The sequence below is a fragment of the Lagopus muta genome, chromosome 13, assembly GCF_023343835.1.
Source record: "Lagopus muta isolate bLagMut1 chromosome 13, bLagMut1 primary, whole genome shotgun sequence".
Taxonomy (NCBI): Eukaryota; Metazoa; Chordata; class Aves; order Galliformes; family Phasianidae; genus Lagopus; species Lagopus muta.
In genome coordinates, this window is record NC_064445.1 from 4,391,585 (window position 1) to 4,462,992 (window position 71,408).

A 71,408-nucleotide genomic window follows, 5' to 3' on the forward strand; every position below is an offset into this window, starting at 1 on the left:
GTTTAACAACATATTTAAGCTTACAGTACAAACACGTTTATACAGAGGGCAGTACTTTGGTACATGCTTGCACATTCTCATCAAACATATTGGCATTTTACCAAGTTCATCATACTTGGGCTTTAAACTGGATAAGGGGATCAGGAGAGCCTGGAGGATGAGGACTAGTGAATACATAAATAATCTGGTCACGTAAGACTCATTTGTGTGGGGTTTTGTTTTCATTTTTAGAAAACCAGGACAAAAAGCGTAGAAAAAAAATCACAGAAATAGATCTGCACAAACAGCCCCAAATCAAATAAGCCTAAAACAAAACATAAAGCACAAACTACATGTCTCCCAAATGTCAGAGCAGAGAAGGAATTAGAAGTACATCAGGAAATGCAATCAGAATGGATAAAAAAGGAACATAATTCCCTTCAGAAATATAGTTTAAAAAAAAAATTAATAACCAAAAATCAGTTTAATACTTCCATGACAAAGAGCAATGTTCTGGGCAGCTGTCCCTTCATGGGTATTTATAGAAATTCAGAATTTTTACTTCATAAATTCAGGCTACAGGGGATCAGAGCAGCCATTCTTTCTGGCATTGACTTTGTCAATTATTTCTAAACTGCTGCTCCATGATGCATTCCTCCCAGATCACCTGCTTGGGAGTCTAATTGTGGATCCTTTCTAACAGTACAAAGTGGATCACAACCCCCTCAGCTATAAACGGAGCTGCCTGAAATAACAGCTCAAATTCAGCTTAGAAGGTACAAGAGACAAGCAAGTATTGTTTTCCCTTTATTTCACCAGCCCATCCCACCCAAGCACAGCATTCCCAGCGAGGAGCCCTCGCGCCTCGGGGTGCCCTCACTCAAGATGGCGCCCATCGCCTCACGCGTCATGGCGCAGGCGCCGCGCCGAGGCGCCGTTGTGACGCTGCGGCCTCGCCTGGGGCCGCCTCCGAAAGGCGCTGCCCGGGGACGCGGGAGCTGTCGCCTCGGCTCATGCTGCCTTCGCCCCTCCAGGCTGGAAGATGAGGCTGCCGGCGGCCGGCCTCCTGCTACTGGCCCCTCTTTGTGCGGCTTTCTACCTGCCCGGCTTGGCGCCCGTCAGCTTCTGTGACGACGACAAGGAGAGCGAGGGCTGCAAGGTGAGAGCCCCGACGGGAGGGCCCGGCACGGTGCTCCCTGCTGCCCGCGGGCACCGAACGGGACTGCGGGCTGCCCCGAGGGTCCCTGTCCTTACTGCGTGATGGCCCGGCCGGTCCCTTCCAGGAGACAACCCTTCCACCGGGATGGAACGCCGCGCCGGCTCCTTCCCCTGGCGCAGCCGGCGGTGGCCGTGGGGCAGCGTTCCGTGCTCCCGCTTCGTTTTGCGGTCGGTGCCGAGGATCCTTCGCCAGTCCTCTCTTCCTTATTGCAGGCCCTGCGGAGGCTCTGGCGTGGCCCAGCGCCGCGGTCGGGCTCTGTCAGAAGTGTGTAACTGCCCTGCGATAACTTCTGGCAGCTCCTGCCAGCCGGCTGTGTGTTTCATGCTGGCTGTGCGTCTGCTTTCGCAGGTTTGGGTTTTTCACACTTCGTTTCTCCGTTGCAGTCGCTGATTGAGCTCTTTGTGAACAGACTGGACTCAGTTGAATCAGTTCTGCCCTATGAGTATGACGCGTAAGTACATCCCAGTGTGCACTTGTGCTTTCTGTTCTTAGTTCATGGTGCAGCTCATGTCACAGAGAGCATTGGATGTACCGGTGAGTTTTTCTAAGGTTCTTTATGTTGGAGCTGAATTTTAGATTTAGTATCAACTCTCTGCCACGTTTGAAAGTCCTTCCTACACGTGAAGCCTAGGAAGACAGGTTTGTGTTCCTTCTTTCTGGAAAATGAGGGAAAATATTTTACCTGCAGCCACCGAAACTTTGTATCTAATTCTTGTTTGTTTTACTTTAGTTTTGATTGTTGCTGGTGAATACTGTAATTTTTTTTACGAAGGCAGGTAATCCGTCTTCTAAAGCTGATACGCAATCAAAGAGTCTTGTTCTTGAGCATATAGAAAAGAGAAATTTGTCACTTGTATGTTGCACACTGCACTGTTGAAGTCTTACACTGTGGAGTGTGAGTGTAGCAGCAAAGCCACAAGCTAGCTCAAAAAGCCAACAATGTCTTTATTTGCATTAAACTTTATCAAAGGCAATGAAGTCAGGCCCATGTATTGAGGAAAAAGTATGTATTCAGCAAAGATATGTGAATTTCTCTTTTTCATCACTTGCTGCTACCCATATTTAAATAACAGACATTGGGAACAGTTGTATCTTCTGCTTTATATTCAGCTGTATTGGACTATACTGAGTTGAAAAGAATTGGTTATTGGCATTTGGCAGTGTGGTGAGTTAATATTGACAACACTTCCCTTCTTTGGAACATGATTCACATTAAATGCTCATTGTGAAGATTCTTTTGGGAATGGAAAGGGGGAGGAGTAGTAATTTTTCTGGTATTTTTTGCAGAAGAGTGGGTAATTTGTGGCATAGGCTTTATTTTTTCTTAATGTGAAACATGCTATTGTTTGTTTAAATTGCCATTTGGAAAGCGTGTTTGGACTAAAAGCCTTGCATTTTGCTAAATGTACTGTAGCTAGGAAAGATCTTGTTTCAAACTGATATCAAAATAGAAGTGTTTCTAAATAGTTTCTGTGAAGGCACTCAAATTTTTGTTGACAATGGCTGACTTGTTGAAGGAAGCACGAAACTGCCATGTTATGAACAGAAATTAATAAGTTGTTTTAGGTTATTATTTACAATTAGACGTTAATTAAAAATTAAAGGTAACCTTTTCCCCTTTTTCCAGTTTTGACTTCTGTCAAGATAAGGAAGAGAAAAGACCATCAGAAAATCTTGGGCAAGTGCTGTTTGGAGAGAGAATAGCATCGTCGCCTTATAAGGTTATTTTATGCCTTAAACGTGATCCTGGTTTAATTGGAGTGCTGTCTTTTTGAGGGCTATAATCCACAGGCATAGATGAAGGGTTAATGACTGTGTGGCGTTGTTGTGTTTTTCTCTGTTTAAACTTGACATTGTTTTTCTAATAAAAAGAAGCAAAAACTGTTCTTACCCCAAGGGCATCTTAGGATGGCTAATGGAAGTTAGGATGCTGGGCCAGCATTCACTCTTCTTTACCGTTCCTTTGTGACAGAGGAATCTAGAAGCTATAAGTAATGTTAGGTGATATGAAATCATTCGTTTTTAAACTGTAATATTGGGGGCTGTAAACTGCTGGTTCAGGAACTGTTTCAGGTACAGCTTGTTTGTGCTGTCAGGAAATTTCCAGAGTAGGAATGAAAGCCAAACTGGGGCTTGATCCCTGCTTTATCCTGCTTGAGTGCATTTAATATCTGTTGTCTAAAATAAAAACTTTCATTTTTGATGCACGTCACTTGTCTATGAAGTCTTCGGTAAAATAAAGATATGCAAGTGTTCTGTAAATTAGGTGTGCATTGCTTTTCTGTCTTGTGTACAGCTTTAGCAATGACTTAAAAAGTAGCATCTGTTAAATACTGGGCAGTCAATTTAGGAAAATTACTGGTAGTAAAGGAGATACGGTCCAACCAGGGCTCTTAATTCAAAGCTCTATGCTGTTCACCTGCAGTTTCCAAATTGAGAATTCCTGATGAAGCTGAAAACTGAACTATGATTTTGTGTGAGCATTTCTAGATAATCCAAATCCCCACAGAACAGTGAGGCAGCAGAGTTTGAGGCTACTGCTGCTCAATCACTGGGGACCTAGCCACTTCTTTTCATAGAACTCTTAAGGAGATGATGCCTCCTCCCTTGTGTAAGCTGTTCCTGGAAACCTCCTCTTCCTTGGTTGATAGTTTCAAGTCTTACAACTGCTGGCCACTTGAAGCTTTTAAATGTGAAGCATGTGTTATTTGGGTTTAATACTCATAGAGCAGGTCAAGTATTGTAACAGTTACTCTTTTTGAAATGGTTATGCAGTATGAGAATTCAAAAAGCCCTACCATTTGTTAGCACTTAAGCCTTGATCATGTTAGAATTTTGTGTCATGGTTTTAATTAAGTATATTAGCTCAGTAAAGCAGGTAAATCCTAACTAGGTTAGGAATGTTACTGTTTGGTGGTATCTGCTCTTGAAGTACAGATGCTTTGCAACCTGTTGTGTTTTTTACAACATTGTCTGATAACTTAATCATAATGTGGAAAACACAGCTAGGATTAACATGGAATGTTCAGAAAAGGTATAGTTAAGTCTGATGTAGCAGATGATGAGATTATCAAAATAAAACAAACCAGTAGAGAAAAAAGCAATGATTTCCTACTAATGTTCAAATTTTAATTCTCAAGGTTTATTTGAAGGTAGTTTATCTGGCTTGTTACAGACATCTCTGGCACTTTCAGAATGCTGGCTCTGGATGTATAAAACTCTTGAAAAATTGGTTAAAGCTACTGTCTGGGAAATTGTGGTTGGGAAGCTTTTATAGCAAGGAGGTGAACTATTTTTAAGAAGTTGGCTTTATGTGGGGGGGAAAAAAAAAGACAAGGTTTTTGAAGCAAAATCTAAATTACTCTTCTTGTGTATTTCCATACCAGTTCACTTTTAAGAAGCAGGAAACATGTAAGAAAGTTTGTACGAGGTCTTATGACCCAGAAAACAGTGCTGATAAAAGCAAGCTGGCTTTTTTGAAGAAAGGAATGCAGCTGAATTATCAACATCACTGGTAAGCTGAGATACGTGTTTGATCTTTCTTTTTTCTGTTCAGTTTTTAGCATGATGTTATCTATATCCTAAGTGATTGCTTTCTTCCTTTTCCTATCTGATTGTTGTCCTCCACTGTGCATCTTTTAATGCAGAGTTTTCAGTAGTGTACGTGTGTGTGGTAAATGTCAGTGTGAATAAGGTGCAAGGACTTGTTCTTTGATTATTTCTGTCTAGGATTATTGATAACATGCCTGTGACATGGTGCTATGATGTGGAGGATGGACAAAAATTCTGTAATCCAGGATTCCCAATAGGATGTTTTGTTACTCCAGATGGTAGAGTGAAAGATGCTTGTGTTATAAATGTAAGTAATGGAACTTTGTCTTTATCGTAGTAGATCTGATTTCATTTGAAGTTTTATTTCTGAGCATTGTTTTCCTGGAAAAAACAGGTAACCTTGTAAACATAGTTAATGTGTAGAATGTGGGTACTGACAAGCCTGGATGCTTCTTCTCTGTGCAGCATCTCAGTTATGTAACTGTCCAAAAATATTTATTTGAGTGGGTTTTTTTTTACCATTATACGTGAAGCTGTCTTATTGACTAAAAGCCTTAGGAGATTTTGTTGTTGGAATTTCATATGTATCCATCCTTGTACCTATTAACTGTGCCAGTGCAACTTGAAGTTGTTTCTGTGTGCAAGACCTGCTTTTTATCAATTTCACACAGAAGCTTTCTAGTGAAGATCTAGAAATGAGCAGTGTTGTAATTGTAAAAGTTTTATGCCGAGCACAGATTACAAGCTAAATATGTCAGGATTTTTTCCCCAAATGGCTGGAAGAAGACACAGCTGTGATAGAAGAGCTATATTCACAACAATTTGAAATGTGTCACTCATCCTGGGAGTTGTATGGTGAACTGATACCCTTAGGTATAATGGTGATACAGTTTTACTTCTCCTAATGTGGAGGACCACACTGTTCTCAGTGAGAATCTGCTGTGACTGTGCTCTGCCACATGCTGTTTGCAGGTAGTGCATTTGTGTACTTGTATTTAGCAGAATTCATGCATTTATCATGAGTGTTCAGTTAATTCTGTCTAGCTGGATTCCAGCTGGGTTACTCCTCTAGCTCCATAGACTATTGAAAATGGCCAGCGACTTGAATAATTTGTTGTAGCTAGGTGTTCAGCTCTATCACTTCATGATATTATACTGTAGTTTATGGAGAGTAGTTTTTGTATTGATTTAATATTGGTGTATGCTGTCTTGGAAGCTATGTGATACATGACAAAGTCAGCAATTTAAATGAAAATCTTGTCTTGGAAGAAGGATCTTCATACATAATTGGCAATGGTTGAATTTCTTAATGAGTGCTTGGGGACTTCGTAGGGTGCATGGTGAAATGCTGCACGTGTCCTTTGTGCTAGCTGTGCTATGGATGCCTGTAGCTAATATAGCTGCTGTGCTCAGCCTCCATTGTAGACTGTAGATTCACATTGCAGTGAGAATGTTGCACTGCGTAGCACTGGATAAAAGAATTGTTACATGGGCAAGTAAGGACATGGCACAGTGGTTGTAACTGCAGTCTGGGCTGTGTTGGGGAGTATCATCTAGAAATATACCCAAATAACTACTCCAAGAGATGTAATTATTGAGAAGCTGTTATAATGCAGTGGCAGAACTATGATTAATCCAGCTAACATTACTGCCTCAAGTGTTACTTTGAAATTGAAGGAAACAGATAAAAATACAGGGTTATAGTATGATGCAGATGTGATTCTGGTCTTCTCCTTTCAGTGAAAGATGAGATATCTGGATAACTTTAGCTCAATACACTTTAATAGTAGTGTTGGGAGGGACAGGAGAGGTATGTTGTATGGCAATTGGAGAATGTCTGATTTACAAAAGAAGAAAGGAACTTTTAAACTTCAAAATTCAACCAGAAATCTATCATCTTGGTCCCTTGGTTCAAGTTCTAATTGAAGATTTCTAAACAGTACACTTTTTAGAAGAAAGCTCAAGTCAACTTGAATTGACTCTGGTATGTATCATCTGTGATTTTTCTTTTTTTTAGTATGAGCTTTATGCAGTTCTTCATAATTCCAAATTCTGGAAGGGTGTGAGTAGCAGAACAGCTACTGAAAATGAAACGTAGCTTTTGGAAGGACGTGGTTGATCAGCTTCAGTAGCTGGAGTGTTTTCCAAGGGGGTTTTATACTGTAGGAAGTGCAGTGGTGAATCTGAATTATGTGTAACTCGATTGAGATTTTTGAACTTGTTTTGGCAGCTTTTTATGGTAACTACAAAAAGGTGGCAAATGCTTTTAAAATCCTGTTAGCAGTACGTTATGCTCTATTAAATTAGCTCTTACTTATACAACATGTTACTATATAGTATATAAGAAAATGCATAAGTGTCTTCTACAAGCATGTAGACCGATGTGTTTACAGTCTTTCCTACTCTTCTGTTGCACATGATCTTATTCTGAAGTTCATGACTGCATTGCGCCCTCTGCTGTTGGCAGTTTTTAATATCTTTATGGTATTTTGCAGTCAGAGTTTAACAAGAAGAACACTTTCTACCTTTTCAACCATGTTGATATAACAATCATGTATCATAGTGGGAAGGATGAAAACTGGCCTGGTGCAAGACTGGTGATGGCACGACTGAGACCACAGAGGTAATTCTGCTTTAAAGCTGCAAAATTTAGTGCTAGGGAGGCCTAACAGTAGTTTTAAACTTAGAAATGGTTCTTGGTGTCAGTGAGTTCTGAGGAACTGATGATTCTGAACTGTGGTGAAGTTTTCATTATACTGGTTCACAGCTGGAACTATTTGCAGTCACGGAATTGCTCTCTGCAAACATCATAGAACTTGACTTTTGAGATGTTCAGCAAAGTCCCTCCTGAATGGAAGAACTGCACATGTGGAGTCTTATAACCCGAGATAAATAACAGAAGCATTCTCATGTTTATATTGATTTGCATCTGATTGTTGATTTGTTTCAAAATGCGTGCTTTCAAATCCATGAGAAATGTCTGTTAGTTATGGTTTCCCATGTCACCTCTCTTATTTTTGCTGCATTGCCTCCTAAACATACTTAATACAAGTATTTGTACAGTTATGTTTTTTCCTGTGTTCGTTTGGATAGTGAGGTACAGGTGAAATGTCAAGTTGATACTGTCATCCAAAGTGGCAACAATATCTAAGAAGACTAACTTATCTTCCTAAACAGCAGCTTCATAGATTCTGTTGACCAGAGTTGAGATGCAAGAATTCAGAGAAATAGACTGAAGCAATTACTTTGGCCTCTTGTCAGTCTGTTTGTACTTACCAGTATTTGGGAACTGCTCGTCCTCTTTTTCTACAGAGATTAAGTGCATACTTAACCTATGAGGCTACAACTTCTCAAATCATGCAGGCATCTGCAGTATAGTGTGATTTAGATAGAGCTCATTTTGTCCTGTTGCAAAGATATGGTGTATATTTAGTGGACTAGACTTCCTGTGCAAGTTTGTTCTCCTATTTTCCTCTGTTCCTGGCTGGCAGTGAGAACACTGTACCAACCATCTCCATTTTTTATTAATGCTTTTATCGGTTGTATCCTAAGTGGTTGAGAAGAAAGAATGCCTGTCTGTTCACTAGTGATGCAGACCACAAGGGGGCACAATTAGGTTGCGTGTAACCTTAATTTTGTCATTCTGACCTGATAAAAACCTGTCCTAATTACCTAAAAATTCACTCTGAATAGTAGAGCAGATGTGATTGTATTTTATTTCACTATTTTTTTCCTTAGCTACAAACACACGGATGAAAACAACCTGAGCTGTGAAGGTCCACCAATGGAGATTCCTGGAGAATTCACCAACAAACTGAATTTGATCTATACTTACTCAGTGACATTTGAAGTAAGTATTGAATCTGTTGTAAAATACGTAATTCCTGAGAAGAACAAAATTGAAACAAGTAGGTAATGTGTTGGCAGCCATAACTGGGTAGTGTAAATTCCCTGGGGATCATCTTGTGAAGCAGTTTTCCCAGAACCTATTAAGGTTTCCATTACTGTAATTTAAGTGATGCTTGGAACGTGCAAAGCCTTTTTCCCCCCCACTGGCATCCAGTTTCAGATAGGAAATCATATCTTTTTTTTGTAAAGTATATCCATGTTTTAGAAAATTGGGCAGCGTGATTCCCAAATAATTATGGTCATTCAGGATTCTGATGGTCAGATGATATCCTCAAACTGTAATCTTTACTTTCTTATTGAGAACCAGATTTTTTGGTTTTAGAAAACAAATGAAAATATGTAGACTCTGGTTTTGTTCTATTAGGAACAGGTTATTAGATTGATTAACTGGAGTTGTTGTATTCCTTGAGATACACTCTATGTTTTCAGAGTTCAGTTAGGTTTGTGTGAGTCTCACGTTGAAGAAATGTCTATACAGTGTTTGGGAACTTATGTTTTAAGTATTTATGAGCATATCAGGAGGCTGTTTTTCTAGTGAGGTTGCAGTTGGTGTGTTGTTTTGCTGTGCTTTTCTTTACTTGCTTCCTGTTTGTTTGGAGTGGGTTGCCATTCGTCTCTTACTGTATTGTGCTTTATTCAGCCTGCTGCAACTTAGGCAGGAGGAGATCACACTTTCTTGAGAGACTGAGTTCTTTACCCCAGCATGGAAAGTGAGCCTCATGTGGGGAGCTGTTTCAAACTTTGGAGCCTCAGTTCCAGTCTGTCCTAAAAGCCTGATTTTTCTTCTGTTTTGGGCTATGATCTTAAAGGATTTGGTCTGAGACCACCAGCTTATTTTGCATAGCTAGTTGAATGGCCATCATATGGTAACAGCTTTTGTTGTACCAAATTGAGTTTGATTTGAACCAGTGACCCTGAGGTGCAAGGCTCTATATCCTCTTACTTTTCCCTTGAGTCTCTAAATCCTCCTTAAACTCTCTGATTTTTACTACATGAATGAGCCTCCTATATATTAACATTTTTGTTTAAATCTTGATGATGAATTGCAATGCAGAATTGCAATATTTACCCATTTATTCACACAGTGTGTTAGGCCTTTGGGCTATCTTTTCTCTTTTTCTGCAGCATAGAGCAGGTAAGGCTTAACTGCTGCTGATTCAGACACTTCCAGCAGATGGCATTCAAGGCACTTCAAAATTAACTTTCTGTGTTATCCATTAGTCTTGATTTGGAATGAAATAATAACTGTTTATTTTGAAACTTCAACAATTAAAGTATATTTAGAAGGAGAATATCTGTTGATGAAGAGTATTTAAAAAGAGAACATTAGTTTCAGTAAGCTTAACTACCTATATAGGTAAAATGCATAAATAATTAATGATCCTTTTTTGATATGACAGCTGATTATGAGAAGGCTGTGGTGTTTAATTCATTGCAACAGGCCAGATATTCAGCTCTAGATATGTGAGAGGTATACATGGTTGTCTCACTTGTTTTGTACACTCATGTGCTGAACTTCTAGCATGTGAGCAATTTGACACTCAAGTAGGGAACTTTAGGTCTGGTAAATCTGTCTAAAGTAGCTGTGAGCTACTGATAGCTGCTGATATAGGTTGTGCTGGTGAGGAATAATTTGTAGCAATTACAGCTATTTAGTTGTATTGGTGTTTTGCACCATTCTTGATCCAGGACATGAAATGTGTTGAACGAAGTTGATGTTTCAGGTGTATGCTATGTTGGGAATACCTTGAGGTGATGACACAGGTGTTTTTCAGCTTGGGAACTGCAGGCAGCTACATACCAAATCATGGAAAGATGAAGGGGTTGGTGAAGCTTCAATTTAAGGTAAAATTCTTTGAAGGGCTCAAGAGATAAAAAGAACTAATTCAGTAGGTAGGCCTAACATCCAGGGTTTATACTGAGCTTAGATATTATTGCTGAATGGAGGATTTGTGGAAGAGATTTTATGTGTCTTCCTTCTCAGAGCCTGCAGCAAACTTTAATTTTTGCTATTCAATGTCTTCGTAGGAAAAAAATAATATTAAATGGGCTTCCAGATGGGACTACATCTTGGAGTCTATGCCACACACAAACATCCAGTGGTTTAGGTAAGATTTGCATTTATTCATTGAACAGCACTGCAGGGGAACACAAAAGGCTTCTGGAGATATACAACTCCTGCTGTAGTAAAACAAAATCTGTTAGCCTTCAGGCAAGTAAAGTTTCTTGTTTTCATATGCATAGTAACTTATCAGTGTTGCATCTCCTGGGACCAACTATAGTATTGCATTTCACCGAAGGAATGCACCATTAGCGTCCAAAAGGAAAGCAGCCTCTGTGGGCTTAGTTCATTCTGTAAAACTTTTGAGAAGCTGCTGCTCTGCAGCATTCTTATTGTTACTGTCTGGCTTCCTCCATCTGTGAAGTGAGAGGTATGTATGTGTACTGCTTGTTTTGTACTCAGCAGCTACATAAAGTAGAAAGAAGGGCTTCTTTTATGAGGAGAAGAGGCGTATGGAGTAAGTAAATAACTTATCTTGCAATGTTAATGTTTTGCAATATTAAGTGTTTGAAAAGGCTGATTGGATTAAATATGCATCCACAAACTATTTACTGCTGATGGAGACTTAATTTGTTCATAACAGCTTTGATTGATTGGTAACTTCCAAATCAGCTTTGGGAGCTGTAGCTGTTTCACAGGGAAAATCACTTTGGCAATATGTAAGAAGGAAGATGGTGAAATGCAATATGTCTGTCTCGAGAAATGACATTATAAAATGCTATCCTTCTGTCTCCTATGAAGTCATGAAGATAAAGAACTTGAAACAGCTTATTGTATCTGGGTGGGAAAGAACTGAAATGTCTAATGGAATTGTTTAGCTTACATCTGAGTATGTAAGACTATTCCTTGGACTTGAGCTGTGTTTGGGCTGTTGAATTGGGGGTGCATGCCCTGAAGTCTGAGTAAGTAAACTGAAAGTTTGACTTTTTCTTTGTCCACAGTATAATGAATTCCCTTGTGATTGTTCTCTTCTTATCTGGCATGGTGGCTATGATCATTCTGAGGACTCTTCATAAAGATATTGCAAGATATAACCAAATTGACTCTTCTGTGAGTAAGATTTACACTTTCTATGTGAGCACATTTTCTGCCAATATCAGTAGTAAGCTATCAGTTATTTTCTGAATACAATCTGAAGAGATGCGTAACTATCAAGAATTTATACATGCTAATATATGTTGGGGTTAAAAATAGCTTTATTGCCATTTTTTCTCACAGCAGGAATAAATGGGCCGATGTGACAGCCTTATTCCTTGGGTGTCACTTGGTAAACTTGTGATATGCAAGGGCAAACTCAACAAAGTAAAGCTGTTGTCTGTTTGCTTTTTTTTTTTTTTCTTTTCGCTAAACCAATGGCCACAGTATACAGTGCAGACATTGAAAAGCTGAAGGAAGGTGTTCTGGCAGTGACTCACCATCAAGAGGTGCCAATTGCTTTTGAGAGGCTGCATTTTGGAGTCAGCCTGAACGCACAGCTAGCAGTTATGACGCTGATGTGAGCGGCCATATGTTACTTACACACTCCTCATCACTCAGAGTGCTCAGAAGCCATTTAGACATGGTTCTGGGCAACCTGCTCTCAGTGGCCCATTTTCAGTAGGGGGTGATCAAGATCACTTTGGGAGCTTTCTTCCAACTTCAATCAGTCAGTGATCCTGACAGTGGCAACCTGGGGTGACACCAAATATTCCTTCTCAATGCAGCCTGTTTTCAGTAATATTAAATGGCTTTGGTGTAAGTGCTGCACTGTAATTGTTGCAGGCACGTGCATAGCACAGAAACAAAGATTTTGCTGTGGTCTTGATGTGTTTTCCCTCTAAGCATTCATTTTGAAGTTTGAAAAGCCAAATTTGAGAAGAGCACAGATATTTTTACTGATAGGTGTCTTCTTTCCCTTTGGTAAGAAATCAAGCTTGAAAAGTGTAGCTGCCAGGTATTGTCCCCATCTGAAGCTGCGTTAAAAAGCTCAGTTATTATAACTTTTCTAGTTCCAGAGTGGTTTGTAGTAGTTTGTAGTTTAGTTCAGAAAGTGAGTGAGATAGCATGTGGCTTGTGAAGTTTAGGAAGTTTGTGGTCTAAATTTCATGAGAAATACTGTTGTATGCAAGAGAAAATAAATACTATAAATAAATAGTATTATAAAATATATCAATGCTATTGTAGGCAAGGGAAACCCTTTGAAAATAACTTTAACAGGTGATTATAGCAAAAAGCAAAAATAATTGAGTGAAATCCATGTGAGGACTGGTGGTTATCTTCCTGAATATTACAGGAGAGATTCTGATTAACATAGGCTAACATAAATTGGTATCTGCAAGTCAAAGATGAGGAATAAAGTCATATACTACAAAGGCTGTAGTTACTGGCTATCTTGATAAAGAAATACTTTAAAAGACACAAAAATGTTTCATATTGAAACTAAAACATCTTAGAGTACTTCTTTTCTTCTGTGTGTTTTTGATATTTAATATCTTATGTTAATGCAAATAGAGGCAGCAATTAAAGTGGAAGCATTTTTCAGCATTTTTTCAACTTTGATTCTGTGAAGCTCTTGTTTGATCTCTCCATTAAGTCACGTTCAGTATCTCATAACGCGTCGTCTTTGTTAGCTGGTCATTCTTCATGTGATGGAGTTGTGGAAGTGTGCTTAGTTTTTATGGATAACAGCAGCAATAGGTGTGACTTTCAAAAAAAACCACCAACCCTCTTTTTCAACCATTTATAAGGGACTTAACAATGTGCTGCAGTTCAAGGAACTAATTTTAGAAAGGTGTGAAGTAACAGTACAGGAGAAGAGCGAGGCTGAAGCTGCAGTGAAGGAAATTAGCATCTCACACATTGTGAACATTAGTGGTTCCACTTGAAGAGATAAATGCATGACCCTGTGATTATAGTTCTAATATGTGTGTTTAATGTTCAGTTAAAAGCAACTGGCACTAACTTTGTGTGGTGTAGATTTAGTGAGACAAAACATTAATGAAGTATTTAGTTTAGCAAACTGTGTGCAGTACTTCTGGGTTGAATGAAAGCCGTGTGAGGAAGGAACTGATCTACTTCAGTCATTGTATGTGGTTATGTGGTTTTATTTTTGTTTCTCTGAGGGGAAGTATTTGTTTTTTTAGCAACTTCAGAGAAAAGCAGAGCTGACTGAGGATCTCTGCCATGCCATCCACCCGTTCACCTCTGTCAGTGGAACAAAGAATGTTTGTGCTTGTCCCTAGTGAGTCTAGGAAGCAGACTTTCTGCTGGAGTACAGGGAACAGACCACTTAATCCTTTTCAGTATTGTCATTGAGACTGATATGCCTTACGAGAGGGAGGAAAAAAAAAAAGCTTGAACTAGATTGGAATGGTATAATCAAAGTTAAATGGAGTGCTTTGTTTTGGTTTAAATGTAGAATGATGTTACGTGATTTGGCTAATCGCATTTTGTTTCTTTTCTCACTCTGAGGATCTTCTTGATAAATCCTGCTTTTTGCTTTCAGTGAAAACCATTAGGGGGTTAAAAAAAATCGATGAGTGATGAATCAGATGCAATTAATCTGTCTTCAGAACTGAACTGGACTTTAAAGATGTATTTCACATCTTGCTGGTGTTAATTCCCTACTGCGTTATGTATCTTTGCTAAAGACGTTGCTGATTTTGTACAGGAAGATGCCCAAGAGGAATTTGGCTGGAAGCTGGTTCACGGAGATGTGTTCAGACCTCCAAGGAAGGGAATGTTGCTGTCTGTCTTCTTGGGTCAAGGAACACAAATTTTCATCATGACTTTTATTACTCTGTGTAAGTAACTGGTTTATTAAGGTAATGTGTTTGTAGCACAGTAGTGTAAGAAGGATACAATGTTTTCAGACAGTGTTAGAAGCTTTCTCATGTAAGTTTATCCTGTTATAAGTGATACTGTTTAAAATGTCCTGGTACCTGGGTTACCTCATAGTCTTTCTGACTGCAGAATTGAATCTTCACAAACAAAAACCAACCAAAAGCAGTTCATCATGGTGTAAATTATCCAAGGATCCAGTGTTGCAAGTTCAAAGACACATAATCAAAGCTTTAATATTCTCAGAATGTTTTTTTATCTAATATGTTTGACACAACAGCCTGCAGCCATATAGAAATAAGAGCTAGAATGCATGCCAATGAAATAATTCTGACACAGCATTGGGATAATGACAGCCTGCTGTAAATAGCTAGACACATACATGACACTGGTACCTCGCACAAGTCACTGCTTTAGTATGTTATCTATAAAGTATATTATAATTCCTTTTTTTACTGTACCAAAGAATTGGAAAGTATATGGATTCTTATTACAAAAGCAGGATTTTTCAAACTTCACTCTTTTTTTTTCCTAGACACAATGAGCTGTCAGTGGTACCACAGATCTGCTCCTTTTTTTCTTTTCATTATGTGATGCTCTGAAAATAATAAACGTTTTTTTCCTGAGGGATTTGTCCCTCATTATTGATCACAGTTTTTGTAACTTCAGTATGTTGTGCAACTGGAGTGGTGTTGAAAGAAATGAAGGGCAGAGAAAATCCTTTTTCTACTTTCTACTAGAGATCACTGAGAAAGTTCTTTTGCGAGGATCTCAATTTGTTGGCCTTAATAATTAGTTTGGACTTGGACAGCTTTTCATTAATAGTGTTATTTTCAAAGCAATACCTTGAAACGTGTTAACCATCATGGTGGCCGAGGACTTCTTTAGAATTTCAAACTACTAACTTGGTCTTAAGATGTAAGATATGTTTGTTTGCCTTTCCAGTTAGAAATAAGTATGAAGGTATCATACTTGTATGTTATCTTGTATGTATCTTGTATAAGCATGATACCTTCATACTTCTAACTGGAAAGGCAAACAAACCACAACCCTTAGTGTTGTCAAAGTTTTTGGCTTCTCCAGACTTAATGTTCTCCCATTCTTTATTCCATATACTGAACTTATTTTATTACTTATCACTCAAGAATAGTGGCCACATATGTTTGCAGCAAGCAGGAGTGTAGGGATGTTGGAAACAGTCTTTTTCAATCTGCACTTTAGTTCAAGTTCATTCATCTATGGGAGGTTCTGTTTTTCAGTCTTCTGGCTATGGCACAGTTTCCCTTTAAAAGATAAGGTGCTTTGTAATTAAAAAAAAAAAAAAAAAGGCAAGCATTGACAATAGGAGTACATTCATATAATGAAATATATGAGAGCTTGTACCGAGCATCGTTTGAATATTTGCAAGTCTTTGTTCTGATACATTTTACAGGGGAATTTAATGCGTCAACATGTCTAAAGATTTTTTTGTATCTTTAGTCCTAGCTTGCCTTGGTTTTCTTTCTCCTGCCAACCGTGGTGCTTTGATGACCTGTGCAGTTGTGCTGTGGGTCTTACTAGGAACTCCAGCTGGTTATGTGTCTGCTAGGATGTACAAGAGTAAGTACAAGCATTTGTTTAATGTGGCACAGCAGGTTAAACTCAGAATTGCTGGGCTTATATAAACTTCACACTGGAGCTGATGTCTCAGACAGTAAACCTGCTTTGTGCCATGTTGCTGAAGAGTTGGAAAAAAGTCTGCATCTTGAAATTGTTTTTACTTTTTTCCCTCAGCATTTAGAGGCGAGAAGTGGAAGACAAATGTTTTGCTTACAGCTCTGCTTTGCCCTGGGTTAGTATTGTTACCCCTTGTTATTTTCCTTTATCCTTAACTCTAAATGAACGCTTATTTCTGTACTCCTGTAGCCTAAATGCTTTAGCTCACGAAGCTAGAAGTTGTTTTGGTTTTTGTTCTAGTTTCTGAGGCCACTCCAAGAGCAGTTTCAGGATATAGAAATGTTGAGATGCGTGGAATATCCTATCCATCTCTTGCTACAAATGCAGAAATAACATCTGAATGTACTGTACTGCTTTAGTTGGTCTTGGAGTTCTTGTGAGTGACCTGTTGCAGAATGTTGCTGAGGAAGTTATCGCTGGCAGTAGAGCTCTGCCTTTAAAGATAACAGAACTTAAACCAAAACAGATCTAATAATCTGGAAAAGTTTATTATGGTTTTGAATAATCAGAGTGCAGAGATTCTTATGAAGTGGTTATAATCTTTTTGAAATTGATCATTACCTCACATTACCTGTATTTATGAGATTGCTGTGGTGTGTATCATACTATGACCAATGCTGCTGTGCTTGGGAAGTGGGAGAGCACTGCTACCTTTTGTTTTCTCATAACTTGCAAGACCTTTTGAGAATTAGGTCAGTGAAGAAAGGGAATATAATTTATTTTGTGAGTCTCTTGTATTTCATTGATGCATCTTTGGCTGCATGCAGTACAAATGCCTTTGGAAAAGGTTGAGGAGAAGGTTGGAAGTCATTTCTTAAGGTATTTTTGCAAAAAAACCATGACAATAAAATATAAATTGGTAATGTAATGTGAATTAATGTAGAATTTCATGAGATGAAATGTGATGCATTTGTTAACAACTGAGTGTAGTATTTTTTGTGAGGAAATCTTGTTTCTAAACAAAATGGGCTTCAGTCTCCCTGCTGTCATTTAGATATTATCTGGAGAGAGAAGAATTTATCAGTGGAAGAAATATCATGCTGATCATTTAAACTCTCAAATAAATTAAGTTTCACAGAGGAAGTAAAATGATTGGGGACGGTAAAATAGGAACAGATGTCTTGATTATGCTATGCTAGTTCATGAATTTGCATAATATCATAAACAGCCTGGGGCATTTACAGTCTCAGTAGACTGATGGGAGTTCATATTGCAGTATTTTTCTCTAACTTTGGAGGGGGTAACTGGGGTCTGTATTACAAGTGTTGGCAGATTATAAAGGCTACCAAGACTCCTCAAATGGATTTGGTTTTTATTTTGTAATGAATGAGATGCTTATATCACAGGTAACTTGGGTGTGCTTATTTAACAAGTCTATTTCCCCAATTTCAACAAGCATAAGCTTTCACCTAGGAAGAAAGGAGCCTGACTATTAATCTAATTCCCCCTTCCTCCTTCCTTTTTTTTAATTAAATACAGCAGAGTATGCATGTTCACTTAAGGGCAGCATAGATTCTGCCTAAGAAAGTGTTCTTCAGTGAAATCCAGAGAGCAGTGCATTTCACCAGAGCCCTTTCTTTTGGATCTGCTATGACAAATCTGGCTTCATAGGCAGTGGAAATTCAAGCAGGCTATGGGGTTCTCCTGCAGAACAGTTTGATTATTTTCACAATGGGATGTTGGGAATCGTCAGCAGACTTCTTGTAGTTGTTCTCCCAAGACAAGGCAGATGCATTTAACTTGGGAGGAAAGAGCAGGTCTGGAGAGATGTCACAACTGGTGATTTCTTTGTTTAACTACTTCAGATCCGTGGGCTGCTTAACTGTGCAGCTTCATGAGGCATCAGTACAAAAATTCTTGTTAGAAGGAAGAGTCCATGCTGTAGTCCATCCTGATGCCATGTTGCTGTGCCATGTGCTGTGGCATGATGTGTTTGTTGTGAGACTGACAAGGCTTTCTAAATACGAGATTTTTCTATCACTGAGTATGTATTTTTAGAGAGAAATTAGTGAGAGAATGAACATAAAGGAGTTAAAAGATCAGCCATAGTAGGAGAAGTGATTCAGATAAGTTTTTAATTTGTTTTATTGTTTAACATACTGTGTATAGATTTTTATAATAGAATCTTTTTGTTGCTTTGTGGTTTTATGTGTGGAATCTTTCTTTAAATGATGGCTTTACCATAGATGCTTGCATTAGAGGCATTGAATGTTGCAAGTGTTTTTAAAAACTGCAGCATTGCTGAAAGTAACTGAGGCTGTTAGAGAATGAAAGGCTGTATTAGGAAAAAAAAACGTTGGTTCTGGCAAGTATTTTAACAGTTTTGTTTTCAGTACTAGATATTTATTGATATATTATTATTCCAGAATATTTTGATGTATTTATTGATTTATTTTTTTTTTCTTCAGGATTGTCTTCGCTGATTTCTTCATTATGAACCTTATTCTGTGGGTGAAAGGATCTTCAGCTGCCATCCCTTTTGGTACTTTGGTTGCTATCCTAGCCATGTGGTTTGGAATTTCAGTCCCACTGACCTTCATCGGTGCATATTTTGGCTTCAAAGAGAAGGTAGGGCTCTTAGCTTACACTTCAGAAATAGGTCTGCCTTCTGCATCTGACCGTTGAATCCCTAGTGCAAGAAACAAGGCCTTGTAAATGTGAAATGTTTGTTTCTGATGATTTTAAAACTGTTTATGTGCTCATAAAGTTCTGCCAAACTTTTTTTCTGACCATTCTTCAGAGTCAGAATTTGCTGGTGCTCATGTGGAAGTCTCACTGCCTGTTGTATTTCAGTAGTATTTCAGAGTACTTCAATTTGTACTTCAGTAGTTTGAGACAATGCCAGCCTGCTAAGAATTATTTTTCTATTAGCAATTGAACAAGTTATTTTCTTCATGTTCTGACTTGCCAAATAACCAATAGCTGCAGTGTCTAAAGAACGTGTGTGCATTTTTGGTAATGGTACAATAGAAGTGTGGGTTGTTTTTTCAGATTTAGTAACCTATGATGGCTTATGGCCGAAAATAACCAAAATTTAAGTCCATCTGTAGGTGTTGTATACTAGGGGAAAGTAATCTTATTTATGATGTAACAATTTATCTTTTAATCACATTAATTTCATTCAAAGCCTATTGAACACCCAGTTCGTACAAACCAGATTCCTCGCCAAATCCCGGAACAGTCCTTTTTCACAAAACCACTGCCTGGTATCATCATGGGGGGCATCTTGCCTTTTGGCTGCATTTTCATTCAGCTCTTCTTCATTCTGAATAGCATTTGGTGAGTATTGCTTTTTTTGTTGTTCTGGTTATACTGGTTTAATAGCATACACCCGGTGGGTTTGAACATCCCAAACCATTGAGTATGAGGGATAGCAGATTCTTCTTTTTTGTTTTTTTTATCTTCTTGCAGACTTTTTTGGAACCTCCAGAATCTGTTTGTGTCTTTGTTTTCTCCTCCATAGAATAAAAAAATGACAAAACTGGTTGTGTTAATAAGTGTAATGCATGAAATTAGAGTTCCTTGTCCTATCACAACATACCCTGCTAAATGCAAGCGTGAAGGACTAGATAATTAACAGAGCACATTCAAGCAAAGAGAATAAAGATCATAGGAGCTGGCCAATAGGCCAAGTTTTTCCTGTGATAGTTTTTTGTTTGGTTATATTTGTGGGTTTATCTGGCCATGTAACTTCAGAACCAAAAATGATACTCTTTTCTTTATTTCTTGTAGGTCCCATCAGATGTACTACATGTTCGGTTTCCTGTTCCTTGTTTTTATAATTCTTCTAATTACGTGTTCTGAGGCTACAGTTCTGCTGTGCTACTTCCATCTTTGTGCAGAGGTAAGAAGTTTCAATGTAGCTAATGCTTTTCAGCTGAAAAAAGGTTGAGGTATTCTCCCATGCTGTGGTACGCTGGACTCCGCAAACGAATTGTACTGTCAGCCCTCAGCTTGCTTATCCTAGCCACTTCTCTGAAACGTATTTTTTGATTCAAAATGTTGGAGTAGCTTTTCCAGTAGTTCTAAGGCTGTCATCATAAACTGTGCTGCCTTTAATGGTGCAGGCGTTTCTGCAAGTACGTGGATGTCAGCACCAGCTGTCTGTTTCTGTTCATAAATCGGAGACTGCTACAGAAACTTGTCAGGCAAGGCTTCAGCCTTCATTTGATGCTAGTGTTTGACTTGGTAGTAGAAAAATTTTCACTTACCTGAGGCAGTGTAGGTAAGGTCTTTATTTTATGCTACCATCTGCAGTAGTTACGCACAGTTAACAGCCTTGATCCTTGAACAACTTCATGTTCGTGGTTGAAGCAGTACAGCTGACTATGAGCAAGGAAAGGTGGCTGTGTGAGAAATGTTTTGGATTTACCTTTCAGATAATCAAATTTATTTAATGAAACAGTGATGTTTTTTCAACTAACTTTTCCTTATTTTCTGCTTTCTATGTGATGTCTCTTATTGAAAGGTTTATTGTTTCTTGCAGGATTATCACTGGTGGTGGAGGTCGTTCTTGACAAGCAGCTTTACAGCTGTTTATCTCTTTATCTATGCAGTTCATTACTTCTTCTCTAAACTCCAGATAACAGGAACTGCTAGCACCATCTTATACTTTGGTTACACAATGATCATGGTCTTGATTTTTTTCCTTTTCACAGGTGAGTATAGTACTCAAAACTAATGCAGGAGTTTCATTATTTGTTGTAAACTTCACCTAGCATTTCTCATTTCAATCTGAAACTTAATTCAGTCAGTGTTACTTTTTTATCACTCAGTGTGTGGTGTTATAGCACGTCATAATGAGATATCCATTTAGGTTTTTTGTCTAACTTGAAATTACTTTTATTTACAGTGCAATTTACCTTCATTATATATTAGCAGTGAGCTCAAACCATTGCATTTTCAGAGAACTATTCTTGTTCACTTGTTCTTAAATACCAAGGGTATTGAAGTGAGCTCTAGTTAGGTGGCATTACCTGCTGAGTTGTGGTACCCTTTTTTAATGGCAGGAATGGACCTTACCTGGCAGAACCAAGGCTCTTATTTTTAGTAGTCCAGCTTTTGTTTCCTGATGGTTTCAAACAGACTGCCTTCTACACAATTACTCCATTATTCATAATCATGTGGCTCAAACTATAATTTTGAGGCTGATTTGACCTGTACCAGTTCTACTGTGTGAAATTAGAAGCACTTTGAAGCTTCTATTAGTCAGGAGTGTTTCATGTTGGTGTTACTCATACTGCTGCTGTTATATATGGAGTTTTAATATGCTAGGTTTAGTAGTACCACTCAGCTTCAGGTAGTAAAGTACTGCAGTGATAAAACTAAACAAAATGTATGATAGGTTGTTCATAAAGCCTTTATGTTCATTCCTAAGACTGAAGAGAAAAGGGAAGGAAAAAAAAAAAAAAAAGGTCCTTGGGGCCCATCATGCCATCCATGCTATTACTTAACATCCACCTGCTGTTTGAAACCTGCTTTCTGTTGCATCCCTTGATGCAATTTAGAAAAGAATGGCTGAAGTAAGTAACGAAAGTAAGTCTTAACATCAGACTTTGCCAGGTCAGTAGAGAGAGGGACCTCCCTGTTTCTGCTTCTAATACTGATTCAGTGTCAAGAAAAAAAACAAACAAACCAACCCAAACCAGCAAAACACTGAAGAAAATGTCTTTATTTGTTTTAATAATGATAACTGGCACTTATTCCTAGATTTTTATCATTGTTGTTATTTAGATGTGCCTTTCTTCTAAGGAAAGTCAAGAGAAGCTTTTGTTTTTTTTTAAGAGGACTTAATTCTTCTAATTTTTAATTATTAGAGGGCAAACATAGAAGTTGGCATATTGCCAGTTGAAATCCTGCTTAAATCCTGGCTGAACAGACAAGCTCCAGATGTCCTCTATAATATATATATATATATATATATATATATATATTAAAAACAAAACAACAAAAAAAAACCCTGTAGTCTGAAATGTTTTAATTACTTTTAAACTAAAGCAATATGTTAACGTGTCTGGGTTTTAGTGTAGGTTAGTTGCTGTTCTGCCAATTTCAATTTCACTTACAAGATGCAAATTGGTAGAATTAAAAATATCCCTTTCATATATAAAATGATAATTGAAACTGTCATGGCAGCTGCTGAAATGGTATTAAAAGCTTCAGATGTGCTGATCCTGGAGTTCTTCACGTGGAGGCCAGTGAGGCCCCAAAAGTGCAATAATAAATGGTACTGCTGCTTACTGCTGTGCTGCTGTCCTTGTGGCAGTGCTCTTTGTTTAGAACTGTGCTAGCAGTGATGGTGCTGTGTTTGTAGTTCATAAGGAAAGCAGCTGCGTGGGTGCACTTACACTTTTTAAAGCTTAGAACACTCAGTAGGAAGGTGGAAGGTTTGTATGTAACACATCTTCATTAATGTAAAATGCTGTGCTAAGTTTCTTTCCTGTATTTGGTTTGATAGCTGGTGTTTGGGCTGACATGAGCTGTTACAGGTAGATTACTCAAAGTTAGGAGTTTTCTGCTTTATTTATTTATTTTTTTAATGTTCCTTGATATCACTTGCTTTGGAGCATAAAGGTTTAGTGCTTCTCAAGTTTATAGAGGTCAGATTACTAATACAATTTCCTACACTATAGTAATAATTCTTCATGTATGTTTCCAAAATGGGACCTTGAACTGTTCCACTTATGTTAGCAGTAGGTATTTTGGTGTTCTGTGTTCTTGCACATTAGATCTCACCAGCTGTGACAGAAATATAAAGGGCAGTGCCAATACCTCCTGCATGGCAGTGTGTTACTGTGAACATCACCTAAAAGATCATAGTGAATAACAAAATAGGAGCTGAATGCTTGTATGGCAACAGCGACAGTAATATAGTCTGACTGGTGGAAAGCTAACAATTCATGTGCACATCCAGAGAAGACAATTTGATTTTATGTACAAAGTGCAGCTAATCTTTCAAGAAGTAGTAAGTATGGTTAATGGGGAAGCTACGTGATTACATGCGGTTTATGCCAGGAGACAAAAAGTGCTGATTGTAGTCAGAGCGTGTTGCTTTAGTGACCTCTATTTTTGAACATTGTTTTCACTTGTGAGTTAATGCCATTTTCAAAATTGAGTTTTGATCTTCTGGGTAGATTGTGTTTAGAATCCGAGATTCTGAAGCACCCACCACTGTGCAGTGATTGAAACCAGTATGATGCAGAGAGCTTTTAAGGTACATAAGAAGTATCAGCCAAGTGCAGGGTGCTTTTTCTGTTTGCTTTCTTACAATCTGTTCGTGCTTTGAATTCCTTTTTCTTCATTAAACAGTAAAGCTGGAAGAAATGAATAGAGCAGAGAAGTCTGCCTAATGTATTTAGGCATTATTCTGTGGAATAATCCTTGTTTTTTAATATGGAATTTAAACTATTTACTAATAACCTTTCCTTACCCAGTTAGATACCAGCTTGAGCTTCTTTCTGAGTATAAGAAAACTGTTTCTTAGAGTATACACACCACTGTATTCAACAGGATGGGAACTGGAGACCAAAACCTCAAAAAGCAACAGATGTCAGGATCTCTGGTTTAAGTATAATTTGGGCAATAAGTTGAAATTCAAGAACCCAGTTGTGAAGCTGTCTTGAGTAGTTTCTCTAGCCAAGGAACAAACTGCTTTGCACGAGTCAGATCTTTTGGTTGTGCTTCCCTTGGATGAAGAGTCCTGTACCGTGGACTGCAGGGCTCTAGGATGGCATCAGTTTCCTAGATGAGGAAGGGTTGTTTAGAAAGGTAGAATCATAAAAAGCAAGGGTCACTCATTTGGGGAAAAAAATAAAGGTTTATCTGCAAAAGTAAGTTCTTAAATGCATGCTATTCAGCTGCTTTTTCATGTTATTGAAGCCGCTGAGTACTTAGGGCTGGTTAAAGTAATCATTATCCACAACATTAAATGATCGTGTTGGCTTAAAACAGGCTTTACTGTCTCAGTGGGAAAACAGGTGTCACGCTTGGTATCCTTGTGCTGTGATGTTTAATAGATGTGCATATTAAAGCTGCAAAAACCTTACAATGGAAAGGAGTTTAGACCAGTCGTAAAGTAACTTCAGAGGTTACTTCTTTGAACTAATTTTTTTTTAAGTACTTAATGTTAGAATTTAGCTACTTTAAAGAAAAAAGCTGTATGTATCTCTTCTCTGTCTCCTTGTGTTCATTGATGTGTGTCAGTGAAGCAGCAAGCTGGAGAGCTGTGCTTTTTGTTGATAGTGCCTCGAGACTTTGGTTTCAGTTTGAGTGTGTTTGAAAGAAAAAACGTACGCGTGATGCTCAAGTGATTGCAGCTTATCTAAGTAGGCCTGCTACTCTAATGAGAGTATAATATAAGCATAATTCAAGTGAGGAATTAATTATTTTGGTGCAGGATATGCTTAGAAATATTCTCAAGTTTGAAGAGCTGAGTATGTTTTTAAGAAATACATTTCAAACGTGGCTACCTGAAATGGCAAGGTTGTATTTTAAGCAGTACAACTAGCAGTGGCCATTTTACTGGGTCAAGCTGCAGTTATGGGCAATAGCTTGTGTGCTTATCTGTGTTTTAAGGTGGACTTGGTCAGAGTAGTTCAGGCAAAAGAGGAACCTGAGAACCTGCAGTGTGATTCAGCACTGTGCTATAGATCCAGTATGTTGATTGTTGATCTTTTTGTTTTTGGATAGAGTTCTAAAGCTGGTAACAAACAGCATATTTGTGAAGTGGACTAAAATAGAGAAGACATTCTGGCTTGAATTTTTTAAGTAAACCAGTCTAGTTCAGAGTTGTTATTCTTCAACCATGACTCATTTGCACATCCCTTTCGGATTGGGATATTTGCACTCCTTTGGAAAACTGGAAGCCTTTTGACAAAATTTGTGGACCTCTTTAGTGACATGGATTCACAAGCACCTGTAGGTCTGAGATGGGGGGAAAAGACCTGGATTTCAGTGGAACCAGGCACTGTGCTGCTTACATTCTAACCCTAAAACAACAGTACATAGAAACATTATAAATAAATGTTTCTTTACCTCATGTCTGCTGCTGTCCATTGGTATTGATTCTGTAGTACCAACACCACCATGTGCTGACCTCATTCTTTGGACCCTCCCACGTCAATGAGAAAAGAAAACAACTGTGATCACTGAAGACTCACCCTGTTGACTTGCTGAGATTAATCCTCTCTTCTAAGTCTTCAGTTGGATTCTTGAGGTGGATTTCAACCTCGCTGTGATTCTGTCAGCACCTTTCAAACCATTCTGATCTCCAGGTATTAAGGGAAGGAATCTTTTGACTGATGACATAGTTTGGTGTTTTGTTTTGAAGTTGTGAGTCTATGGATTTCAGCTGTGTAAGATGTGCTTGTGTTTGTGGAAAGGAAGAAGAAATTATTCTCCTGCTACCCCCTAACTATAGATATAGGGCTAAAGAATTGTGAAAGTAACAACAGAAGGAAATTCAGCTGACAAAGAAGGTAGTGAGTATGTAAGGCTGTATCTTGGATTGAGAATCTAACCTTTCTCCCTTGAGTTTGTAAGTCCATGGATCAAATGTGATGTCTGACAAACACTGCCACTTATCTCTTGTGCTAGAAACAGACTTAGGCTGCTTCCAGTACGTTGGCAAAATTTCTGATCAAGTTTTTAAAAAAGAACTGGGGATATTCAGTCTTTGATTTGCTAAACTAAACAGACCTTTTTAAGAGGGAAGTTGAAGATCAGTGTTACTGAAAACTGCGGAAATCTGTTTATAGATGAAGTGCTGGTTCACAGTATGGAGTCTGCTGTGAATGAGACTGTGACTTTTAGAAAGCTGGTGTATTGGAAAGATTCAGAGTGACGAGGGTCATCAGAGGAAAGTGCTGTGGATTTAGAGTGTGTTCCCATATTAAGTTGTGGCACACTCAGAAAACTCATTGTTGTGTTGAAATTATACAGTTTTCTTATGATATTGTAATTTGGTTGTGGAACAGCAGATAGATTTTAAGGTACACGATCTGTTAAACATTTGGAAGAAGCATTGCTTTCGAAGCCGTAGGAGGCTCAAAGTGGGCTATATTATAAAAACAGCTAGAAAGCAGATGCTGACAACCATTATTGGAAAAAAAAAACATGAGAGTAAGGCTTAGAGTAACAATGCTAATATTGGAGTATTGGACACAGTAGGAAGGATTGGGAATCGACCATAAACTGCAAAGACTTTGCAATGTCAGGCCTACAAAGGAATTAAATTCCTTCTGAGGTTGGTGTCTGATCTCCTATCAAGAGCAGTAAATCTGCTGTCACCTACTGTTTCAGAGGATGATAACTGCAAGCTCGGAGGGAAAGGGTAATCTGTGGCACATAATAATAGGCTGTCAGAAAGCCTTTAACTGCAATATACATGGTAGCATGAAGGACACAAGAATTGGTGTATAGATAATAAGCATCCAAAGAGAGATTTCTAATTTACCACGTGCATCGATGCGACCTGAAAGACAGAAAGTGTAATGAATGTAGAAGAGACAAATGCCCAATAATGAAGCTCCTATTTAGTACATAAGTCTCAATGAAATAATGGGAAAGGTTGGAGCTGATATTAAACATGGGCTGTAGTAGCAAAAAAATATGAATGTAAGAGTGCTGGAGCTGAATGCATCATCTTGCAAGTACTGCAAGATGTAGCTGGTAAGGTTGTCATGGGACTGGCATACAGACCTTACTTCTTTTCTGGTAAAGATTAGTATTTGTGTGAATGTTTTCCTGTAGGTAAAAGTGTGAGAAATGGTGTCTCACTTAAAGTAGAGGCTTAGGACTTGATTATATGAAGTTAGTGCTGCTTCTTATTCTGTACTCTGGAAACTTGAGCCGTAGGACTTGACATATGCTCCAAAGCACTTGCAGGGGGGTTGGGTGCTGTCTTTGGTGCTCACTATTGGATGACTAAAGAACTGGATTGGTAAGAAATTGAGGAAGGTTATACCAAGCCAGACCACGGCTCTGCTCCGCAAGCATCCTAACAGCAGTATTCCCAGGCAGGGATGTGAGAACAGAACATGTATGCTGGTGGTACTTTTTCCCAGCCTCTCATCAGCCGTGGCTTAAGGGCTTTTTTAACACTAAAAATGATGTAAGTAATAGTCTTTGGATTTCTTTGTTTATTAATTTGTTTGGTTGCCTGAAACATTGTGTGTTGTGGTATCCATAATGACCTGTGGTAAGCAAATCCATAGTTTGAATACACTTTACATAAAATTGTTCATTTTGGTTTGTTTACTACTGCTAGTTCTGTTTGGTGCTTTCTCCCAGCTGCAGTGCTTTAGTGTTAGGATATACAGAGCATGGAGGTCACTGCTCTTTAGTGTCAATAGAACACAATGAACAGAAAACCAGACCAGGTGACTTTCTCCCAAGTCATGTTTTGTAAGCTGGCTGTGAGCTGTAGATCTTAAAATCAGAATGACTTCAGGTAGATGCTGACTTTACTTGTGTATAAAACTCAGTTTCTTATAATGGTGCTTGTGTGCCTGCTAGTGGTGCCAGCATCACCACCTTCCACGTATTATCAAGTAATCTTCGGTCTAAGTCAAGACCTTAAACTAGGGATGACTATGTATTGCTAAATCTAACAGGTGTGTTATTTGGGATGGTTAGTAGGGTGACAATGTTATGTTCTGTCCTGCTGGAAAATACTTGTTAGACCTTTTTCTCTGGGCACAGACTGGAGGATAAACTAACCTCTTTCTCATTTCAGGGACTATTGGATTTTTCGCCTGCTTCTGGTTTGTAAGTAAGATTTACAGTGTTGTGAAAGTGGACTGAAAAGCTTCAAAGTGTCTTTTGAACATATCTCCCTTGCTGTTTGATAACTTTTTTTTTACCATGTATTGAGAAACATGCTGTGTAGTTCTAAGTTCTGATTTGTAAAAGCGAAGAGCAGACTGCAACATAAAATACAGGCTTTCATGGAAGGAAATGGCACCATTGGAAAAATGTTTACATCACAGTACTCATGGAACATGTTAATTCTAATCATTCTAAAAATTGTATCCAAAATTTGATTTAGAACAAATAAAAATCCTATGAACTAGTTCATTTCAGAAATGAGTGCATTATACAGTCCTCCAGCAGGAATTTCTTGGTGTGTTTTTTTTTTGTTACCTCTCTTGATTTTCAGTTATATACCATCAAAGCACAGGACTATCGAGTAATTCAATGTAAAATGTGAATTTTTAACTTAACTATGATTGTACATATTATCCTGCACCTTCTTTATGACTAGATATCTTCTTACAAATGTACATGCATTTAGTGTAATGTAGACTTTATTAAAAATACCGACACTGGTTTTTGTTCAAATAAAACTGTACAACTCCACCTGGCTTGTTTCTTTGCATGTTAATTTCAGCCTTCACTGTTTGAATGTGGATCACATTGACTTGACCCACTGATAGCTCTCCACTTTGTGTTGCTTGTAAACAGTTTGACTATGACTTTCATGTGCTGTTTTTCTTGTGTGGGTAGAAGTTGTGCAGTCAGAGTGGTAGGTCACTTGAATCCATAGTTCTAGGATGGGCAAGAGGCTTCTGAAGCTGCTGTGCTTTAGCTGTGTGCTTACTCTTCCTCCTGAACACTTTTGCTTTGCAAAGCATTGTTCAGAGCAAACCCTTTTCCTTCTTTCAGCCCTCTGAAACACATACCTTATTGTTCTTCATCCTAGGGAAAACAGTGCAGCTTGTCGAAAATTTTAGCCTTGAATCAGTGAGGTTGGGAATAGATAACTCTTAAAGGTGAAACCTCATCTTTCCTCTCTGCAGAGCTTGTGTTTAAATGCTGGGTTGCACAATATGGAGTATTCTAATAGCTTCTTGAGTTATAAGACTGCAGACATTCTTCTCTTGAGAATATCAAGGCTCTAAAGAGACTCTCCAGAGTCTTGGATTGCACTTGAGGCTGAGCAGAGTCACTGCAGACATAATTCAAATGGCTGCATTGCTGGCCCTGCTAGAGATGAATAAGGGGATGTTCGCTCAGATTAATGGGTGAAATACTCAAAGCTTATTAACTGGCATATGGAAACATTCATTGCTGGAAGCTGCTTTTCAGAGTCTAAGCCAGCAATTTAACAAGACCCAAAATGACTCCATATCTTCTCATACAAATACCAGATAATTGCAGTTATTTTTGAAAGGATATTAAATACTATAACTTTGGGATGGGGATTTCAATTCTCACCTCTTTTTGTAGTTATTCCTTCCAGTTCTCTTACAAGTGGCATGGATCACCTGGCTAAGCTGGAATGAGTGCATGCTCCATCTTCAGGGCAGTGCCTGTGGAATAGGAATGAAGAAAGTGATTTGGAGAAGAAGATAGGAATGTATAGTTGAGAGGAAGCTTGGGTAAAGCATGGAGCCACAGTGGAAACCTTACTGCTGTAGCAGCTAGAGCGTTAGCAGGTGTGGCTGTTGCACTGTTCTACACGGGGCTGTACTAATAACTGCTGCTTTCAAGATATTGGGAAGATTGCTGGTAGAACACTTTTTTTTTTTTGTTATTTTATTCCAAAGTGAAATGGGAAGAAGTTCCAAATGAAAACCTGTGGGGTATATACAACTCAAATACATGTCATTCTGTGTACTGTCAGGAATCTGTGCTCATAAAACTGTCCCAGTATAATAAATTTTCTTCTGTGGAAGGCAGGTTGATAAGAAGGTCTAAGCAATTCACAGTTAGGGTACCAGGAGGAGCTGGTAACTATGGAGGTAGTTTCAAGTGAGATTCAGGTATGGCTTTGATCACAACTTGGCCTCCCCAATGTTTTCCCTTGTACCACTAAGATCTCTGCTTCTCTTCTGCTTCTCTTCTGCTTCTCCCAGAGGCAGAAAACTATGGAGCTGCCATTAGAGAGATCAACTTGGAGTTATCTGCTGGTCCAAAAGCACTGTTCCCTCTGCTAAAGGCTTCATGCTCATATTGAAATTGGTACTGCTTTGTTTGGAAAGGTCCTTTCTATTAAAGTTTTTTTATTTTATTGGGTACTTAAAATTTTTTTTATGAGAATTGTTGGCTGAGGCTCCTTTGCAATTTTACAAGTTCAAAGGGAAATGAATTCATGACAAAACTTGGAGCTACAATTGGCGTAAAATCCCAGCAGGAAATTTTGCCAGATTAATAAATATGTATTTCACAGGAGGCAAAGTAAACTGAGTTGTAAAATTACATTCACAGAGCTTTCTGTGCTCTGTTGTGAATACTAGCGAGCTAACAGGAAGGCTGGGTTAAGGAAGTCTCTCAAGCTTGCAAGTAGTCTGGAGCCACAGCTGTAAAAGTAAAGTCAGTCATTCTCGTGCAGTCATCAGAGAATGTTTTTGGCTCCGTTCTTGCAAATCTGAAATTGCATAATTGAGCAGCTTTGGTGGTGGAGACAATGTGTTGCACAACTCTAACGTCTATCTAAAACAATCAGGAAAATGCTTTAGTTTTGGTCACTTTTTTCTTTAATGTTTTCACTGCCAAGGCAATTATTCCTTTGTAATAGTCTGTCATAAGCTGTATGTATGCATCTATTTAAAGAGAATTTTTACAGAGATGGTCTGGGGCAGGTGCTGATATGACTGACTAATATCCAAATAGCTGTTAGAAAAATCCAGAGGTGAGGTGGCACCTGAAACCACAGTCACTGATGTGTGTTTCTAAGATGGTTTGTCTGTGGTTGTTTTCCCATCTGCATCTCCCAGATTCACTGGCTGCACTCTGCTTGCCAAGAGGCAACTGCCCTTCTCATCACCAAAGTTCTCTACATCTAAATGTTTTTGCTGGCTCCAGGTTTGAGATTGGCAGTTTGGAGAGAATCTGGATGTTAGCCTTTGGTAAGAATTTTCTGGCATCAGTTTTGGCTGAGGAAAAGCTGAAAGCTGCCTTTTGGCTTCCTACTTTCCCTAGAGGAAGCCACTAGGCTGCAAGTTGAATACAAACTGTTAAAAGCATATATCAGTTTAAAGGTGGTGTAAGCCCTAGCCAGAAAGCTGTAGACAAACTGCTTGGTTTAAATGTTATTGGATGCAGAATGGGCTCCAGTAACTGATTTTCCAGTAAGCCTCAGTGCTCTTTGGGAGTTTGTGAGTGGTGTGGATGAAGATCTCGTTCACTGTGTATTGAATCAGCCACGTGCCCTGAAGATGAAGTGGTCAGCATGGGGACTTGGATGCTGTAAGTACTGAGGTTGCCAGTAACTGGTGTGTGATCTTTAACCCACTTTGTGTTAACTTGGGTATAACAGCCGTGAGGTGGAACTAACAATTAACTCATCTACTGTAATTCAAACGATGGACTTAGTAAAGCATTCTCTCTCCTGTTGCAGGTACTTGGGCATTTCTGCTCTGTATTTAAAAAGAACAACAAAAAAAATAAAAAGTCAAGCTAAGGTTTCGTTTTTCTGAAGCAGAAGTACAGACATCTACTGATCTTTTTTTGCAGTGCTCCCAGTAATGGACTCAGACGATGAAGGAAAGCAGCTCCCCTGTAAGACTCTTCTTGTACTAACTATCCAAATCTCTGTAGAACATCTTGTTTGTCACATTTTAAGTAAAATTTGGCAAGTTATAACAGAGCCTCACAGGAAGATGTTCACTGCAGATGTTTTACATTTAATTCCACTTGCTTGAATAGTTCTGAACAGATACGCAGCTTCACCTTCTCTCCTGATTCAGAATGTAAACATCAGAACAGGGCTGTGCTGATTTACAATGAGGGTGCAAGTCAGATGCCAATTTGCACGTGGCATTCATGCATTGCTGTTAAAATCTCCTAGAAAACTAGATACTGTGCCTCTGTGTTCTCCCCTAGCAGCTGCAACTTAGTTTTCCCTTACTTTGCTGCATCTGGGGCTGCCCTTTTGCCTTCAGCAGAGCTCCTCCTATCTGAGAAGTGGGAAAAGTGGCAGAGAGCAGGTAGGAAAGGGCTTAACGATCACATAGAGCTTTCAGTGGGATTACAGCCAGCCCTGCAACTTTCCCAGAGACATGGAGGATCGCTCTTAGTACGACTCCTTTGCACCCAGGTGGGACGTCTTTGACTTTGATGGGATAAAAGGAGGCCGGATGTCTTTCATGTTCTATTGAGATGCTGCAAGCCTATATCCAAAATCTCAGGTCGGGGTCACGGTCTGTTTTGATAGCTACAGTTATGGTATTCGCAGCACAGCACTGTCTTCCCAATCTAGATGCCTCTTAGTTACAGGCTGCACGCACTAATTAGCATTGCTCGTACAGTAGTGGGAAGCCATTAGACATTCCATGAAGTTATTAGGGCCAGGATTTTATAGATAACATTAGCCTCGGAGGAGTTTACCCAAGGTAATTTATGTTCTATTTGCAACTAAAGGAAAACCTCTTAGATGTTTGACATTATAAAACAGTAAAACAGGGAGATTTATTACAAGGGCAGAGATAACAGGGCCCTTGAGCTGCTTTGTTTATCATAAAAAGTCAGGTTAATCAGGTGTGCACATGTGCCTCCCATATTTTCTGCTTCGGTTTTGCTCCTGTGCCGCTCCTTGACAGGCACTGCAAAATGCGAGGAGGCACCAAAAAATATTTGGGCTCTACGGTTTGCATCTCTTTCTTGAGCTACCATTAACAGAGAAGGGACATATGTAAGCAGACTACAACTTTTCTAAGCAAAGGGCTGTGTAGGAAATGAGCTGGCTGAATTCTCCCTCTGCCTGAGAAGCTTTGCTCCCCGCTGTCCTGAGCCCAACAAGCCCTGCCTCTTCTTTGTGGGCTTTCTGTTGTCCTGATGTTCCTCCTGCCTGCTGTAGTAGTGAAGTTGTGCTGAAACAACTGCCTGTTACCCTTTGTGCGCTGCAGAAAGGAGCACGAGGGAAGCTGAGGGAGAACGAGAGCAGGTGATATGGCCCATCATGGGTCTGCATGGGCTGTGAACAGCACCAAAAAAGGGAAAAGCAGCAAATTGGTGCTACTAGTGCAGCTGTGGGTGGTTAAGCAGCAAAGCCCATAGGGCCTCAATGTGAGCGCTCCCAGCTGTAGGAGGAGAGGAGCTGGTATGTGTTGGGCACTTCTGCTGGTCCTGTGCTCCCAAGCAGCAGGAGAAGATGTGAGTTCATCTTTTCTTTCTGAAAGGGGTGCTTAGGAAGAGGGAGGGGGTGATCACATCAGTGACTCCAGGGGCTGTGACGTGGTATGGGAGATAGTGGAGAAGGAGTGGGCTGTGTGGCGAGGTAGGAGCTGATGCTGTCTCTGAGCAGACAGGCTGTAGTGCCACCATGGTCCTGGCAGTGTCCCCAGGCTGCAGTCACTGCTGCAGCAAGTGCAGGGTCCTGGGTTGTAGCAGTGAGAGGATCCTGCCCTCAGAGATGGCAGTGGGGTTGTGTTCCTGTTGCATTTGGTGCTAGCTTCTCTCTGTCCAGGAGGGCTATAGGGGTGTGGGTCACATCTCGCTCTCATCCTGCAGTCTGTGGTACGCTCAGTTGCATCTATAATACATTCAGGGCTCCCACTCTATGGATAAGCAGGCTGAGGTAGCTGTGTATGGAGCTCTGCAGCACTGGGGGTGCAGGCAGGGTGCCCTGACCTCCTGCACTTCAGGCTCTACTCCAGAATGTCCTGGCAGAAGGTTCTGTGGAGGCACGTAGTGGGTCCATGGCCTTCTGGCCAAATCTCCCCCTCTGTGTGTGTGGGTGCTCTTTGCAAGTAATCTGGTGTCTGGGTTTCAGCAATGTCCTCACTGTCTCTGAAGTAGCTTGATGGTGGGGATTTCATTAGCTGCTCCTTGGGATCGAGCCACACGGCCCAGCCCCTTTATTTCTCACTTCCTTCAGGCTCCAGAGGTTCCTCCTGCTCTCCCTTAATGAGCTGTGCTCTGTGGGGCTGAGCAGGGAACACACAGGCACGGACCTCTTGGCTGAAAGAGTGTAATTGCTGGAATAGGAATGAAATAGCCTTTAGAGTGTTTGCTGCTAATTAATTATTGTTTGTGGCTGCTCAGAAGTGGAAGGGTCGCCGTGTTACAAACTTAACAGTGCTAAATAACCCCTGTTTGTAGCTGGGGGGATCTACATGCTGATGGTTACTGGTGGTATGTCATGCAGATCTCTTGAATTAAACCCCCCCCACTCTGCCCTGTTTTGCACCTTTTTGGCAGTGTTTTGCACTTTCTAGCTGGTTAAAAATGGCTGGTGCCTCCTGCACCTGTCAAACAGTGCGCACCAGGAACTATCAAAGAACTAATTAACCTGCCAGACTACTTAACATCACAGAAAGATTTCTTGTTACTAAATACAGGACATACCTGCCAGCTGGCTTCCTTGCTTCATAATTTAGAAAAGGTGGAAAGCTGCTGGGGATAAGGGGAGGAACCTGTGCATCCAACTGGCAGATGGATGGCTGACAACCAAGCAGCCATGATTTACAGCAGGGTAATTTTCCAGCTACCACAGTTTGCGTTAGCTCAAATGTGAACTGGCAGTGGTTTGAGTTAACAGACTGAGTGGAAAGGGGCTGGAGAGGTGGATTCCATCTCTGCTATGAGAACAGTCACCTGTCCAGCCAACCAGAAGGGCCTGGTGGGCTCTGGCTCTGTGGCCACCTGGACAAGGTGAGACAAGCCCTTGAAAAGAGCCTGAGGTGGCTGGGAGGAAACTTAGATTGCTTCCTTTGCTCCTTCTTTCCTACTCCAAAGCCTTGCTCCTCTGTTGTGCATGGCATCCCGGATGCTGGCTGTGCTGTTAGCTGCTCCTCAAGGCACTGGTGGAACATTAAAGGATGGGACATGATTTCCAAGAGCTGATGGGATGAGTTACCAAGCATCATGGTGATGTTGGGCCTGCTGGACTCAGAGGGTTGAAACTGGATTTTTTTTTAAAAAGAAAAAAGGAAATGTTTCTACTTCTCTGTCTCGCTAATTGCCAAGGGATACTTGGGTCCTTCCATCTGTCTCTACAAGAATGCAGAAGGTAGAGCAGGAATGTTATCCTAGCAAAACTGGAGCAGGATGGCAGCTGGGGTGACAGCAGTGCCCACCCTGTGGATGTGGGGTGGTACAGCAGCAATGGAAGGGTGATTAACAGAGTACTAATGATGCATGGGCAGAGCATCCGCAAAGCCAGGGCAGCCTGAGGGCTGCGTGTGCTCCCCAAACTGGGCGCTCTGCTCTCTGTAAGGCAAGCTTAATTCTCTGTTGGATGATTTTCTCAGCTCTAGCTGCCGTACAAAGAGGTTTTTATTCCAATGTGGCTTATTTTCAATAATTAAGGGGGATAATAAGACAATTACTGGCGAAGTACATTGCTAACAGTGTAAATATTCTTTGTTTTGAGGTTTTCCCAAGCGTCCAAGTTCCTCGATGGTTCTCGTTGGGAAATACAGCATGTGACAGTCTTTGCAAAATGGCATTAAGAGGAGCTAGTGGGAAGGGTCTGAAATATTATTTAAATATGAATGATGTTCCTCAAAAGTTCCATGGTAGCTGGCTAATCATCATGTTACCAAACCTGTGAGCCTCGGCATTTGGAGGGGCCTAACAGATGGAAGTAGATGGCTGGGCTTCCATCCTTTCTGATAGAAATAAGTGTAATTTCACCGTTATCAGCTTGGTTCTCTTTTGAATTTTGTATATACTTTTTATAAAAACCTATTTTATGCAAATCTCTCAGAGATTAGGAGTTGATTTCAAAGATCATCCTCCATAAAGTCTCTTGATCATATTTTATGGTTCCTGTGACACACGAGTGTAATCTCATATCCTTAGGATATTTATGGCATGTTCGCCTAATTCCCCATGGTAGCTAATCTCACTTCTGTACCTTAAAAATATTAAAATATCTTTAAAGCAGGACTGGTAAAAAGGCAACTTTTACGGCCAATCTTCAGCTCCAATTGCTCCTGCTGGGGAAGTCATAATGATGAATTTGTGACATAATTTCTGTGGCAACATGCTGAGATTTCATAAATGGGGATGGTGATTATAGAGCAGGATCAGGTGAAGCTGGATTGTGATGGAAAAAGCCCTGATTCAAATGTAAATTGTTCAATAATGGCATAGGGGATACCAGAAATTACTGGCAATTTATTTTATTTGGGTTAAGCTCCTCATTCAGTCTTCTCCAGTTAGAAAGTCACTCTTTTAAGGAAGCGAGCAGAAGAAGAGTGTGGAAAACAAATCTTCCTTCTCTTGAGAGAACAAAATTATTCTAATTCAATAACAATTAATCAGTTAGTGTAATTAATAATAACATTTTCTATGATTCCTCTCATTCAAGCCTCCCCAAGTGCTTAGCGGAGCCCCATTGATTCCACCTTCCTGCTGCAGGATCCCACCAGCAGCCCCGTTTCCTGGAGCAAACGATTCTCCCAGGGTTGGGAGCTGATGTTCAGCTCTGCGTTTTGCAGACCACCTCCACCCAGCCGGATTTTGGGTGCGCTGTGGCACCACGTGGTGGTGGGATGTTGGCCGCAGCCTTGGAATCAGTCTGGTTGGTGGCTTTCTGCTGTCTGGCACGTGGAGCAAGGAGCAGCAAAGCGCAGGTGCAGCTGCCACCAGCCCCATGGACGCGTGTCTGCGGTGACACCACAACTGGCTGCTTGTTGATTATTCTTGCTGACACTGGAAGCGAGCTGGTGTGTTTTATGTTGTTGTTGCGTTTTGGGTTGTTTTGTTTTTTTTTTTTCTTTTCCAAATAGCTTGGAATTTAAACTGTTTAGCTGAGGATTAAACTAATTGCTTCTGCAAAATGCTGTTCCCGCACCATCTCGCGCTCATCTGTTAACCGGGGAGGGATAACTGAACCAGCTGCCAGATGGTCCCTTGGATTTGGGTGGCCAGGAGCCAAGGAGCTGCCAGTTGGCTGTTTGTTGGGGTTCTAGCAAAGAAGTCACGCTACGTGCACATTCCCCTCGGTTACTCCTCTCTGCCTTAATGAAGATACTGCCTAATGCAATAAAGCAGCCATTAGCCTCCTCCCTGCCCTCCCCTCCCCCAAAGCAGCCCGTTTATAAGCCTGATCTGATCTGACGGGAGCAGGCTTTTCCAGGTGCCTGGGCTCTCCGCACGCTATGTGTGTAAATGCACTTTCTCAAGTGTGTGAGGTATTCAGCCCCATGCCCGCCGGCTGCCTCTTGCTGCACCGTTACAGAAAGATGCTGTCATGACAAAACTGATGTTTGGAAGTGTTTTTGACTCGAGGAGACCTTATTGCTTAGCTTTGATTATTTAATAACACGTTCAAAATGCATATTGGCACTGTAGCGTTTCTAAAACTGACCCAATGTGCCATGCTCAGTGTTTAAAAAGCACGTGTTTTTCTTAGCTCTGCTTGAAGGAAGACAGGTGCCCTGCTGGAAAGGTTGTCTGTAGGAGTGGCATCCTTGTCCTAAACTCAGAGCATCTTTCCTTGGGGCTGGACCAGTGCTTGGGAACCTCAGAGGCAGAGCGTTTTGCATGGACTGATGCTGATCTAAGGTTTGTCTTGCTTCGTTTCTCCCCATGCAAAGCTCAACCAGGATGGAGATTGCATCCAGTGGGTGCTGGAGTTGCTTCCAAGTGTGGGACTGCTGGCTCCCTGAGGCCTGATACTGCTGTGGTGCTGAGCTGTTGGCCAGCTCTGGCTATGCTCCTACTCTGTCCTTGTGCAAGGCTTCTTATAGCCTGATGGCCAGAAAAACCCAGAGCTGCCTGCTGGGGTAGGTAGAAACAGAACTGAGTGCAAATGTTTTCTTTTTGGCAGAGGGTGCTTACTGAGAAATGAAAGGTTTATGTGATTTATGCTGGATGCTGCTGTGTAAACACTCAGATCCACTGCTGTGTGTGAGCAGCATGAAGCTGTTACTTTCCTACCTGAGCTGAAGGTGGCAGGCTGTGATGTTCATGGGTCTGTCTAGATGAAATAATGGCTAGTAAAAATAATTGATAAAAACAGTGGGTATTGCTTGCAGGTGACTGTAATCCAATCCAACAGCTCTGGATAGCCAAAGCCTCATTGGGAGCTCTTTTTGAGGAGGTCTGGGGTGGTACATTATGGAATGATTTTCTTTCTTACATCAGCAGATCTGTGCCTGCCCTGGCTGTTGATCCCACTGGTGTGGGGTATGGGGAGCCCAGAGCATAGCAGCTCCTGGTAGAGCTCTGCTTTGGGGCAGCCCTGCAGTACAGAGGGGATGCACAGGAGACTCAGTTACAGGCTGTGGGGGGAATTTACAGCTTCAGCACTAGAATGCTGTTGAGCAGCTGTAAATGTATTTTCTGGTTTGCTGTCAAAAATTGCATCAATGGAGAGGGGCCCTTGGGCTGAGACCATGCCCCTGGGTATAGAGAGGTAAAAGAGCCTCTTACAATGTGACTGGAGAGTAAAACTAATTAATAAAAATGGTGGGTGATGTTTTGGGGCAAGTCAGACTCACCTTAAAGAGAGGCAGTGCCTGAGTGGAGGTTCACAAGCGATGTTGCATGGACTGAATGCTTGCGCTGCTCCTGAAACAAGCAGGGCTGGCATCACCAGGCATCTCCTATAGGCATAGGAAGTAGCACTGGCCTCAAAAATCGTTCTTTCAGTCTCTCCAATTGGGGCATGGGATGAAGGGATGTGCTCTGCCTATGCCTCTCATTCAGTGGCTTCGCTGGGCAGAACTGCATGGGGATAAGAATAGCACAGGGCTATATACGGAGATGTCTGTGCCACAGTTGAAGTCTGCATCCTTTTCTTCTTTCTCTGGAAGGGCTCAGGGCTCATGCAGGCGGTGATGCAGACTGGTGGTAAGCATATAAACCAACCCAGATGTGGCACTGTGGGGAAAGAGAGGAGGTTTGGGCTAGAAGGAGTTTGTCTGTTCTACACTTGCAGGGATGCAGATAGGGTCTTGGCAACTTTGTGAGGAATATAAAATAGAAGATAACGTGCTGACATAAGAGGGATATGCTGAGGGATGCTCAAATGGCAGGGCCCAGGGGGTGGCCTAGGTGCAGTATTGGATGTATTGCCAAGTCAATGCATGTGGGTGTGTGAATGCCATCAGTGCAGGCACATGCAGTCTCTGGGAAAGGAGTTGGGTGCTCCGCTGTCCTTGGAAGGCGCTTCTGAGAAACTGGGGATGAAATGTGAATTGCACCTTTTGTGGTTGTTTTTAAGGATGAATCAAAGATAAAGGCAAATGGAGATGCTGAGAAGGTGCACATATGGAAGAAGCTCCTTTATTGAAATTACAGGCACACAAATCCAGAAAAGCTTCAGGGGTTGGGTCTAAGAAGCTTACCAAAATCGGCACCTAATCAGTGTGATCCCTCCTTGCCCGGGCTGTGGGGAAACTGACCTTCAGAAACCTGGGTCTGGGGTGAGCCTGGCAATCCCTGGTGACACGCGAGTGGCCCCACTCCACCAGGATGTGACATGGGGCAGAACGAAGGCAGTGGGTGAGTGCAGGTACAGAGCCCTGTCACTCCATCCCTGCTGTTAACATGCAAGGAAATCTGGGAGATCAGCACTCGAAGCTCTGTGTCTTTCATGTAATGTCTTGATTCCTCCCAGCTCGTTTGGGATGTCTGGGGGTCAGATGAGAAATGGAACGTGATCAGAGCTAGCCTGGGGGAAGCTCCCATTTACATGCATTTCTCTCTTTCTTAAAAAAAAAAATAAAAAAAGGCTCCAGCATGTGCATATGTAGCAGAAAGTGGTCTGGTCAAAGAATACACCCTCAAAGCAATTTCAGTTCTGTCTTGGGGATGTGCCTTGTGCTTTGCATAAACTGAACGCGGTCCAACATGCGCTGCGTGTTTGAATATGGCTTCATGAGCACGTTCAAATGAGAGACTAGTATTAGCAGGCACTCTCGCTCCAATTTACGCTAAAAGCCAACAGATGGGGGAAGTAAAATGCCAGGAAACCAGGCCCTGATCAGGTGGCATTGGCTGCGCTCGTACTGCATGTAGACAATAGGCTGTATTGCGTATTTGGAGGCTGATCTTGTGAAAATGAAACCCTGCTGGTGCTAACCCACAGAGGCTTTGCACACTGGGAAAATGGCCAAATTCCTCTGGAAAATGGTGAACCTCCAGCTGGGGGAATTGATGAAAATTCATTCTTGCCAAAAAGAAGAATTTCATCTTTTTGCATGACAAAGAGTGGCTCTTGCTGATGGAGATTCCCCCTCTCCTGCCACCCCGCCTCGCACACACACAGGAGAAAACACATGGCATTGAAATACCCGAAATGCTGTGGGAAAAATTAGTGATCTGTGCCCTGTACCTGTTAGGGCTAAGGCAAGGAGTCAGGGGTTTGAGCTGCAGCAGGAGTGGGTGGGGCTTCGTGCTGGAAAGCCCTTCTGAGATGCAAGGAGTCCCTGGATGGGATGGCCCAGGGCATCTCCAGCACTGGCAGGTTTTAGAACAGCATGGTAAGTGTGTTTGTAGAGATGCAGGCTCGCATGATATATTGAGGGAGGGGAATGGAGCAGGGCATCTGGTCCAACTCCATATTGCTTGTGTAGACCTCGGGCTGCTGCTTGTACTCAGCTGCTGGAGGAGACGGCTGGCTGTGCAACTCCCAGCACTGGCCTCATCCTTTGTTTCTGGAAAGCTTTGTAGTGGTTTGGCTGCTTAGCAGTTGGATCTGGCTTGGTTTTGACCCTTCTGCAACCCTTTCTCTCCAGCCAGTGTGAGACTAGGCTTTTGCTCTTTGTACCAGCTGTGTGAGTGAACTCCCCCAAATCCCCTGCTCCATCTCCATCCTATCTGCTGCCCTGCTGGCTTCAAGGAGACCAGATCTGCAAGGACCACACACACAAGGCAAGATCTCTAGAGGGCAACAGCTCCTCACTCCTCCACGGGTCAGGACTTCCAGGGAATTTTTACCTAAATAACTTCTCTAGACCAATTTTCTGAAGGTTTTCTTTTTTTCTTTCTACAATTTCAGGCACCTGGTTTCTAAAGTGAGTATGCAATCCACTTGTGTTAGCTCAGCTCCTCTCCTTGCCTGGCACAGGCTGCAGGAGCTGAGTAGCTGAACTGCTCACACAGACACCAACTAGTAGTAGTTCGGTTTTTAAAGTAGGAGCAATAGGAGCTTTGGAAGGATTGAGCTCTTCAAGCACAGCTTGTCTGCCTTTCTGAGCAGAAACCTGATCTGAGCACCCCTGTAAAGCCCTGTGCTATTTGCTTCAGTGATGAAGTTCCTTGAGAGTATCTCATACTCTGCCTGATAATCACAATAGAGTCAGAAGGTAGGTTTGTCCTGAAATGCAGTGATTTTACACGAAGGGAAATGTTGTATGATGGCAGAAGGTTTTGCAGTGTATTGCAGTGTTGCTGTACCATGTTTTGCTGTCATGCTGAAGGAGAGTGTGTTGCAGAATGAGCTGGAGGATGGGATGTGGCTGGGATAGAGAAATGCTCCGTTCTGCCTCTTAAAACCTTTGTCTTTGGCACTGGATTTCAGCTCGTGGTAGGAAAAGGATGAAGGCAGTGGGTGAGGATTCAGGTGGTTTTGAATGTGGGTAGGGGCTACAAACAAAAAAAATGACCTGGGATCACTCCTGTCATTATCTATCTTGAAGTATCTACAATGGGCTGAACTTGGGAGTAATTTGCCTAACTTATAAGATAATGTCTGCACCTACACTTTCAACCCCCTTGAACTGTGTCGCTGTGCTCCCTGACAAATAATGTACAAAAGGGCTTCTCCCTATAGGGAAAGGTACCTGGCAGTGCAATTGTAGCCAGGAGCGAGTGAGTTTCTTGTTTCTTCTGCAGGTGCGTAGCAATACCTGCACCTAAGTGTAGGGAATGGCCTCGAGATGCTCCAGGGAAGTTTCAGGTTGGATATTAGGAAAAACTTCTCCAAAAGAGTGATCAGATACTGGAACAAGCTGCCCAGGGAGATGGTGGGTTCACTGTCCCTAGAGGTGTTCAAGGAATGTGGAGATGTGATGCTTAGGACATGGTTTAGTGGGCAACAATTAGTGGTATGTGGATGGCTGGATTAGATGTTCTTAGAGATCTTTTCCAATCTTAATGATACTCTAAGCCATTCTATGATTCAACAGCCCACTTGCATGCCTCCAGCAGGTGATTTCTCTCAGGCTGAGGACTTTTGGCAGGTGATGAAGAGGTCCTGGGGAGAATGGGAGCATTGGCCCAACAGAGGCTCCAAGCGTGGGTGCAGTGCTCTTTAGTGGCCAGATGGCAATCTCCCCTTGCTTGTCCCTCTGCATGGGAGTTGTTTGTTCAGCAGCTTGCATCAGGGCTTCCTTCAGGTCCCTGGCCACTGAGGGCATCCCCAGGGCCAGCACCCTGCCAGCAGCTGTGCTCCAGCCTTAGGAACCACCCACTGCCTTTAACAAATATGGGCTGTGCGGAGAAATGAGAACATCTTTAACCACTCTGGAGGGATGTAGGTCATGCTTACATGACTTGGATGTTTACTTGATGAACAGCAAACTGATGCAGTCTGCCCGTTCCCTTCCAGCCCTTGGGAACCACTTGTGAAATGAATAGCAATTGTTCTCTGCTCAATTAGTCATCTGTAAGTGAATGCCTCGTGGTGGCCATCCCCGGAGTGGTGCACGATTAATGCGCTTCATCGACAGCTCCACCAGAAGGATCTCACTTTCTTTGCATGGCAAGGGAGAGGAGAAGGATACAATGGCTGCTGAGTTGCACTTGGCCTCTTGAGAGGAGGCATGCAGGCGTTGGGCAGGATGCTATTTAGCTCTGCACGGTGCTCTTGAAGCACATTGAGCTTATTAGAAGTGTATGTTGACTCTGGGACTTCAGTCTGACTGCATGGCAAAATGGTTAGGCCAACAAATATGTGATAATGTTTTTTATAAATGTGATAATTAGATAAAAGAAGGGGGAGTTGGAGTTTAGACTCGAAGACACTAATTAAATTCACATTGACAAATCAACATATTGGTCTCATATGGATTAAAGCAGCCCTGAAATGATTCTTTTGTTTAGATTACACTAATTAAATTCACACATTTTGCCAACCCACAACAGTTACCTTAAAGCACAGACTGAAGCTAAAGCTCCGAGATGCATTTCGGCGAACGTGCCGAAGTCGGAACGTTTCTGCAAAGCTGATAGCTGAGAATCTGCAGAAATTTTGGAGCTAATAGTTTGGAAAACGTTCTCCCCTCCCAACCGAATGCTGTCAGAATGATGCATGCTTTTACTTAAACGCTGAGTGCTTAACTGCAGTTTTAAATTATGCTCGGTGATGAGGTAATAAAGTATTTCAGTAAATATGTCTCAGAGGAGAACTTGGGAAGGGAAAAAAACACATCTATTTCCAGTAGCCGGTTTGTTCAGGTCAGTATTTAAAAACCATAGGTCACACGTCAGAGAATTACGGCCTGCTGCTGGCAGTATTTCTGAAAGTTAGGACTTCATAAATACATCAACCACTCAAGGCAGGGCTGCCCCACGGCAGCAGCTGAGCGGAAGCCAGGGGATATTGGCTCTAAAACATGAAGCTAATATTTGTGTTCCTACCAGAGCGAGTTTCTTTCGGGTTAAGCCTTAAAACACTGTGGGTGCCTCCTCCAATATGCAGGGAATGGGCTGTTCCCATCAGTTCTGTAGGGCAGTGCTGGGCACTGCATCCCATCTCTGGGCCTTCAGCACAAGTGTTGCTGCCTTGTTCACATGAGCCTGAGTCCTAACCATTTATCTCATCTTTGGTGAATATTCTATTTTCTGTCAGCAAGCACAGTTTAAGCACTTAACAGCTAAGCTTCTTAAATTCATAGCTGATGAGGGAGCAATTAGGACAGGATTTTAATGAATACACATGAATGAGGTGGGGGGGTTCCCATTGCGGGGGAGGTTTGCAGGCTTGGTCTAGTAAAGTGTTCAGGCACATGGCAGTAAAACACACTGAAACAGGAACTCCTTACTTTGGGGCTAATTACGCTGATCTTTGCCATGTTATCTGTTTGAACTCTGGCTGTCAGCTGGCCCTGCTCTGCTCGTGGCTGCCCCTGCAGTCAGTGGGGTTGCACTGTGAATTGGTGTGCACCGTTGCAATAATTTACTGTTAATTTACTATTTCCTTGATTACTGGGAGAGTTATTGTCCTCCCAGACGGTTTGGTAGTCACAGGGATTGGAGGCTGGTGCAGAGAGACTTGGGGCTCTCTCTTTGGGCTGCACTTCCAGTGTTAGTGTTCCTGGTTGCAGGGCAGAGGGACAACGAAGGGCTCTGTGAGGGGCTGGGAAGGCTGATAATGCTTTTCACGAGTGGGTTTTCAGCTTTTTTTTGAGCTTCTGGCTGGCTGGAGTATGCTATAGAAATGCAAATTTCATTCAGTTCTGTCTACTGGTGCAGGTGAATTGCAGAATTTGTTAGGGATGGATAAAGTTGCACCTTCAGGGCTCTGCAATAGAGGCTCTGTTCTCAGAGGCAGCGCTGTGCCCCAGTGCTCTCCCAGCAGCAGCACAGTTCCCCATGGAAGAAGGACAGGGCTGGCGTGCTGGCTTTCCAAATAGCCATCAACTCCAGGACCCACTGCCCTCCAACATGGAGCAGCTCTAGGTCCTTGTTCTTTCCAAAATCCTTTACAGATGTTAATTAATTAATCCTGCCTGGTTTGATCTGTTTGTCAGTGACTTGCGTTTGCTCAACCTCAGCCATGCTGAGCTGTTGTTGCATTTGAGTGCTGGTCCTGGGGGGTGCCAGATAGCACTCCTTGGGTTTTTTTCTGGGGGGGAGGAATATTGTTTGATTGCAATATAGGGTTTCTGCCATCCACCTTCACCAGGATGAGGTTTCTGTCACACGCTGTCACTGGCTTGCTGGATGTGGCACCGATTCCCCCCAGCAGCATCCATCTCAGGACTCTGTGCTGGGCAAATGTTCTTGTTTGAGCACCAAAAGCTCCTTAAAGTCTCAGGCTTTGTCTGGGAGCATAGCTGAAGCTGCAGTTCTTGTTCAGCTCTGCTGGTGACAGTGTTGTCTGAGCAAAAAGCCGCTGCAGCTGTGTCCATCAGACGGACACCAGGGCAGGGGCACAGGCTGTGGGGTGGGAGGGGAGGTCGGGCAGGGATGAGGGGAAACGGATGGGAAGAAAGGAAGACTTGCATGAGGCTCCACTCCGTGTCAGCTTCACATCCAGGCACTAGCTGGCCGAATCTAGCCAAAGTTCAGGCCAACGCTGCTGTGACAGCACAAGATATGTGCACAAGTCCACATCTTTCCCATACCCTCACACCTCAGCTGTGTGACTGCCCTCTGCAGAGGCTCTGCAGGTGCTGAGCTGTGCCCCAGCCCAGCTGTGAGCCGCGTCCTCACCAGGAGCGATGCTCAGCCATGTGTGAGCTGCGTCGGGAAGTCTCACAATAAAAGAGGCCAAGTGGAAACTTTGATGGGAAGTGATTAGCTGGTGAACTATATAATTGCGTGCTGCCATTCTCCCTTCATGTAAACGTAATGAGTGCACGATTCAGGTAATGAGCAGAAACCATGGGCCCAGTGTACCTGCTGCAGAGGAGCCCCTGGGACTTGGTGTGACCCCTGCCTGACTCAGACCATCAGTGTCACCCCCAGGACACCCAGCAGCTCTCAGTTGTCACCTGCCCTCTCCCTTGGCGAGTGCCCCTCCTGCTGATTACCCTTGGAATTCAAACAGAACGTGGCTCTAAATGTAAGTTTTCCCACCCTGAAGGAGGCTGACAGCTCGGATGTTTTTTGGGGGCGCAGCGATTCCTTTGTGGCCTTCTTACAGGCTTCAGTCCCAAAGCTGTCCCTTCTCTCTTTTCAGAACAAGCTTTCTCCAAAAAGAGACCAACATAATAATTTGCTTAAGACTCAGATTCACAGCAGCAAGTAAGATATAATTGCACCCTTTGATCTTCAAAGATCTCATCCAATGTCTGCTGAAGTCAGTGAAAGCCACTCTGCTCGACTTCAATGAATGTTTATAACACGCAACTCTGAAATATCCTTCCATTTTATCTATACGTGTCTGATGCCTCTCTGGTGAAAATAAACTTCAGTGTTTAAGTTTGGGCATTTTAACATAATTTTACATGGCATGAAAGTGTTTCATATTTGAACATGAAAGGAGTAAAATCTGTTTGCCCCCCCAAAAAACCCTGCTGCCTAAGAAGTGTGTGGCATTGAGCCCAGATCACCTAATAGGAGTTTATGCAACACTTGTAGCTGCATCAGCACTGTAGTAAACGAGTGCTCTGTTGCTAATGAGCTGCCTGCCAAACAGCAACGCTGCCATCTGAAAACCTTTCTGGTCCTTGGCATCTGCCTGTAACAGAGATGTGAGATATACTAAGCCTCAATATACAAGGAAACCATCTTAATTATGCCAGATTAATTTTGCTTGTAGTCCAGTGTTTCAGTATACTGTAAGAACTGGAGCTATCTCCATGTAAATGCACAAAATAATTATCTGAGGTTTACCTCTGTGTGGGGGTTTGGTGTTTCCCAACCTCAGCAGCGAGTGTTACAAACTAGTCTGGAGGGGGAAGGTTTTAACAGCATGAGGATTTTGTAATATAAATCAAATATTAGCACAAGCAAGATGATATCTTTCCCAAATGAGGTTTGATTACATTATTAATCTCGATAGTTCTACATGATTTTTTTGTGCGTGTGATTTGAATGTGGGATTAAAAGCCAGGAGATGAGTCACTGAGATGAGTGGGTTCCTTGGGAAATCCAGGCAGGATTTCCCACGCATCAGAACTTCCACATCCCCTGGGGTAAGTGCAGGATTTCGTCCTATGCGGGCAGTGAAGGAGCTGCTCCTGCAGAAACCCCAAACCAGAGCTGCCCATCAGATGCCACAAGCAGCAAAGCAATTCGATGTGTGCTCAAGCATCCTGGTCTCCCAAGTGGGAATGGAGTCCCTTGTTACTGTGAAGCGTGCGCTTGTGCTTTAGATGAGCAGGAATGGTTTTAATGACACACTAATTGCTGCCAGCATTACAGCATCAGCACGTTTTCTTCACTTGTGTAGCCAAGTAATGGAACTTACCCTCCTGTGAGCAGCCGTTGCTCTGCCATCTTGTTTTCTCTTTTTTTTTTTTATGGTTTAACTTGTGTCTGGTTGTCTTTTTCTCTATCATTAGAGCTTTGCATGACTTGAACACTTCTCTCTATTTTGTGTTGCTTGAGGCAGAGGGGGCATCTGGTGAACCCGACGGGTTGAGCATCTGCAATGCTGGGTCCCAGACATCTTGAAGACCCATTGGTTTGCATTTCAGTGGTGTGTTTGACATCTGATAGCTTTCTTTTTTACTCCTCCTCTTAATTTCCTGATACATTTTTTTAATATGGGCTAGTTTAAGTGGCGGGGGGAGGGGGGAGGCCTGTGTTTGGCTCTTACATATTTCTCAACAAGATTGCTGTAGTTTTGTTATGTTGCAAGCAGTTCTCCTTGAAATGCACGCTGCTGTGTTTTGAAGGCAAGGAATGCTGTATGGAAAGGTAGCTTCTGATAATAGACAAATTTTAAAAACCAAATAATGGGAACCTTACTTTGCAGGCTGATTTTCTTTCCAGTAACACCCTTATTACTTCCTTCTGGTGCAGGGAAACCTGAGATCCGCAATGAGATGGGCACTGCTGTGGAAGACATGCCTGTTGGTGGCAGTGGTATTGCCCAGCAGAGTTAGATCAAGATACAGTTATCTAATGCTGCATCACAGCCAAAGAGCATAACTGTCCTGTGTTCCTAGAAATACTTTTGATCTCCTGCCATTAAGGATTACATTACATACAGCCAGGATAAACTGGACATAGCTTGATTTTAATGGTGCAACAGTGACAACCAGTGGCCAGCTGGGCTAATCTGAGACAAGTGCCATCTCTGCAGGCCAGGGCTGAGCACTTTGGGGTCATGCTGGCAGAGATCTGCCCCAGCAGCAGGGGGTGCCCAGCCAGAGCCTCCCATGGGTGGCAGCCTCCAGTATGTTGCACTGCAAAGTCAGGGAGATGCCAGCACAGTGGCTTTGGGCCGGGTGTCTGCAGCCACATGGCTGTGACAGTGGTTTGAGGACAGTGTTTGGTGTAAACAGCAGGAGAATGGCACCTTCAGAGGCTTAATCCGGAGCCTCTTTCCACCCACCACATGGAACTGCTGGTCTCCAAAGCCTTATTTTCTTATTGCGTGCGACCTCGAACATGGCACGGATGGCACGTGCTTGAATGCCTCTTGTAAGGCATTTCATGTAAGGAGGACTGGAAGCAATCAGTGCCCATTCCCCAGAGGTCTGTCATTCAGCAACTCAGCTGGGCCCCAGGGAGATCTGCATCCCACAGGTGCATGGGTTGTCTTGAGTGACCTGGCCACCAGAGCTTTTGGACTGGGACACCCTGGAGCAGAACTGCCATTTCTAAGTGTTGTAAGTCACAGACTTGGCTCGCTCTGTGCTTATTTTGTTTTCCCTCCTCTCCACCTCAAAGATGTCTTTCAGACTCCCAAGTTCTCACCCTGCTCTTTGTTTGTGGTGGGCTGTGCCATGGCACAGATGCTTTTATCCCAACAAAAGCAGAAATCCCAGCGCCTGCCTCCACCTAGGCTCTGCTGTGCTCTGCCTGCAGGATTCTGGAGGGCTCAGCGCAGTGTTCAGCACATGAGCTCACACCGCCTGTCTCTTCCAAGAGAGATTTAGGGCTGTGCAGGACGTTACGTGTCCTTGTGTTTGCAGACTGTTTGGGGCAGGTTTCAGTGGGCAGACAGCTTGGGTTTCTCCCCTCTGTATTTGGTAAAGGCTGATCTTGCTGCACATGGATCTGTCTATAACAGATGGGTGGTATAAGCTGTGCACAGGAGCACACGTGTATTCCTAAGTAAAGGTATGAAAAGCTCAATGTACAAAAGATTTGAACCAATGCTGAGAATCTGGGACTGAGATGAGCCCCTTGCAAACTGGCACAGCCCAAGTGGATCAACCCTTCTTGTGCTCCATGGGCATCAGTGATGCTTCTGAAACGCCTGAAGCAGCTGTGGGCCTCCATGAGCAAATTCTGCTGAACTGTAAGGCTCTGAAGCTGCACGTGGGGAAAAAAATCCACTGTTATTCCTTGGCCCAATGCAAACACTTTGGTGTGAGTTGATTATAAAGGCGCCAGAGCATCCAAGTGCTGAGCTGCACCCTGGGCTTTGCTCAGCATCCCATCCCGCTGCTGGGCCAGGACAGGGATTGCAGGCAGCACCACGCAGTTCTGGCCTTGTTCCTCTGCCCAGACTGGGCTAAAAGTAAAAAGTAAAACAGGAGGTGAAAACCCTTACTTCTGTTTGTTAATCTTTCTTCTCCTATCTTTCTCTCTTACTTCTCTCTTTCTTTCTTTCTTTTTTTTCTTTCTCTTTCTGTCTTTCTTTCTTTCTTTTTTTTTCTTTTTCTTTTTTTTTTTTTTATTAGCAGAGCTCCTTTTTTCTCTCTCTTTTGCCTCAATAGAAAGAAAAAAAGTTTTGTCAGCACTCCTGTTTCTTTTGTTGTTTTCTTTTTCTCAGAAGTCTTTTCTGCTTTTATCCTAATCCCAGGCATGCATGAGGGAACAGTTGTGCTCTGTTGTTTGTCTGTTCTGCTAGTTTTGAACCAGTAGGGCTCCCGCTTTGTTCTCTTTATTTTCTGAACACAGAAAGGTAAAAGAGTAGGAATAGTGATTGAAACTCTTAAGAAGAGAAACCTTCGATATTTATTTAGATTTCATTCACTTTCTTTTTTTGCCGTGTTGGTAATAATTAAGGGATGGTGACAAATTAAAGAAAAAAAAGAAAAGGGAAAAGGAAATAAAACTCTTCTCAACTCTCCTTCCAAGGTTAGAGTTTGGCTGCCCAGAACGTTTTAAACTCGTACTCCTTGAGATGCTGCATCTTTACTCACATTTCTCAGTTTATTCCCTCTCTGAACTACAAACAGTTCAACGTGCGCCACGTTTTTATCTTTTCCAGCGCAGGGAATCATCTCTTTGTAGAAGTACTGAGATCCAAATGCACACCCAAGGAGCAGCGTTGGGTTGTTTCACCTGCTGTAAGCCTGCCTGGTTTTCAGCTCAGATCTGAGCTCCCAGCCGTGTGTTTGTGCCCTTAAATCCACTCTTTCCCCTTCTGTCTCCTTGGGGTGCACGTCACAGCACCGTTGGTGCAGACGTTTTTTTTCAGTATTTCTTTACTGGTTTGGCATTCCAGATGATAAACGGCCCGAAACGTTTTAACAAATTAAACTAAAAGTAAGCGCTGATCCATCTGTTTCTGTTTCATCCCCTCAAAACAAACCTTTTATGATTTTGGTATCCAACATGCGCTTGTTCTCTGTTGCCATGGAGATGCTGTAGGCCTGAAATTTTTTCACAGGCTCTTACGATGAAGTTTTTGAAAACTGTTTTGATTAATTTTTCCTCCGCTTCAACTTCTCCCTCACTTAAACTGTTTCCCCTTTTGTTTCACACTTGATTTATGGCAGGTCGCTGTCATTTAAATAGATGCGCGTTTTGAAATTCCTCCTTTCTGTTCTAATGCAAAGAAAAAAATAACCCATGCAAGTCATGCTCAAAGACTTGGTTATTGTTGCTTGTTGGATTTCTGCTCTCTGTGGTTGTCGGGCCTAATTCAAAGTAATTCAGGCTACTCAGTGGGGGCAGTGCATAGCTCCACAGGAAATTATGATAGCAAAAGTCTTCCTGTAGAGCTCTACACTTGGCACTACAAAGTGCCTCGGGCTGCAGTTACCTGAATAGGGTTGAATTAGACCAGACAACCGCATCATCCCACTTCTTAATCTATTAGAGCGATATACAAGTGGCAATTGTTGATTGCAAAAATGGGATTAAGAGGCTCTTCAAGTGAATTGATTTTCTTGTGAGAACAAAAAGAGGAAAGAGAAGGCTCGTTTGAATCACACAGCCAGAAAGTTTCGTGAATGGGTTCCACTCCAAATGTTAGAATTAAAGCAATCAGTGTTTCCCCATGGAGCACGCAGGTGAGAGGAATAAACTGCTGAAAAATAGAAAATGATGTCTAAAACTTAAAGTTGGTGGTGTGCAGTGCAAGCCCTGCTCCCTTCTTCCCCTCTCCCTCCTCCCAGCAGTGACAACAAATCCTTCTTTCAGCCTCAGCCTTTGGTGCTGTTCATCAGCCTCATCTGCTGATCAGTCTTTAATCTTCATTTTTACCAGTGCTATTCATTTATTTTGCTTTAACTTGGGAAAGCAAAGAGGAGGAAAGCTGCCTTTGCTCCTGGTTTTCCCCCAGCCTTCCCATGTGTTCCCCTCACCCTCCTGAGCCCAAGCAGTGCTGTGCCCTGGCTGCAGTGGGTGCCACCATTTGTACTGGGCAGGCTGGGAGCTGTGGTGCTTTGCACGTGCCCTGGCCACCCCCAGGTGGGTGTTTCACCCCAGGGCCCAGTGTTGGCTGTGCACAGGCAATACCGGATGGCAGCAGCCCTGTGAAGTGCAGAGGTGACACTGGTGGCAGTGGGTGGTGGGAGCATGGCATGGGAATGAGCCACTGCCTGGCTGGGAGGAGACAGAGGGCGAGAGACCTTCCCTCCCACAGCCTCTGTATGGGCAGAAGCAAATTTGGAGGAAACAATCCCATCCTACTGCTTTACTCGATGGTTCTGTATTTCTGAGCTATGGTCTTGCGAAGTCTTTTCTTTTGAGTTGGAAAGGGCCAGGTCATTCTGGCACCAGAGACCCTTGTAGCAGCCAAAGCACAGGACTGGTGTGTGTGAGTGCTGTGACTCCAAATGAACCAAGAGGGTAAAACGTGCCTCCCAAGCAAGGCTGAATTTGTGTTTTTCCTTCGGCTCCTCCTGCAGCAGCTGCACCACGTCCCTTCCCAGCGTGTTGCAGCCCCATCAGCCTCTCTCAGCTGTACAGCTTCCACAGAGTGCAGTTTCCAAAGATCTGGTTCTTTCTTCATCTCCTTCCCCCCCAACCTGTGAAGGTCTCAACCAAAATCTCGGCAGTGGGATACCAGGAGCCTGCATCCACAGGGAGCGGGTGGGCGTGAATTCCCTCTTTGCCATAACATTGCTTCTGTAACTGTTATTAATTGCTTCATATTTAATTACCTAAGATTGCACCAGGTCTGTGTTTTCGCATGCTATCAATTATGTCATAATAAATGAATTTCCTTTTCAGGATCCCCCCCTCGCTGATGACTGGGCTTCTGTTCCTCCTTGACTGTTCTGACTTTGAACAGGTTTATTCAGCTGTTGTCTGCTAAGCCCTACAGAAAAGAACAATAGCTTCTGATCTGCCTTTTATGGGTTATTGGGAACTGGTGGTCCGCACTACAGCTTTGGTCAGTGATTAACCAGAGTGAAAACAAACTACACAAGGCTAAGTTGATGTTGGAGGAGGAATGAACCCACTTCATTAAGGCTTTAAGAGGAAAACCTTTTCTTCTTCAATGCTTGTTCACAACTTTTCAGGTCTCTATTTAATCACGTAATTCTCCCTAAGTAGGAAGAGAAGCTTGCCTCACAGCGAGAGGTCTTTTGCCACATGACAACTTAGAAAGATAAATTATATATAAATATCTTCATGGTTTTGTGGAAAGGAAGCCAAATTCAGTTTTACTGTGTGGAGCTAATTTATTTGTTTCTTAGGAGCTGAGCGCTTCGCAGCATCCCATGGCACTGGGGGAAATCCGTGCTGCTGTTGCCGTGACTTTAGGCGTGTGTAGGGTGAGCGAATCACACCTGGGCAGAGGTGGACATGAGCAGCTGATGGGCCCAAGGGCAGAAGAGGCAACAATAATATCAGTCTTCCAAACAGTGCCAATGAGCCATGCTTGTTAGGATGGGTTTATCCAAACCTAATGGATGGGGGAACTCATTCTGTTAGGATGGGTTTATCCCATCACTCCAAAATCACACACTCATGTGCCCTAGGATGCCCGTGCTTGGCACCCAACTGCCCAAGGGAGCTGGGCTGGGTGCTGGAGCAAAAGGCAGGAGGTGTGGGAGGGTGAGCTTGGTGCCAATGGCCCTACTCACTGTGTGGCCAGCCCTCATGCTCATCAGGGCAGCCCGTGGGCTTTTGTTCAGTGTGATTCTTACTTTTTTTTAGCATGGCAGTTAATTATGGCTTGGGGAATATGTGACTCGGGCTCCAAGCACAGAGGTGATAAATCATCCTGCTGGTTCCTCTGTGGCCATCCAGCAGCAGCGGCACTTGTTGCTCCTGCAGGTTCCTGCTATTGCTGTGAGCGCTCCATGCAGTAAAACCCTAAATCCCCTTTCCAGCTCCCTGCTGCCAGAAGCAGAGACAGCCCTTCCTCCTGTATCTGCCCCAAGCACCGTGCAGCTCTAAACCCAGGGCGTGGGGTAAGCCCTGACCTGGATGGATGATGTCTGAGGTGGAATTTCTGGTCCCTTCCTGGGGAATCAGTGGCTGAAGCCACACAGGTGGGGAAACAAAGGGAGAAAACAGGCAATGCATTTGCAAAAGAAATCTGCCACTCTCCATAAAGACATCGCAAAGGAACAGGCAACAACCTCATTAAACACAATAGAGGTGGCACAATCTTTCCTCCAGTTATGCATCGTGAAGCAGGATTTTGTGCAAAACTATCATTATTTTTTTTGCTCCAGGTGTTTTGTAAACCAATTAGTTTTGGGTATGAAAATGTTTGAGTCTGTCATTAACTGAGTACCTTGAACACGAGTTAGAGGAACTTGTTGAAATGATGTAATGAAGTGTTTTGGCAGCAGCAGAGGGGAGGAAGGTTGCAATGTGCCAGGGAAGAGAGATGCTCTGCTGCAGGTAACGGTTGAGCCCAGTGTAGGGTTTGGATGCAAAATGACAGCACTAAACTGCCTCAATTAATAATTAAAACGTACGTTTAAATAATACATCAAGGGAAACTCCTTAAATTGCAAACTTGAGGTTTTTGGGGTAAGTTCACATTCAGACTCAGGATTCAAATGTGGGAAGAGTTCAGGTATGTAACATCCTGACATGAGACAGGGATTTCAAAAGCTTTAGTTTTCGTGTTAAAATGATGAAAAGAGAGGTAGGAAAAGAGGCTGCTGAACAAAACAGCACCTTTTGGGGAAACAAACCCTTCAGCATCTACCAAGTAGTTTATACCTAGATTGCTGCAAAAATCGGGCAGCAAAAAGCATGAGAGATATTTCAGATGGTGCTTCCAGAAGGAAGGCAAAGCTACAGCCTGAGCAGAAAGAGGAGTAAGGCAATGTGCCTTGGTAAAAGGGAGTATCAGACTGGTGTTCACTTAGGGGTCTGCAGCTCAATGCTTGCTGGGGGTTGGTATGGGACAGCAAGCTGTGGAGAGCAGAGAAAGAGCCTCACCCAGTGTGGAAATGTGACAATCTATTAATGTCCATTGCATCTCTCCTGCCAGCCTCTGCCGTGTCACCTGCACTGTGCCATCCCTGTCCTGCACAGAGCTTCTCCCAGGCAGGGAAGAGTCTGCCTGTGCTAGGGAAGCTTTTTCAGCATTATGGCTGGAGGCAAGGAGAAGCCACTGAGCTCTTCTCTGCTATCTTTGCAATCTCACTCCCAAGCGGAAAATTCGAGCGGCCCCACTGCTGCCTGGGGTGCTGGTGTGTGGTGCCACTCTTATGGCAAGCGGATGTCATGGAAGGGGTGGCTCCTCCCCATTGGGTGCTAGGGGAAAAGGCAAGCTCACCTCCCACTGGCCAACCCCAAATCCTCCTTTCCCCACATCCCACGGGTGGCTGTGCTACACCCTGGCTAATTGTCCCCATTGTTTTGTGCCCTTGGCCGCGCTGACGTCTGTCTTGTTCGACTCCAAACATAAAAATCTCCCCGACTGAATAGAGGCGATGCCTTGGTGCAAAAAGGACGGCTTTCTCTTCACACATGAGGGGTTTGCTCCATTATGCTTTGACGTCCTGCAAAGAAGTTGCCTCGGCATCAATGGCATCTAACACGGTGACACATGTAGGGCCTGAGGTCTCTGGGAGCAGGTTTAAATAGGACCATTGAATCTGCCCGCCCGCGTGCACGTGACTGCCTGTGGCAGGAGCCAGCCATCGATTGAGCTGTCAGTGCATGCAGATGGACCAAAGTTTGGACTTTCTGCTCCTTGCAGAGAGCCAGGACTTGTCATGATGGAGGTTTCTCAGGGACATTGCCTTCTTTTGAGGAGATGAAGCTGCCACCAGCCTGCCCAGCGCAGAGCAGAGGGGTCCCAGAGCTGTTCAGGAACCCATTGCATGTGTCACTGCTGCCCTGCTGCCTGTGGCTGTCTCCAACCTGTTGAAAGGAAATCACTTAAACTTAATCTGCATAGCCAAGCACTGCACAAAAGAGAAAAGTCTCTGTTCAGGGTTATTATTAGACTCTGGGGCTTTGGAGATGTTGTGTTTAATGGAGGGAGAAATAGGCAGTGTTTATCCAACAGAGGAAAGAGTGTTTACCCATAAGCATGTCTCTCTAATTTCTGCTTACAGGCCTAATCACAAGTGGGTCTGAGCATCAAAGGCAGTTTTACCAGTGCCGACACAACAGGGATTTCAGCCTCTCCACCATGGGACAAGAAGAGGCCCTGAGCACCAAGGACGTGTTTTTCCCTGATCTGCTGCCACACTTCTGCAGCTGGAGGTGCCCTTGGAGGCCATGGTCTAGCTCTGAAGAATACAAGGGCTGGCTGCGGGGCCAAGGGAAAAACAAGCTTATGTGTGCACAGCAATAGCGTTGGTGCTGCTTCTCACAAATGCCAGTGGTGGGCACCCGGCAGATGGTCCAGGAACATCTTCTGGAGTGCACAGATGTGATATTTGGGAAACTCAGCCCATATGCATAACAGTGATATGATGCCCAAGGAGGGATATGCTCTGTGAGGAACGTGAGTTTTAAGGTCATTTGGTGTCTATTGACTTTTGGTGCTCTCTGTGGCTCCAGAACCTGACTTTCATCAGACAACAGCCAGACAGAGGCTCCTGATGGACAGGATGGACAGCATCAGTGTTTGCATCAAGAAAAGCGTGCTGAGAGGGCAGGGAGCTGCTGCTTCTGGGACCTTGTGATTCTTTGTGATGGAAAAGAACAAGAGCAGCTTTGAACCATGCTGGACTGGTGAGGTAATATGGAATCTTTGTTTTTCTATGAGTAGAAGTGCTTTTAGTTCAGTTTGCCTTGTTAGAGCCTCTTTGGCAAATGTACAGAGGGGAGTGACTGGGAAAAGGTTTGTAGAATGCTTGTCTGAGTGATGGAGGATGTGTTTGAGCCTTGACTGGCAAAGGTGGGATTTCTTAGCATGCATCAGGAGCCTTGAATCTTGCTGGGGTGCTGCTGAGATAAGACTTGGAGGCAACACGGTGTTTGTAGGACCATTGGGTCCCTTCCATCCCTGACTGTGGGGACTCTCTGGCAACTCCACCCCTGCTTCTAGGTCTTACTCCCAAAGCAGGTTCCTGCCTGGTTGGTGACAGCCTTGGCCTGATACTGGCTCTTGGATGTGCCCCTGAGCGGACGAGGAGAGCTGTGCTTGGGTGCTGAGCAGCTCTGTGCCTGCAGGGGCAAATCCCAATGGAAAACCACTGCCTGCACAAGGATTCATGGCTGCGATCATGGGGACGCTGCCACCAGACACTGCCCAGAGCTGGATTAACTTCAAACCCCCAAAAAGGGAGGGGGGAAAAGATCGCTTCTCTGACTGTGCACAGCGTGTTCCTGGCTCCGGTGCGTCAGGATTAGTGCTCTACAAAGGGCGGGTAGGAGCATTATAGTGAGATGGAGACTCTCCATAGGAGGCACCCATACATCCCAGCTGCAGGGAGGGGAGGGGGAAGCATTGTGGCCCGGCCAAGTTTGCTGAGCAGCCGACTCAACCCAGACACGGGCGTCAAAACCGACAGCAGCGCGGGTGCGTGCAGGTAACATCCCTCACTGCTCTCCTGTGTGTGTCCCAGGTGCTGGCTCCCAGCACAGCCCTCCTCCATGCATCCCCCTCTGCTTCTTGCGAACATTTGCAGATTGCTTTGCCTGTTGCTGTTTTGTTTTGATTTGAAGCTGGAAAAGCAGAGCTATTGCGGGTTGAAGGGTTGCAGAGAGGAGGTGGGAAGAGAAAACTGTGTTGGCGCGTGTGTCGGGCTGTAGGAGTGGTGTCTACTGGGAGCTGTAGTTAGCAAGGGCTGGGAGCTGCTCACAGTCAAGTGTGAAATAAGGGCTGAGGGTCATGCTGCAGAGCAGCTCATGGTTCTTCATGGCCAGGCAGACTGACGTCAGGGCTCCTGTATCTCTGCGAGTTTTGGGAACAGTTTCTCATGGGAGTGTGTTTTCCTCTGTCTTGGCACTTAATGAAAGTGAGCACACTTGTGCTACTGCTCGCTTGGTGCTGCTCTGTGCAGGTGATGCCTCCGTCCCCTCACAGGGCTCTGTGTGAGGTTCAGTGCTGCTCAGCAGCCAGCACAGTGCTGCGTTCCTCGGTGAGCTGCTAGGGAAGCCCACATCCTAACGCTGCCCCAAAGATTTCAGGGAGAGCTGGAGTAGAGGGCAGTGTGAGGACAGCACTGGGGCAGAGGAGGATGCTCCATGGGCACCCAGTGCATCCTGCTGGGGCTGGGAGAGAGTGGGGAGCAGCAGTGGGGCTCTGGGGAATTAGTTACCGGGCTTAACTCGCTTCATCTGGCTCTGGAAAGGCGTCAGACGCAAGCACATCTGTAATTATCTATACCATTTTACATGTATATAAAGTCTGAAGACTTTTTGTGAATAGGGATCTTGGAGGGTAAATACAGGACTGAAACCCAAGAATCTTAATTTTGCCTCAAATTTTGGCTGTACTGTTTCTATAGAGACCAAAAGGAAGCTTTGGCTCCCCCACTCAGCTATTAAAGTTTAGTGCATTGAAAACTGTCTTCATGCTGTGATACCCTTTCAAGGAGTAGAATAGGGTCTGAGCTAATCCATGAAAGTTGTCATGCTATGAACTAGTAGTCAAGCTTTTTCCTTTCAATTGAGTCTAAAACTATACTGTACTTCACACTTGATTGGCCCTTCAGATGGCAGGACTCAATATCCCTGCTGGAAATAAGCTCGTCTTCACACAGTGATGTTGAACGTGGAAAGATCTTGTTTCTGTGGCATAATTACTAGCGCTGCAATATGAAAGTCGAAAGGATAAGACTTTTTTTTTTTTTTCTAATTAATATAAATCAAACTTTGTTTCCTTCTCCTCTGGGTTTTGGTGCATGTCCTGCAGCACTGCTCTGGGCACATTGCGGGCAACCTGGAGCTGAGCAAAGGCTCCCACAACTTTGGGAGCCCTCTGCTCACTGTTGCACGCACAAACGTAGCGAGGCAAAGTCACCATCCGCACACCGGCCTTCCCCCACTGAGTGTACTGTAGCAAAGGTAATGAATGGGTCTTTGGGTCTTGTATTTTTTTTTTCTCTCTTTTCTTTTCCCCTCTTCCATCTAGGCTGTATAAAGCAGGATGGGGGGGCAGTTTTTTCTCATAGAAATTAGCTCTTCCTTTGACCTCGTGCTATCCGTGTGCGGAGTGGATCGATAACCGGCCATGGGACCGTCCCTGCAGCCACCAGGCTCTCCACTGTGCTCTCCCTGGTGTGAAGTGACTGTATTTTTATGATTACATTTTGAAATGGGGAAATGCCTTGAACTGTGCAGACCAAAAGGGGGCACCAAGGTATTAAAAAAAATGTGATGTTGATTTGGGCAGTTTACCTATAGGAACTGCAGCCGCTCTTGGGGCAGCTTTCTTGCCTGGCATGGTTATGAAATAGAAAAACAATTCTTCTCCCAGTTTATGTGGATTTCCAGCATTTTTGCTGCACCCACACCATGCTTTGATGCAATCAGAAAGCTGCTGCAGGGATTTCTCTTTGCGCATCTGTTGCTGTCATTAACCTTCATCAGTTAATTTTTTAAGATTCGGGGTGTTTCTAAGCATGCAGCTGGGACGTGTGTGCTCTCTTAAAAAAGGAAAATACTAATAGAATTGTGTAAATCTTTAAGGCATAATGTGCTTTTTCTATGTAACTCTGCCCCCACTTCAGAGCACAAGTTGCTTGTTTCCCTTTGGTTCCATTCACATCCACTCGGTGCAAGGGGATTTCTCCTGGGTTGGTGTGAGAGGGGAGGGAAGTTCAGGTACAGCCGGCGTTACCCACCTCTCCAGCTGGGAGGCCAATCCTGTTGCAAACAGCCCCGTTTCTGGATGGCTCAGACCTCACTGTGCTCAGGATGAGGGTCAGTGGGACCAACTCTGCCCTGTGAATAATGGGGCACCGGAGCGGCTGCTCTCACGCTGCGGTGAGAAAAGCACAAGGAGCAGAGCAAACACATATCTTTCATTTTCAACCCCTGTCCTACGGACAGATTTTAGAAGCATTCCCAGAGTGAATTCATGTGACGTAGAAGCGTGTGGAGCAGCGTTGCTCTCGATTGTGTTTTTCCTCCCCTCGACCACGCAGGGTTTTATGGCGCGCAGTGTATGTTTATAATCTCCAATTTTTACAAGCATCAAACATGTAAAACGCCTCCCAGATGATGATGGCTATTTTGTAATCACTGCTTTTTATTTGTGCCTTTCTACTGCAAAGTCCTTCCATAAAATTGGTCGATGCAATTATTTTTCGCACCAACCCAGGACAAGTTTGCTTTCCTTATTTTACGAAACCGCATTTATTGCCTCTTAAATTATAACTTAAAGTGAAAGATGTGGCGTTTTCAGGCACTGAATATAATGCTTTATAGTTTAATTTGTTCTGAGACCTAATCTTTATTTTTAGTTGTGTTACGGTACCTTATTTATTGGATCATATATTAGCTAATGCAAGGCAAGCAGACGGCTTAGGTTACATTAATAATTTTGATACATGTGGCTAATTAGTTTCTGTTTTCTGTGGATCTCAATTAAAAAGAAAAAATCTACATATCCGTTTTAGATTTCAGCAATAACGTTTGATGCACCGATTACCTCAACAGAGCAACGTTCACAACGACTCAAAGCTGTGAGAAATATATTGTTTTTTCACTGGGACCAATTTGGCATTTAAAAACGTGACTCTCCATTCGATATCTCACAATTTGCTCCCAAAAGGACACAGGCATCATATGTGCCCATTGCCTTCCAAACGGCCGTGTGCTGCTTGCCTGTTTTGTTCTCTATTTCAGAACTGATGTTTTGCTCCCTTGCAATGGGACGTGGGTGCTGTGTTGGTTGCAAGCGCTTTATGAGCAAGCACAGAAACAGGAGAGACTGAAAATAGAATAAACTATTTTGAGTAATTTAGTTGGAAAAGCAATCTCTCGAATAGCTAATTTTCCTCTTCCAGTTTTGTTGCAATTTTAACTCACTCCGTTCTTTCGGTCTGTTATGACTGTATTATTCCAATTTAGCTTTTCCAGCCAAGCAGTTTCTGGAACGTAATCGCTTTCCCTCTGCTTCTGCAGTTCGGAATCGCAGAGTCACTCAGATTGGAAAAGATCTCTAAGAGCACACAGTCCAAGTGCTGGGGTGTGCTTTGGGAACGGGCCGCTACAAGTGTTGGATTTCAGCTGTTCTTTCGATGCCATTAAAAGCAGAGCAGTGCTCGGGCTGAGAGCCGTGGGTTTGTTCTGCGCTGTTGGGCAGTCGTAACTCCACGCAGAACAGCTCCTACCGGCTTGTAGAGCTCTGTCAGAATTTATTAAACTGGTTAATAAAAACGGGAAGGTAAAGAAAAACCATTGGAAGGCGACCAGTCTCCGTGCGCAGACAGCTGATTTCGCAGGTTAAATTCCCTTTCTGTGACAGACAGCGTTTTGCCCTCATGTAGAGAATACCGAGATTATCTTCCCATCTGAAAATGTTGTTTTAAGGGAAGCAGAGAGGGGAAAAATAAAAGCAACCAAAAAAGAAAAACATCCTCAGTTTTGCCCCACGTATTTGTTATAAACACAGAATTATGTTTTCTTTTTCCATTTCAGAGACCAAGAGGTAAACACAACCACTTTCCCTCCCTTGCGACTGAAATTAATGGGAAATGCAAATACATATAAGAGGTGCAGGCAGAATTTAGAAACAGATTTCTCCCCCTTGATTTGCACTCATAATTTGGGGTGGTGTGGGGGAATAACTGAAACGGGGCTGCTGCAAAGGGCTCACACTGTTTTATTTTTCCTGTCCCACACGTGTGTGCGCTGCAAGGGCATTGGGGACCCGTGCTGCTGCTGCTGGGCTCTGCACTTTGTGCTCGATTATTGCCAGCATTCCCTCTGCCTGCCGTATGGGGAGACGGAAAAATCTGCCTTCGTGCCACTTTGCAGTGCCTGCAATTTGACCGAATTCAGCTTCGTGGCAGATGGGTGTCAGGGAGTGAATGTAGTGCTGATTTCTGTGTGCTCTGCAGGAACGCGGGCAGGTTTTTGTTCTGTTTAAAAGCAAAGCAACAAGCTAAAAACCAAGCCGCACGCAATCTGCATCAACCCCCTCCTTTTGGTGAAGTGCTGATGGTCCCGGCTCGGCGCAGGGAGGCTGTGAACTTTTTAAGAGCTGGGAAAGCACATCATTAGGGCAGTAACCCAACTGTATTTTAATTTTCAGGGTACAGCACAGCCCTCGTTTGCTGTGCCTCTGTCTGTCTCCCTAACCCCGGCACAGAAAGGAAACTTAATCTCCCAAATGACCCCGCTTCTGTTCTTCAGCTCATAAAAGTCAGAAAAAAGTCAAGCCAGAGCCCCCTGCATGCCGGCAGACGCTGTAAATTACGCAGGAGCGCTGACAGGATACACCTTCCGTGGAGCAGTGCTGTGTCTGACTCGAGTTTATTCCCTTTTGTGAGTTTGTGACACGCTCGATACGGGCTCAATGTATCTGCACGTACAGTATTTGATCTATAACAAATTGTTTTATTATGCACAACGACTGGGGATAATTATGACGGAATACACATTTTTAAATGTGTTCCAGTGCCTTGGATGGCTCGTTACCTACATGGGGAGGGAACTGTCTGCGTTTCTGGGCACGGAAGCAGAGGGACAAAATGTAATAGATGTATTTAGAAATAAAATACAAGTGCCTCGTTCTGAAGTGGGCAAATTAAATGCATGGCAAAGGAACGGTTTTAATGTCACCGTGTACAATTAGTGACTGGAACGTAGGCAGATATCGTTATGTTGGTTTTTTGCTGCCTGATAGCCTAATATTGATACAAGCTGAGGGAAGGGATGGCTTCTCGCAGGGCACTTGGGGTGGGAGCCTCAAATATGAGCTGCATTCAGTGGTTTTATAAAAATGTGTGAGGAAAGAAAAAAAAAGAAGAAAAAAAAAAAAAAACCATTCCATTCTGCTCCTTGCTTTGACACCACCTAAATTAAATGCAGAGTTGCGTTGGCTTTGCGCGTTGTTTTCTCGCTCGCTTGACATTTAATACTGTTGTATCGCCACCGCTCATCTCAGCTGAGATACTGAAGGCAAACGCCCAATTTAGACCAAATGTGTGGGGAATGACATCCCCAAAGCCAACATGGTGCACAGGGAATGCCGGATGCTTGTGTGTGCCCTGAGGATGGGGATGGGAGAGGTTTGCAGAGATGCTGTGAGCGTGGGGACCGAGCGGGGCTCCAGCACAGCTCGTGCCGATGGAGCTGCTCTTCTGTGGGTAATTGGTACTTCTTAACGAGGGCGGATAAAATGCGCTTTCTCCATAAAACTCTCATTAAGCTTGGGTAGAAGGTAGATTTTAAAAGTTGATTGTAAACAACGTGGTTCTCTGGGTTTTTTACTGTCCCTGCTGCCGCGATGCTAGCACATTCAATAAATGTCATGTTATTGTATGTCTGAAGTTCAGAAAAAGGGGGGAGTTTAGTTGCAATCTGTAATTAAATCCAGCAGGAAGTATTTCCTGAGTGGCAGAGACCTTTCACACTCTGTTACCTAATTCTTTACAGGTGATTTTTTTTCCCCCCTCTTTTTTTGGCACCGGGAAGCAATAGACATAGCAAAACTCATTGGATTTCAGGGCGAGAAAATGCTCTCTGCGATCTCACAGAGAAACTGGCCAACATCCTTCTGGTGGGAAAAAGTAATTTTAGGTTTATTTCTCCCCCCATCCAGAAGTAAAATGTGATTGAAGGGCCTGGAAGAGCGGTTTTACCCCTCTGTCGGTGTAAAAGAGCTCAGTGCGAGGCTGCGTGTCTCCCTTTTGTGTTGGGAAGTGAAGTGCAGAGCAGGGATGGGGCTGCTCCCCACAAGTGCTCAGGGCTGCAGGCTCACACCCCGACGTCCCAGAGACCCACTGCCTCCCTTCTCCCAAGGAGGAACCCTCCTCTGCCCTGAGCCTTCTGTGCTGGAAAAAGGGCTTTCCAAGGCAAAACAACTTACTCCGTGAGGAGCCTTTTGTGGCTGGGCTCTTGTATTGTTCATTTAGAAAGTGGCCCTTTTCCCCACAAAGGATAAGGCAATGTAGTTGGAATGGCATGGCAGTGCTCTGGCTGTTGCATGAGGGTCTGATTTGATATATGAGAGCAGTTCCTACGGCAAAAATCTGCTGCAGTTCCTTCAGAGCTTTGCGCTGAGGTTCTTGCCCGATGTTTTGATAATGCCTTCTGAAAAATGAGTGACTAGAGAGCCCGTTAAAACCATCTTTCTTCCAGGCAAATAAATGTATAAATGCTCCCCAAACGCGCTTGCAAGCAGAAGTGTCAGCTAGCGTTCTCCAGATATTTTGATGTCAATGAGATATCATTTTGCATTGACAAAGATGGAAATTTAAAGTAATGACTTGGTACAGCAGCCTTCACAACTGCAGATAAAAACGCAGCAAAATTCTTCATTGTTGATAGAAGAAGATGCTTTCATTGTGAAGCATCTAAATACAAAAGCTGTTGCACTCAGTTTAGTGATGCGGCAGTGGTGATCTGTCCCTAAAGTGCTGATGCTAGAGGGGACAGCAAGGGTTTGGCCCTGCAGTGCTCATGGTGCTGGGGGCTGGCACCGAGGGATGCACAAGCCATGCTTTCCCCACCCAGGGCTGGAGGTTTGGTGCCAACCCAGCCTGCCTTCCTCCCTTGGGTGCCGGGGTAAATCTAGGAGGGAAACAGCCTCTAGGGCAAGCTAAGGTTTTGTATAACGAACAGAGCAATAGTTTCTTATTGCCTCAGCACCACCATCACCGTTTGCTCTGTGGTTGCAGTCCCACGCAGGGCAGGGACAGACACTGTGGAGCTGCATGGAAGTGATGCTCGCTGCTTGCAGCACAGCTGGGGGTCATTCTGTGTGCGTGTCTGCACCGCCGTGGCTGTGCTTTCTGCAGGGCTGTGGGCACGGTGGAGCTGTTGACTGTTGAGTGCCATGAGCGGCCCATGCCCTGCAGGAGGCTTTTTCTGCGCGATGGGTTGGAGATCAGCCAGTGAAACAGCATCAGCGATGCATGGAAATGAGTGACCATCTTGATGCTCTAATGAAGGTGGTTTGGCCGGGTTTAACAGTGCTTTGGGTATGCGGTACTTTGTTCTGATTGCCCAAAATACAGCACTTTCCTCCCTGTTTCCTCAGTGGCTACAAAACACAGGGCCTGTTCTCTGGGGAGTGGCTGATCTCTTTGTTGTAACCGCGGAGTCCAAACAGCTCGACTAATGAATGTACGATCAGAAAATACAATAAAGCGGGTCGGATACTCTGCTATTATCTGTTCTTGGCACAAAGTGGAAGAACCTCATCTACACCAAACCTCGCTCATTTACACTTCGCTTATCTGCAAATTCCACAATTTACATACACAAAACAGCAGTTTCTCCACAATTATTAGCACTGATTAATAGCAGAATGCTGTAGCGAGACTTTGTATTACTCCAACTCCATTACTTTTACAAAGTAGACTACAGCCCACTTACCCAAAGACGCTTTGCTTGGAAGAATTATTGATGATTAAAACCAAGCTACACTTGTCAAAATAAATTACCCAAGCATGTTTGGAGAGGCAGCAGCCTTCCTCCTGCCACCGTTTGCCTTCCTTGCTCATTCACATTGTGGGGGGACTTTTTGTGGGACAGCAGCACTGGGCCATGCAGGAGTTCAGGGAAGGGATTTGGATGCAGTTGTGTTTCCTCACATACTACTGATGTTACATTAATTGCAATCAAGCATTGCATCTGGAAGATTGCAGGGCTGCAGTGTTCACGGGGTGCCTCAGAGCTGTGGGGTGGCTCTGGCGGAGCAGCATGGTGTCACAGGAGCTCCTGTGAATTGTGGTGGCACAGCAGCGTGGTTATTGTCACCAATGGTGCAGAATAAATGATGCTGGTGAAATTTGCTCCAGACCCCCTGAAATAGGAAGGTAACATATAAATAAATGGTGCAGAGTGCTGAACGCCCTACTTTCCCTTCCCATAGTCTCCCGGGGGAGGAGTTGGTGGTGCTGGGAGATGGGATGCGACCTGATAAATGCCTCACATTGCTGTGTTCAGTGGGGTGGAGGAGAAACACTACAGTACTGGTGCTGTAAGAGATGGGGGTTGAGGTTGTTCTTACTATAGGGGAAAATTTTGAGATTTTAGTGGAAACTCCTTAATGCTAGGACAGATGGGAGGGTCCCAGATATGGCATAACTCTGCAGTCCGCCCCAAACTGTGCTGGGAATGCTGTCTGTGCATGGATTGGTGCAGAACAGAAGCCCCTTTCAACCTGTTGGGCTATCTTTGAGCATCAGGGAGCCATTGCAGGTGAGCTGCAATGTATATGCTCTGGCTGCTTTGTGCACCTAGCTGGGTGCTGTTGGCAGAGCTCATTGCTGCTGCTGCTGCTGGGAGTTCTGGAAGGCATGAGGAGGATGCTGGTGGTGACCAATGCATCCCTACAGATGGCTTACTAGAGAGAATTGTGTGTTTGTTCCATGCCTACACAGCTGCAACAAGGGGTTGGTAATGGGGTAGGGCTGGTGGATGTTTGGTCCCCCTAGCAGTTGTGGAAGCAGTGGGCTCCAGCCTGGGGTTCAGTGCTGGGCTATGGACACCATTTGTGTCTGAGCACAATGTGCGCAGATACCAAGCAGGGCCTGCACCCTATGGAAGAGCAGAAAGCAGTTGGAGAGAGCAAGTATGGGAGTGACGCTGGTATAGGGAGACACTGTCCAGAAAGCTCTGTATGGGGACTTCTCTTAATTCTTATTGTGGATGTCACAGGGTCACTCACTTCCCTTGGCCAGGGACAATCCTCCAAACATGTGTGCATACCACCCCTCGTCTCCAGCAAGGTCTGTCCGAGCTGGGGCTGGGTTGAACACTGATTTGGGTTCCTAGGATTGAGGGTGGTGATGCAGAGATGGGTGGAAAGAGGACTTGTTTTTTGCCAGTAGTGTTTGGGGACAATATTACAGGCAGAAGAGAGCCTCCCAGGTCTAGTTGCCTTTTTGGACCAATGCAAAGGAATATGCATTAAAACTCACAAATATTCATTACACTGTATGTGGTTTTTCTTGGGAACATGCTGAAAGAAGAGCATATCTCACAACCAGGCAGGAAAGAGGAGGCAAACCTGAAACTTCCCCAGGTGCTTTAAACAGCAAAGTGACGGTACAGGAAGAAAAGGATTAAAATCACCACCCCTTCTGCAGAAAGAAGCAGAAAAGGGTGAAGCAGAGAGCTTTATGGCATTTCTTCTTCATATGTAGAACTTGATGTTGGGGTAGAGAATGTGGACAGCGTGTCCTGGAGTTGGTGTGTCCTCAGCCATGGGCTGCACTGGGCACGGTGGTGGCGATTCGCAGCACTTCAAGGCTCGTGCTTAGAGAAACCATATGTTTTCAGGCCAAATTAAGCCTGTTTTTAAAAAGTAGAAGGGCAAAGTTAATGATATGGGGAATGGAGTAGAGGTAATGCAATAGCTTAATTGAAAAATTAACTTGGATGGGTGGAGATGTGACTGCTGCTCTCTGGATTGAAAACTGGCTTGAAGAATGTAAACAAAAGACAACGAGAACCAGGATTTGTCTGGGGGAGGCTCTGTGTGTCTGTAGGCGTGTGGTTCGTGTGTCCATGGTACCCCAGCACCAGGATGGGTTGGGCAGCAGGGGCACCCCCTCACTGCTCACAGTGTTGGAAAAAGACTAAGGAAGTTTAGAAATGGGCACAAAAACCATCATTCTTGGGAAAATTCAGCCTAGCAGATGAAAGCGGCCCAGTCCTTCCTGTGTGCACGGGGCAGGAGATCTCACAGAGTGCTGCAGTGCCCATGAACCATCAGATCAAACAGATTTTTTTCCCCTGTGCTCCCAAACCCCACCTATCTATTGGAACCAGATGCATCTTTTCCCACAGGAACTTCCAAGAAGGGATGGCTGAGCACCTTCCTGCAATCACAGAGGTGGCAGCTCCCCTCTGAATCCTACTTTGTCAGAAATAGGTGAATGCAGTTTTCCCCTGTTAGAAGTGCTCAGCAGACACTTGTTGTTGAGTGCAGCCAGGGTTGCTTTGAGGGTCTGCTCAGACGCGCTGCAAACTTTGCCCACCTCTCCAGGCTGTGTTTAAGGAGCGGCTGCAGATCGGTGCCAAGGATTAATTCAGCATTGTCCTTTGTGTGTGAGGGTGGCATCTGTTTATTTATTAATTTTAAGTGTGTTGAATGTGCGAGTTTGTTCCCCCCCTCCTCTTTTTTGGGGGAATTTCTTGCATTTAGCGCTGTTTTGCAGTGATGGACACCTTTCTAGGTAGCGGCTCCTTACAACGTATAAACCCGTTTATCAAAGGCAGGATTTGCTGCTGTTGTTTTTCTATTAGGGAGGAATTACACTAAGCCTGTAGCAGACATTTTGTGTTACCATGGCAGCCCATATTTCCTACAGGGTTGTGACCTCTAATGACTACAGTGGAAAGCCAGGAAAAATGGGGACTCTTTGAAGATTAGTAAATAAATGCATACTTATGCAAAGTATGCGAGAGATGGCTAAACTATAGAGAGGGAACGGCACGATTCCTCATGTTGAGTAAATGGCTTTGTGTAAATACCTGTGCGTTTTAAAAAATCACCTTTCATTTCAGCAGGCTTTTGAAAGGCTGTTTTGTATCCATCAGAGTGGTGCACGGAACACATCTTCTGCATAGGGCCCAGATTATTTTTCGTGCAACGAAATAGGAAGAGTGAGTTCAGAATTTCAGCGATGCTGTTCCTTACCATCGAAATCATCCTTTTTTTATAGCCTTTTCAAATATTATTGCCGTCATGATTGAATTTTCAGTGTTCTTTTAGTTCCTCGTCGCTAGATAAAATAAGGCAGCAGAATGTACTGAACTTTTAAACAGACATCTCAGTGGGAGCTGTCTTTATTCTTTTAAAATAATGTAGGGAGAAAAAAAAAAAAACAACCTCTGTTTTTTAAAAAGAACAGATTTATTTTTACATATGGAAAAAAAATATTTCCTTTTTACATAGCAAAACGGAAAAATTGCATCTATCGAATGGTACACAGTTCTTGTTTGGGGCCTTTAAAATACCTACTAAGGTATTTTATAGGGTTTGTTTGTGAATTTTAAATGATGCTGATTTGTACTCCGCAGTGATCCACTAAATTGTATGAAGTCTCAGTAGACATGCTGGTACTCCGCACATCTTCAGTTAATGACCCTTTTCATGTAAGCACAGCTGTTGCGATGTATAAAATAAATTAGTGAGATGTGCTTCTTTTCTCCACATCTTCAGTTTGCTTTTCCGTGGGTTACAGCATCTTTCCCCATCAGTCGGTAACTTCTTGGGCTCTCACAGCTCAGACACGTGGCACAAAGCTCTGCCATCAGTGCCATCAGCGGAAAAAGGAACAGATTGAGGTCTTACAAAGCAAAACTAACATTGGTCAGGTCCAGAATCTCTTCTTCTTGTGTCAGGAGCACCAGATGAAGGCAGTGCTACTGCTCCTGGGTTGTGAACGCACCCACTGCCTGATGTTGCAGTGAAAATCAGTGAGGTTTTGGTTGCTGTGTCACAAGGGTTGTCCTACACCATTAGTGAGCCCTGGAGGCTTTGCACAAGAAGGTCCACACTGGAGACCAGCAGGAGACTTTGGGCTGGTATGTGTCATGCTTGAAAGCAAATGCTGCTATTTCCCTCAAACTCCTTTTTTTATTTGAATAACAAACACTGCAAGCAATTCCATGCTGAGCCTCAAGAGCATTGAGTGCAGACTTCCTCCCAGCAGTGATTTTGCACACTGAGCATTGATCTCCCAGGGAGCGCCAGGATGACTGTTTTAGCTGAAGCAGTAACACAAGGCACTTGGCCAATCCTTGTCATGGACCTGGGAGAATCCTGGAAACTTTGCTGAGTGGTGCTCGGTGTGGGGATGGTGTGCCTTCTGTGTATGCAAAATGGTAAAGGCAGGAAGCAGATGGAGAAAAAGCTTTGGTTCTGGTGGTTTTCATCTCTTTGCATAGGTCTTTGTTTGCATGTACAAACTGTGAGACATCAAACACCTTCTACCAATAGCTCATGTTAACAACTTCAACTGGAACTGGGAAATATGATGCAAGACTAGCTCCTGATATTACCAATCCTATTTTTCTTGTGCAACTTAGGAATGTGCTTATGAGCTAGATTATTTTGTTTTCTTCTCACTCCTCCTCTTGGTGACTTTTACTGTTTTGTTAATTGACAATCTTAGAATCACAGAATCATTAAGATTGGAAAAGACCACTAAGATCCTCATCCAAACCCAGCCCACCCCACCATACCATAACCATGTCCCTCCATGTCACATTCCTATGACTCTGGAACACCACTGGTGACCCCACCTCTCCCTGGGCAGCTGTGCCACTGCATCACCACTCCTGAAAAGAAGAACTTTTTCCTAATATCCAACCCAAAAATGTTGAAAAGGGGGTAACCCTCTCATGTCAGTAATTCTCTCTGGAGAAGGGATGGGAGCCTGGGATCTGGACTCCTGCCCTTGCTGCCCAGGTACAGCTCTGTTTCTCTTGCTCACTGCATGGCTTTTAAAGCTTTTTGTAGGATCTGGAGCCCTTCCAACCTGAAGGTTTGCTTGCCAGCCAGCCTCACCTCTTTGGGTGGGATATGCACAGTTCTGCACTTCGCTTGATCCCCAGCTTCTGGAAATCCTGCAATGGCTTCCTGCTCTCCCATGAGGCCTGTTCTACTTTTAAAAGCTCCTAAAAAGCTCTGAGAGAGAGGGAATGAGTGCATGGCCACCATCCATGCATTGCAGGTTGTCTGCCTCAAGCGTGAAGCGGCTTTACCCCCTGCCCGTCCTTACATACATAGTTTCCAGCCCAAACTATTTGACAGATCTGACCCACACTAGCTAATAGTTTCAGTGTGACCAAAACCGTGTATCTGATGAATTTACGATTCAACTGAAAATTCTTACTTACCAAAGTCCAAACACAGAGGGGAAGCTGGTGGTTAAGGCGGCGGGGAGGAGGAGAGGGAAATAGGCAGGTGAGGAATGCTGGGGAGCCTGAAGCAGAGCCCTGCCATGAATGGCTCTGTGGGAAGGAAGTCTGCCTCATAGAGGACCTGACCTTTGGTTTGCACGTTCTGCTGAGGAGACCCAAGGTTCTGGCCCTGGAGAAATCTCACCACCCCTATCAGCAGCATCGTGAAAGTTGCTGCACTTCTTCTTGTTAATATTTTCCTTCTTTTGTTCTCTTTGGAGGGATTTTTCACATGTCCTTGAAAGTAAAACCTTCTCATCCCTGCTGACTTGAAGTCACTGCTCTAGGTAGGACCAAAAAGCACCAAAGCTACACCCTTGGGATCTTTTTTTTGTTGGGAGGGCCTTTGGGAGCCCTGATTTCCACCTCTGCTTGCTGCCAGACAAGAAAGTACCGTGGTGCCATCAGCTTTAAACCAAGGAGTAGGCAAACTCCATGTCAGATCAGGTCGTGTCACTTGTACTGTACTTTTCCTACTGAAATTAGTTGGCTGGAACTGTTTCCAACCAGGGTTAGAAATCCAAGTGAGGAATGTTCCTGCTGGGCTTTTGCAAGTTTGAAATGGAAAGGAGAATGGGGGAATATGGTAGCCACCAACAAGGCTGCCCTCCTCGAGAATGGTGCTGGTGGCAGCTCCATGTGCTGCTCTGTGGCACCAAAGACCACGGACAAGTCATGATCACATTCGTGTTCGTGGAGGCAGCAAATGAACTGTGTTCCTCCACCCAAATTAAAAGAGCTTTTTCCTTCTTAAGATCTAATATAAACCCAGTTTCTTTCATTGCACAGAGCACAGAGAGCACTGTGTGGCCATGGCAT

The 71,408-nt window shown here is 43.5% G+C and overlaps 1 protein-coding gene across 1 annotated transcript; it reads left to right on the forward strand.

Moving 5' to 3' along the window:
• The first annotated feature begins 910 nt into the window (after positions 1 to 910).
• LOC125699586 (transmembrane 9 superfamily member 2-like) lies at positions 911 to 28,613 on the forward strand. The gene is made up of 17 exons (XM_048959268.1): positions 911 to 1,138; positions 1,582 to 1,649; positions 2,826 to 2,919; positions 4,585 to 4,712; positions 4,928 to 5,057; positions 7,246 to 7,373; positions 8,489 to 8,600; positions 10,688 to 10,767; positions 11,663 to 11,771; positions 14,371 to 14,503; positions 16,020 to 16,139; positions 16,314 to 16,371; positions 18,665 to 18,824; positions 19,384 to 19,535; positions 19,989 to 20,100; positions 20,743 to 20,914; positions 27,991 to 28,613. The coding sequence occupies exons 1-17, from the start codon at positions 1,022 to 1,024 to the stop codon at positions 28,056 to 28,058; spliced, it is 1,941 nt and encodes a 646-aa protein (XP_048815225.1). The 5' UTR covers positions 911 to 1,021; the 3' UTR covers positions 28,059 to 28,613.
• Positions 28,614 to 71,408: the final 42,795 nt, after the last annotated feature.

Coding starts and splice junctions, on each gene's coding strand:
- LOC125699586 (XM_048959268.1), top strand. CDS start 1,022: ATGAGGCTGCCGGCGGCCGGCCTCCTGCTACTGGCCCCTCTTTGTGCG. Junction 11,772..14,370: donor ATAACCAAATTGACTCTTCT/GTGAGTAAGATT, acceptor GATTTTGTACAG/GAAGATGCCCAAGAGGAATT. Junction 14,504..16,019: donor CATGACTTTTATTACTCTGT/GTAAGTAACTGG, acceptor TTGTATCTTTAG/TCCTAGCTTGCCTTGGTTTT.